This window comes from Ranitomeya imitator, chromosome 2 (genome assembly GCF_032444005.1).
Source record: "Ranitomeya imitator isolate aRanImi1 chromosome 2, aRanImi1.pri, whole genome shotgun sequence".
Classification (NCBI taxonomy): domain Eukaryota; kingdom Metazoa; phylum Chordata; class Amphibia; order Anura; family Dendrobatidae; genus Ranitomeya; species Ranitomeya imitator.
The window spans coordinates 24,567,316-24,639,404 of NC_091283.1; the positions used below are offsets into that span (position 1 = coordinate 24,567,316).

General features: G+C 47.6%; 1 protein-coding gene across 2 annotated transcripts; it reads left to right on the forward strand.

Annotated features, from left to right (window-relative positions):
• The first annotated feature begins 204 nt into the window (after positions 1-204).
• SYMPK (symplekin scaffold protein) lies at positions 205-28,726 on the forward strand. 2 transcript variants are annotated; one of them, XM_069746191.1, is made up of 27 exons: positions 205-344; positions 8,304-8,401; positions 8,758-8,823; positions 8,893-8,946; positions 9,027-9,100; positions 9,255-9,381; positions 10,101-10,350; positions 10,520-10,690; positions 11,818-12,060; positions 15,708-15,853; positions 15,992-16,142; positions 17,687-17,906; positions 17,982-18,132; positions 20,570-20,796; positions 20,879-20,960; positions 21,291-21,404; positions 25,216-25,363; positions 25,479-25,639; positions 25,726-25,834; positions 26,074-26,174; positions 26,273-26,363; positions 26,825-26,926; positions 27,006-27,193; positions 27,857-28,033; positions 28,119-28,208; positions 28,294-28,458; positions 28,544-28,726. In XM_069746191.1, the coding sequence occupies exons 2-27, from the start codon at positions 8,327-8,329 to the stop codon at positions 28,661-28,663; spliced, it is 3,603 nt and encodes a 1,200-aa protein (XP_069602292.1). In that variant the 5' UTR covers positions 205-344; positions 8,304-8,326; the 3' UTR covers positions 28,664-28,726. The 2 variants fall into 2 exon arrangements, with proteins under 2 accessions (XP_069602292.1, XP_069602293.1); XM_069746192.1 differs by having other exon boundaries at positions 236-331.
• The last annotated feature ends 43,363 nt before the right edge of the window (positions 28,727-72,089 follow it).

The window sequence follows — 72,089 nt, forward strand, 5'->3', positions numbered from 1 at the left end:
GACACTACTGATGACGTCACAAGAGATGTAGGTGACACAATCTCTCATGTTCTCTTAGTGACATTTCCTCTCCGCTTTCTGCTATTAACCCCTTCCCCCCGGCCGCTGCGATCTTCCCTCCCCGCAGACATCGGCGCCCGTTATCCGCTCAGGTCTAGGAACAGATCAACGACCGTGACCGCCGCTCCGAGTGCACACAGCAGAGGACAGGACGTGAGCACCGGAAGCGGAAATACGTCACTGGGCAGCGCAACATGGCCGCGCCGGCTGGGAATTGTCGGGAGGAGAAGTGAGAACAACCAGGACTGAAACCGACGAGGGGAGACGAAACGTGAGCACAACCGGTAATAAACCATTGTGGAATAGTAATGGAGGGGCCTGCCCGGTAATGAGAGCGGGAGAAAGGGGGCGACACTGCGTCATATCTGTGGTGTTACATAGGACTGCAGGTGATATCTACTACATTATCTGCACTCAGAGAGTTATCACTGTGTTATCCGTGGTGTTACATAGGACTGCAGGTGGCATCTACTACATTATCTGCACTCAGATAGTTATCACTGTGTTATCTGTGGTGTTACATAGGACTGCAGGTGACATCTACTACATTATCTGTACTCAGAGAGTTATCACTGTGTTATCTGTGGTGTTACATAGGACTGCAGGTGACATCTACTACATTATCTGTACTCAGAGAGTTATCACTGTGTTATCTGTGGTGTTACATAGGACTGCAGGTGGCATCTACTACATTATCTGCACTCAGATAGTTATCACTGTGTTATCCGTGGTGTTACATAGGACTGCAGGTGGCATCTACTACATTATCTGTACTCAGAGAGTTATCACTGTGTTATCTGTGGTGTTACATAGGACTGCAGGTGACATCTACTACATTATCTGTACTCAGAGAGTTATCACTGTGTTATCTGTGGTGTTACATAGGACTGCAGGTGGCATCTACTACATTATCTGCACTCAGATAGTTATCACTGTGTTATCTGTGGTGTTACATAGGACTGCAGGTGACATCTACATTATCTGTACTCAGAGAGTTATCACTGTGTTATCTGTGGTGTTACATAGGACTGCAGGTGACATCTACTACATTATCTGTACACAGAGAGTTATCACTGTGTTATCTGTGGTGTTACATAGGACTGCAGGTGACATCTACTACATTATCTGTACTCAGAGAGTTATCACTGTGTTATCTGTGGTGTTACATAGGACTGCAGGTGACATCTACTACATTATCTGTACACAGAGAGTTATCACTGTGTTATCTGTGGTGTTACATAGGACTGCAGGTGACATCTACTACATTATCTGTACTCAGAGAGTTATCACTGTTATCTGTGGTGTTACATAGGACTGCAGGTGACATCTACTACATTATCTGTACACAGAGAGTTATCACTGTGTTATCTGTGGTGTTACATAGGACTGCAGGTGACATCTACTACATTATCTGTACTCAGAGAGTTATCACTGTGTTATCTGTGGTGTTACATAGGACTGCAGGTGACATCTACTACATTATCTGTACTCAGAGAGTTATCACTGTGTTATCTGTGGTGTTACATAGGACTGCAGGTGACATCTACTACATTATCTGTACTCAGCGTTATCACTGTTATCTGTGGTGTTACATAGGACTGCAGGTGACATCTATTACATTATCTGTACTCAGAGAGTTATCACTGTTATCTGTGGTGTTACATAGGACTGCAGGTGACATCTATTACATTATCTGTACTCAGAGAGTTATCACTGTTATCTGTGGTGTTACATAGGACTGCAGGTGACATCTACTACATTATCTGTACTCAGAGAGTTATCACTGTGTTATCTGTGGTGTTACATAGGACTGCAGGTGACATCTACATTATATGTACTCAGGGAGTTATCACTGTGTTATCTGTGGTGTTACATAGGACTGCAGGTGACATCTACTACATTATCTGTACACAGAGAGTTATCACTGCTATCTGTGGTGTTACATAGGACTGCAGGTGACATCTACTACATTATCTGTACTCAGAGAGTTATCACTGTGTTATCTGTGGTGTTACATAGGACTGCAGGTGACATCTACATTATATGTACTCAGGGAGTTATCACTGTGTTATCTGTGGTGTTACATAGGACTGCAGGTGACATCTACTACATTATCTGTACTCAGAGAGTGATCACTGCTATCTGTGGTGTTACATAGGACTGCAGGTGACATCTACTACATTATCTGTACTCAGAGTTATCACTGTGTTATCTGTGGTGTTACATAGGACTGCAGGTGACATATACTACATTATCTGTACTCAGAGAGTTATCACTGTGTTATCTGTGGTGTTACATAGGACTGCAGGTGATATCTACTACATTATCTGTACTCAGAGAGTTATCACTGTGTTATCTGTGGTGTTACATAGGACTGCAGGTGACATCTACTACATTATCTGTACTCAGAGTTATCACTGTGTTATCTGTGGTGTTACATAGGACTGCAGGTGACATCTATTACATTATCTGTACTCAGAGAGTTATCACTGTGTTATCTGTGGTGTTACATAGGACTGCAGGTGACATCTACTACATTATCTGTACTCAGAGAGTTATCACTGTGTTATCTGTGGTGTTACATAGGACTGCAGGTGACATCTACATTATATGTACTCAGGGAGTTATCACTGTGTTATCTGTGGTGTTACATAGGACTGCAGGTGACATCTACATTATATGTACTCAGGGAGTTATCACTGTGTTATCTGTGGTGTTACATAGGACTGCAGGTGACATCTACTACATTATCTGTACTCAGAGTTATCACTGTGTTATCTGTGGTGTTACATAGGACTGCAGGTGACATCTACATTATATGTACTCAGGGAGTTATCACTGTGTTATCTGTGGTGTTACATAGGACTGCAGGTGACATCTACTACATTATCTGTACTCAGAGTTATCACTGTGTTATCTGTGGTGTTACATAGGACTGCAGGTGACATCTACTACATTATCTGTACTCAGAGAGTGATCACTGCTATCTGTGGTGTTACATAGGACTGCAGGTGACATCTACTACATTATCTGTACTCAGAGTTATCACTGTGTTATCTGTGGTGTTACATAGGACTGCAGGTGACATATACTACATTATCTGTACTCAGAGAGTTATCACTGTGTTATCTGTGGTGTTACATAGGACTGCAGGTGATATCTACTACATTATCTGTACTCAGAGAGTTATCACTGTGTTATCTGTGGTGTTACATAGGACTGCAGGTGACATCTACATTATATGTACTCAGGGAGTTATCACTGTGTTATCTGTGGTGTTACATAGGACTGCAGGTGACATCTACTACATTATCTGTACTCAGAGTTATCACTGTGTTATCTGTGGTGTTACATAGGACTGCAGGTGACATCTACTACATTATCTGTACTCAGAGAGTTATCACTGCTATCTGTGGTGTTACATAGGACTGCAGGTGACATCTACTACATTATCTGTACTCAGAGTTATCACTGTGTTATCTGTGGTGTTACATAGGACTGCAGGTGACATATACTACATTATCTGTACTCAGAGAGTTATCACTGTGTTATCTGTGGTGTTACATAGGACTGCAGGTGATATCTACTACATTATCTGTACTCAGAGAGTTATCACTGTGTTATCTGTGGTGTTACATAGGACTGCAGGTGACATCTACTACATTATCTGTACTCAGAGTTATCACTGTGTTATCTGTGGTGTTACATAGGACTGCAGGTGACATCTATTACATTATCTGTACTCAGAGAGTTATCACTGTGTTATCTGTGGTGTTACATAGGACTGCAGGTGACATCTACTACATTATCTGTACTCAGAGTTATCACTGTGTTATCTGTGGTGTTACATAGGACTGCAGGTGACATCTACTACATTATCTGTACACAGAGAGTTATCACTGTTATCTGTGGTGTTACATAGGACTGCAGGTGACATCTACTACATTATCTGTGCTCAGAGAGATATCACTGTGTTATCTGTGGTGTTACATAGGACTGCAGGTGACATCTACTACATTATCTGTACACAGAGAGATATCACTGTGTTATCTGTGGTGTTACATAGGACTGCAGGTGACATCTACTACATTATCTGTACACAGAGAGTTATCACTGTTATCTGTGGTGTTACATAGGACTGCAGGTGACATCTACTACATTATCTGTACTCAGAGAGTTATCACTGCGTCATATCTGTGGTGTTACATAGGACTGCAGGTGATATCTACTCCATTATCTGTACTCAGAGTTATCACTGTGTTATCTGTGGTGTTACATAGGACTGCAGGTGACATCTACTACATTATCTGTACACAGAGAGTTATCACTGTTATCTGTGGTGTTACATAGGACTGCAGGTGACATCTACTACATTATCTGTACTCAGAGAGTTATCACTGTGTTATCTGTGGTGTTACATAGGACTGCAGGTGACATCTACTACATTATCTGTACACAGAGAGATATCACTGTGTTATCTGTGGTGTTACATAGGACTGCAGGTGACATCTACTACATTATCTGTACACAGAGAGTTATCACTGTTATCTGTGGTGTTACATAGGACTGCAGGTGACATCTACTACATTATCTGTACTCAGAGAGTTATCACTGCGTCATATCTGTGGTGTTACATAGGACTGCAGGTGATATCTACTCCATTATCTGTACTCAGAGTTATCACTGTGTTATCTGTGGTGTTACATAGGACTGCAGGTGACATCTACTACATTATCTGTACACAGAGAGTTATCACTGTTATCTGTGGTGTTACATAGGACTGCAGGTGACATCTACTACATTATCTGTACTCAGAGAGTTATCACTGTTATCTGTGGTGTTACATAGGACTGCAGGTGACATCTACATTATCTGTACACAGAGAGTTATCACTGTGTTATCTGTGGTGTTACATAGGACTGCAGGTGACATCTACTACATTATCTGTACTCAGAGAGTTATCACTGTGTTATCTGTGGTGTTACATAGGACTGCAGGTGACATCTACTACATTATCTGTACTCAGAGAGTTATCACTGTGTTATCTGTGGTGTTACATAGGACTGCAGGTGACATCTACTACATTATCTGTACACAGAGAGTTATCACTGTTATCTGTGGTGTTACATAGGACTGCAGGTGACATCTACTACATTATCTGTACTCAGAGAGTTATCACTGTGTTATCTGTGGTGTTACATAGGACTGCAGGTGACATCTACTACATTATCTGTACTCAGAGAGTTATCACTGTGTTATCTGTGGTGTTACATAGGACTGCAGGTGACATCTACTACATTATCTGTACTCAGAGAGTTATCACTGTGTTATCTGTGGTGTTACATAGGACTGCAGGTGACATCTACTACATTATCTGTACACAGAGAGATATCACTGTGTTATCTGTGGTGTTACATAGGACTGCAGGTGACATCTACTACATTATCTGTGCTCAGAGAGATATCACTGTGTTATCTGTGGTGTTACATAGGACTGCAGGTGACATCTACTACATTATCTGTACACAGAGAGATATCACTGTGTTATCTGTGGTGTTACATAGGACTGCAGGTGACATCTACTACATTATCTGTACACAGAGAGTTATCACTGTTATCTGTGGTGTTACATAGGACTGCAGGTGACATCTACTACATTATCTGTACTCAGAGAGTTATCACTGCGTCATATCTGTGGTGTTACATAGGACTGCAGGTGATATCTACTCCATTATCTGTACTCAGAGTTATCACTGTGTTATCTGTGGTGTTACATAGGACTGCAGGTGACATCTACTACATTATCTGTACACAGAGAGTTATCACTGTTATCTGTGGTGTTACATAGGACTGCAGGTGACATCTACTACATTATCTGTACTCAGAGAGTTATCACTGCGTCATATCTGTGGTGTTACATAGGACTGCAGGTGATATCTACTCCATTATCTGTACTCAGAGTTATCACTGTGTTATCTGTGGTGTTACATAGGACTGCAGGTGACATCTACTACATTATCTGTACACAGAGAGTTATCACTGTGTTATCTGTGGTGTTACATAGGACTGCAGGTGACTACTACATTATCTGTACTCAGAGAGTTATCACTGTGTTATCTGTGGTGTTACATAGGACTGCAGGTGACATCTACTACATTATCTGTACTCAGAGAGTTATCACTGTGTTATCTGTGGTGTTACATAGGACTGCAGGTGACATCTACTACATTATCTGTACACAGAGAGTTATCACTGTTATCTGTGGTGTTACATAGGACTGCAGGTGACATCTACTACATTATCTGTACACAGAGAGATATCACTGTTATCTGTGGTGTTACATAGGACTGCAGGTGACATCTACTACATTATCTGTACACAGAGAGTTATCACTGTTATCTGTGGTGTTACATAGGACTGCAGGTGACATCTACTACATTATCTGTACTCAGAGAGTTATCACTGTTATCTGTGGTGTTACATAGGACTGCAGGTGACATCTACTACATTATCTGTACACAGAGAGTTATCACTGTGTTATCTGTGGTGTTACATAGGACTGCAGGTGACATCTACTACATTATCTGTACTCAGAGAGTTATCACTGTGTTATCTGTGGTGTTACATAGGACTGCAGGTGACATCTACTACATTATCTGTACTCAGAGAGTTATCACTGTGTTATCTGTGGTGTTACATAGGACTGCAGGTGACATCTACTACATTATCTGTACTCAGAGAGTTATCACTGTGTTATCTGTGTTGTTACATAGGACTGCAGGTGACATCTACTACATTATCTGTACCCAGAGAGTTATCACTGTGTTATCTGTGTTGTTACATAGGACTGCAGGTGACATCTACTACATTATCTGTACTCAGAGAGTTATCACTGTGTTATCTGTGGTGTTACATAGGACTGCAGGTGACATCTACTACATTATCTGTACACAGAGAGTTATCACTGTGTTATCTGTGGTGTTACATAGGACTGCAGGTGACATCTACTACATTATCTGTACTCAGAGAGTTATCACTGTGTTATCTGTGGTGTTACATAGGACTGCAGGTGACATCTACTACATTATCTGTACTCAGAGAGTTATCACTGTGTTATCTGTGGTGTTACATAGGACTGCAGGTGACATCTACTACATTATCTGTACTCAGAGAGTTATCACTGTGTTATCTGTGGTGTTACATAGGACTGCAGGTGACATCTACTACATTATCTGTACTCAGAGAGTTATCACTGTGTTATCTGTGTTGTTACATAGGACTGCAGGTGACATCTACTACATTATCTGTACCCAGAGAGTTATCACTGTGTTATCTGTGGTGTTACATAGGACTGCAGGTGACATCTACTACATTATCTGTACTCAGAGAGTTATCACTGTGTTATCTGTGGTGTTACATAGGACTGCAGGTGACATCTACTACATTATCTGTACACAGAGAGTTATCACTGTTATCTGTGGTGTTACATAGGACTGCAGGTGACATCTACTACATTATCTGTACTCAGAGAGTTATCACTGTGTTATCTGTGGTGTTACATAGGACTGCAGGTGACATCTACTACATTATCTGTACTCAGAGAGTTATCACTGTGTTATCTATGGTGTTACATAGGACTGCAGGTGACATCTACTACATTATCTGTACTCAGAGAGTTATCACTGTGTTATCTGTGGTGTTACATAGGACTGCAGGTGACATCTACTACATTATCTGTACTCAGAGAGTTATCACTGTGTTATCTGTGGTGTTACATAGGACTGCAGGTGACATCTACTACATTATCTGTACTCAGAGAGTTATCACTGTGTTATCTGTGGTGTTACATAGGACTGCAGGTGACATCTATTACATTATCTGTACTCAGAGAGTTATCACTGTGTTATCTGTGGTGTTACATAGGACTGCAGGTGACATCTACTACATTCTGTACTCAGAGAGTTATCACTGTGTTATCTGTGGTGTTACATAGGACTGCAGGTGACATCTACTACATTATCTGTACACAGAGAGTTATCACTGTGTTATCTGTGGTGTTACATAGGACTGCAGGTGACATCTACTACATTATCTGTACTCAGAGTTATCACTGTGTTATCTGTGGTGTTACATAGGACTGCAGGTGACATCTACTATATGATCTGTACTCGGGGGGGGTTATCACTCTATCTGTGGTGTTACATAGGACTGCAGGTGACCTCTGCTCCATTGTCTGTATTCTAGACTTGCGTGGCCTCCTCTCCATCATGGCGGTCAGCGTGGCCTACCAGTTTTTCACCCAGGATAATGAGGCCTCTGACAGCGTCTGCACCTCGGAGAAGGTAAGGGTGTGCGGAGAGGGGCATTATGGGATCACGTGGTTGGGTTTCCGGTGGCGCGGGGTGTTGGCTCAGTCTGTGGATGCAGCGCCGGTGACGACTGTAGATTTGCGCAGTTCTCGTCTCCTGTACTTTGTGACTTGTCGGAGCTGCTGCTTCTTCTGATGAGACCCCGGCTGAGCCCTTCCTGATACAGCCAGCAGGGGGAGCAGTCTTGCCTTCCTGAGCCCCTAGCTGGTGCATTGTTGTAGACCCCTCTCCCATTCTTCTGCTTTTTCTGGGGTATTATTTGGAGATGAGCATCGTGTTCCTGCTCAGTTTTTCATGTTTCATGTGTTTCGATGTGATCTTGTTTTCAGGTGGTAGAACTGCTGAACATGGCCGCCCTGGCCACCAACGACTCCAAGATCACAATGCTGAAGCAGGTGGGTCCTTCCTCCGCCCGGAGTGGCTGTGCCTGGTCTTCAGAGCTTATGTGTCTCATTTATTTCCAGGTCCAAGAGCTGATCATAAACAAGGAGCCGACGCTGCTGGATAACTTCCTGGATGTAAGTGCTGGTTGGGGGCGGTGTGCGCGGCGGAGGTGTGGGCGGCGCAGGTTCTGACCCGACGTCTGCCCATTTTGCAGGAGATCATCGCTTTCCAGGCAGACAGATCTGTAGACGTTCGCAAGTTTGTGGTGAATTTCATAGAAGAAGCCTGGTGAGTCTGACACACGTGGTGGGATTCTCTGCTCTTGGGGGGACAGGTGTGGCTTTTGATGGGAGTCGTGCGGCGTCTCCTGGGGGTTCGCTCTTCGGGGATTGTCTCTGCAGGAATTGTCAGTTTGGGTCACTCATGTCTTCTTGCCTGGCAGTAAACTGGATAACGAGCTTCTCGTGAAGCTGATCGCTAATCTGCACATGCTGCTGAAGGACGAGAACGTGAATGTGGTGAAGAAGTCCATCCTAACCATGACCCATCTCTACAAAGTGGCCCTACAGGTCAGTGCTCGCGTCCTCCAGGGGGATGGGGCAGGGTAGAGCCTCCTCAAAGTGATCTTATCCCGGTGCCGGCACCATCACAGGGTATCGCAGTGGACCCTGGCAGGGAAGGACACTACCTGGAGACCAGCACTTCTCCAGCTCTGCTGCATCTGTCCTCCAACCCCTGGGACCAGTCTTACTCCTCCCATAAGATAACATGCTGAGGTGGCGCCCATCTGTTTCCAGGCTTGCCTTGTTAATTTTGTGCATCAACTCCATTTTTTGGATCAGTTTGCAGTAAAATACTAGTTGGTTAAATCTGACATCCTACTTGGCTCCGTCCTCGTTTTTGTGACGCTCGTCCTCTTATATCTTGGTGACGGCACATAACCCAGCGAGTGTGTGTTAGATACATGAAGACTTAGTAGAAGCCCGGGCGGTGCCCACCACAAGTCTGAGGTTATAGGGGCAGGACGCACATGTATAAATGGTTCATTTGGGAGTGACAGACTCCCTGTGCTGCAGAGCGGGCACTTGTCACCCATGTTTGCGTCTGAGCGGTTTCTTACCAGTTGTTCCCTTGGGTGGTGTCTCAGACGTCATGCAGCCGTTCCCGAACCTCAGAGCTGGAGCGTTGCAGGGTTTTAGCTTCATACTGTTGTACATGGGACTGTGACTTCATCTGGTGATTGTCTGCAGCGCCTCTCATTTTCTCCATCTTCTCTTGTTCCGTACAGTGGGTCGCCCGATCTCGCCCTACATCGGATCGCCAAGAGTCCTGCTGGGATCTGGTAACTGAAATGGCCATCGACATCCTCCAACTCCTGGAGTCTGACAACGATGGGATCCGCACACATGCCGTGAAGTTTGTGGAGAGTTTGATTGTGACTTTGTCCCCTCGCACCCAAGACAGTGAAATCCCCAAGAGGCAGGAGGGCGACATCAGCCTGGAGCAGATTCCTACAGATCACTCCTACCTGAAGTACAGTAAGTGCTGACATTGCCCTTTACTGTCACAGTCATCGAATCGTCAGGTATCGGGGCTTAGCTACCTGTTCCCGGGCGGGATGGAAGAAGGCGACGTCTCTACTGGCCATGCTGGGTAATGTAGGGAAGATTGGCTCCTCGATATCTGCTCGTCCTTTGTTCTCTGTAGATATGTTACGAGATGTCGGGAAACAAGCTCTCAAAGAACTCCTGAAATTCATGGCTCACCCTGCCATCTCCAGCATCAACCTCACTGCGGCACTCGGTTCTTTGGCATCAATTGCTCGTCAGAGACCCATGTTCATGGCGGACGTCATCCAAGCCTATGAAACTCTACATGGTAAGATATCGAATGTGACGTATGTGTAGTACGGGGAGAGGCCGGTGCGGCGCATGTAATGCGGGGAGAGGCCGGTGTGGGGCATGTAATACGGGGAGAGGCCGGTGCGGTGCATGTAATACGGGGAGAGGCCGGTGCGGTGCATGTAATACGGGGAGAGGCCGGTGCGGGGCATGTAATGCGGGGAGAGGCCGGTGCGGTGCATGTAATACGGGGAGAGGCCGGTGTGGGGCATGTAATACGGGGAGAGGCCGGTGCGGGGCATGTAATACGGGGAGAGGCCGGTGCGGTGCATGTAATACGGGGAGAGGCCGGTGCGGTGCATGTAATACGGGGAGAGGCCGGTGCGGTGCATGTAATACGGGGAGAGGCCGGTGTGGTGCATGTAATACGGGGAGAGGCCGGTGCGGTGCATGTAATACGGGGAGAGGCCGGTGCGGTGCACGTAATACGGGAGAGGCCGGTGCGGTGCATCTAATACGGGGAGAGGCCGGTGTGGGGCATGTGATACGGGGAGAGGCCGGTGTGGGGCATGTAATACGGGGAGAGGCCGGTGTGGGGCATGTAATACGGGGAGAGGCCGGTGTGGGGCATGTAATACGGGGAGAGGCCGGTGTGGGGCATGTAATACGGGGAGAGGCCGGTGTGGGGCATGTAATACGGGGAGAGGCCGGTGCGGTGCATGTAATACGGGGAGAGGCCGGTGCGGTGCATGTAATACGGGGAGAGGCCGGTGCGGTGCATGTAATACGGGGAGAGGCCGGTGCGGTGCATGTAATACGGGGAGAGGCCGGTGCGGTGCATGTAATACGGGGAGAGGCCGGTGCGGTGCATGTAATGCGGGGAGAGGCCGGTGCGGTGCATGTAATACGGGGAGAGGCCTTTCGGCGCATGCAGCACGGGTGGGGGGTGAGGTAGAACAGTATATGAGGGCAGGTGGGGGCCGGTGCAGTACAGTGGTGGGGTGGTGGCACAGTATATGAGGGCAGGTGGGGGCCGGTGCAGTACAGTAGTGGGGTGGTGGCACAATTTAAGTGGGCATGTTGATGCAGGCAGGTGGAGGGGGCTCACTTTTTCTTGCCTTCTTTGTCGTTTCTTTTTCTTCTGACTTTTTTTTCCTCTTGCAGCAAACTTACCTCCAACTCTGGCCAAATCTCAAGTGAGCAGCGTTAGGAAAAACCTGAAGTTACAGCTGCTCAACGTGCTCCGGCACCCGTCGTCTCTTGAATATCAGGGGCCAATTAGCACCCTGCTAATGGATCTGGGGACCGGACAGGCAGAGATTACTCGCCACCTGCCACCACCCAGGGAACTTAACCGCAAGAGGACCAGAGAGGGTGGCGAAGGAGGCCAGAAGAAGAGCCGAACAGGTAAGGTGATGGCAGGTAATGGGTTACAGTGACGCTACATCATACTGGTGGAAACCATTGGTACCAGTCCTATGATTGAAGCCTTTCTTTAATCCTAGAGGAACAGAAGTACCGGGGAATTGTGGTTACCAGAGGGATCGGTAGCAGCAGTGAATGATGGGCAGCAGCTGAAAAGACAAACGTTAGGGGCAGAAAACTTGTGGCTCAGTTATATTGTTACTTTTCTGAAGACTAAGAAAAGGGATGAGATGGAGAATAAGGCCGGGATCACACATGCGAGAAACACGTCCGTGTCTCGCATGTGAAAACCAAGCTCTGGCGCCGGCACTCCAGAGCGGAGCGTGCGGCCCCATAGCAACACATGGAGCCGCACGCTCCGCTCCCAAGTGCCGGCGCCAGAGCTTGGTTTTCACATGCGAGACACGGACGTGTTTCTTGCATGTGTGATCCCGGCCTAACAATAAGAATATACAATGATCAGCCATAACATAAAAACCACCAATAAGTGAGGTGAATGACATTGATTATCTGGTGACAGCGGCGCATGTGAAGGACAAGATGCATACTATAATACTGCCCCTATGTACAAGAATTAAATCCACTAGTATTGTGATCCTACTATTATCATTGTGTTACGAAACCACCATAATCAAAAATTGGTCAATAGTCGCTGTTAAAGGGCGAACAATGACACATCACACAATGCACAAAAATAAATTCATATAATAATATTTTATTAATAATCACAAGATGGAACATATACAAATTATTTTAAAAAGAATTACCTCCAACGTGAGGAACACAGATTACCCAGAATATCAAAAATAACACCTGTATGAATCATAGGTCTCACTAGACACAGTACACGTTGAGCTTATAGCACAAGGCAAGGCAACACTCCTTTGCCAAACTATCTCATGATAGGTGCCAAATGCTACGTTACATAGATAAACTATCTGCTGTTATATAAACATGCTCAATTAATAAATAAATCTCACACCTACAAAAAGGCACCTCAAAGCTAAAGCTCTTGTCTATAAGTAGAAAAATAGATCACTTACATAGTGTATGTACAAGAATATAACTACTATAATACTGCCCCTATGTACAAGAATATAACTACTATAATACTGCCCCTATGTACAAGAATATAACTACTATAATACTGCCCCTATGTACAAGAATATAACTACTATAATACTGCTCCTATGTACAAGAATATAACTACTACAATACTGCTCCTATGTACAAGAATATAACTACTATAATACTGCCCCTATGTACAAGAATATAACTACTATAATACTGGCCCTATATAAGAATATAAATGCTATAATACTGCCCCTATGTACAGGAATATAACTACTATAATACTGCCCCTATATATAAGAATATAACTACTATAATACTGCCACTATATATAAGAATATAACTACTATAATACTGCTCCTATGTACAAGAATATAACTACTATAATACTGCCCCTATGTACAAGACTATAACTACTATAATACTGCCCCTATGTACAAGACTATAACTACTATAATACTGCTCCTATGTACAAGAATATAACTACTATAATACTGCCCCTATGTACAGGAATATAACTACTATAATACTGCCCCTATGTACAAGAATATAACTACTATAATACCGCCCCTATGTACAGGAATATAACTACTATAATACTGGCCCTATATAAGAATATAAATGCTATAATACTGCCCCTATGTACAGGAATATAACTACTATAATACTGCCCCTATGTACAAGAATATAACTACTATAATACTGCTCCTATGTACAAGAATATAACTACTATAATACTGCTCCTATGTACAAGAATATAACTACTATAATACTGCTCCTATGTACAGGAATATAACTACTATAATACTGCTCCTATGTACAAGAATATAACTACTATAATACTGCTCCTATGTACAAGAATATAACTACTATAATACTAAGCCTATGTACAAGAATATAATTACTATAATACTGCTCCTATGTACAAGAATATAATTACTATAATACTGCTCCTATGTACAAGAATATAATTACTATAATACTGCTCCTATGTACAGGAATATAACTACTATAATACTGCTCCTATGTACAAGAATATAACTACTATAATACTGCTCCTATGTACAAGAATATAACTACTATAATACTGCTCCTATGTACAAGAATATAACTACTATAATACTGCCCCTATGTACAAGAATATAACTACTATAATACTGCTCCTATGTACAAGAATATAACTATTATAATACTGCTCCTATGTACAAGAATATAACTACTACAATTCTGCTCCTATGTACAAGAAAATAACTACTATAATACTGCTCCTATGTACAAGAATATAACTACTGTAATACTGCCCCCTATGTACAAGAATATAACTACTATAATACTGCCCCCTCTGTGCAAGAATATAACTACTATAATACTGCCCCCTATGTACAAGAATATAACTACTGTAATACTGCCCCCTCTGTGCAAGAATATAACTACTATAATACTGCCCCCTATGTACAAGAATATAACTACTATAATACTGCTCCTATGTACAAGAATATAACTACTATAATACTGCCCCTATGTACAAGTATATAACTACTATAATACTGCTCCTATGTACAAGTATATAACTACTATAATACTACCCCTATGTACAAGAATATAACTACTATAATACTGCCCCTATATACAAGAATATAACTACTATAATACTACCCCTATGTACAAGAATATAAATACTATAATACTGCCCCTATATACAAGAATATAACTACTATAATACTACCCCTATGTACAAGAATATAAATACTATAATACTGCCCCTATATACAAGAATATAACTACTATAATACTGCCCCTATGTACAAGAATATAAGTACTATAATACTGCTCCTATGTACAAGAATATAACTACTATAATACTGCCCCTCTGTGCAAGAATATAACTACTATAATACTGCCCCTATGTACAAGAATATAACTACTATAATACTGCCCCTATGTACAAGAATATAACTACTATAATACTGCTCCTATGTACAAGAATATAACTACTATAATACTGCTCCTATGTACAAGTATATAACTACTATAATACTGCCCCTATGTACAAGTATATAACTACTATAATACTGCCCCTATGTACAAGTATATAACTACTATAATACTGCCCCTATGTACAAGTATATAACTACTATAATACTGCCCCTATGTACAAGAATATAACTACTATAATACTGCCCCTATGTACAAGAATATAACTACTATAATACTACCCCTATGTACAAGAATATAACTACTATAATACTGCCCCTATGTACAAGTATATAACTACTATAATACTGCCCCTATGTACAAGAATATAACTACTATAATACTGCCCCTATATACAAGAATATAACTACTATAATACTGCCCCTATATACAAGAATATAACTACTATAATACTACCCCTATGTACAAGTATATAACTACTATAATACTACCCCTATTTTAGAATAGCTATAACGTTACCGTATAGGACTTGCACTTTCCCTTTTCTCACTTCTCGTGCTTTGTGTAGTTTATTTTCCCACCAGATGAATGTGATGTGACCTAATGGCGCCGGTCTCTTACAGATGCTCCCTTGGCAGATGATGATGATGAAAAGGACCCCGTCCCGCACACCTCCTTACCCCCTGCTGCCCCCAGCACCATGTCTGCCACTGACATCACTGCTGATTTCCTGCGTCCTTTACTTACTCCAGAAAGTGTGGCCAATCTGGTAAGTGAGCAGTTTTGTGTTTTTGCTTTTTTATATCTTGCTGATAGTTTCTCGTGTGCAGTCATCCTTATTGTCCTCGTGTCCTGGCTTCCACCTGCCGTGTCTGAGCTAATCCTGAACTGTCCGCCTTGTCTTCAGGTCCTCATCAGTATGGTCTACCTGCCAGATACGATGCCCGCCTCCTTCCAGTCCACTTACACCCCAGTGGAGTCTGCCGGAACGGACGCTCAGATTCGGCACCTTGCCCGTCTCATGGCTACACAGATGACAGCCGCTGGAATTGGACCTGGTAAACTGGCGGGAACTGATGGCGGGGGGAACTGGCTGATGTAATGGGGGCTGGGAGGTTACAATGTGCCAACCTGCAGGGACGTCCCGACACTCCGCACTTCCGCTTTGTGTTACAGTACTGTGCAGAAGTGTTAGGCAGGTGTGTAATAAATGCTGCACAGTAACTCGCATCATACAGCCACAACAGATTATCATCCCGAAACAGGCCCGGTGCTGTCGCATCGGGAGTGCGATGACATTGACATCTGTGTAGGCTTAGTGGTGCTGACAGCAGCCGACATGTCTCACACCATTTGCTTTCCAATATACCGTATTTTTCGGATTATAAGACGCTCCCCAAATTTTGAGGAGAAAAATAAGAAAAAATATATTTTAATAACATGGTGGTGCTTCTTATAACCCTTGCATCTTATTGCTTACCGGGGGTGGTGGCTGCGGTGAAGCAGGGTCCCAGGGTCCCTACTGGAGGAGGCAGGAGTGGGGTGATGCTGCAGGCCGCAGGCATGGATGAGGAGGTGTTCGGATGTGCGGCGTGCTGCTGCGGGGGGTCTTGTGCTGCTGTGGGTGTGTCCGGCTGCCCGGCGGTGCTGCGTGGGTGTATGGGGCTGCCCGGGGCTCTGCCGACATTTTGCGACAGGCCAGAGCCCCGGCAGTTCCACGGTTCCATGTGCTGTCGTCTCCAGGAATATGGCTGCTTCCGGGGGCGGCGCATGCGCAGATGGTGATCTCAGGACCAAGATCTCTAGAGATTAGATCTCGGGTAGCGCCAGACACCCATACAGCACCACTGGGCAGCAGAGACACCCGCAGCACTGGCCAGCAACTGCCCGACACCCTTTATGCTGCCACGAACTGCGCCTGTGCAAGTGACACTGCCGCGGTGCCTTATGGGATTCGGGGACAGCGGCCGGAAGTCCCAACTGGTGATTATTATATAGGATTAACAAAATGCAAAGTGAATGAAGGAAAGAGAAAGGTAAATCCCATCAGTATCTGGTGACCGCCCGTCGCCTCCGTCATCAGTATCTGGTGACCGCCCGTCGCCTCCGTCATCAGTATCTGCTGTCCGCCTGCCCCTCCGTCATCAGTATCTGCTGTCCGCCCGCCCCTCTGTCACCAGTATGTGCTGTCCGCCCGTCCCTCCGTCACCAGTATCTGCTGCCCGTCGCCTCCATCATCAGTATCTGCTGTCCGCCCGCCCTTCCATCACCAGTATCTGCTGTCCGCCTGCCCCTCCATCACCAGTATCTGCTGTCCGCCCGTCCCTCCGTCACCAGTATCTGCTGCCTGTCGCCTCCATCATCAGTATCTGCTGTCCGCCCGCCCTTCCATCACCAGTATCTGCTGTCCGCCTGCCCCTCCATCACCAGTATCTGCTGTCCGCCCGCCCCTCCATCACCAGTATCTGCTGCCCATCGCCTCCGTCACTTCTTCTCATCACTTGTACACAGGTTACATTTTGTAGCCCTCCGCCCCGACCAGCAGCCGATTCCTAGACTGGACCCTTCTGCCCCCACTCACGCTTTCTTTGTCCTTCTGTAGGTGTGGAAAAGGAAAAGACTCAGGAATCTGCAGTGGAATTGGTGGAGGAGGAAAGTATGAAACCAGAAGGGTTAATTATCAAAAGAAGAGTCTCCTCCCTGCTTACCCAGGGCCAGGCCATCTCCGTGGTGGGCTACCAGGCAAACAGTGTCACGGGTGACTTAGGAGCCCCACTTGCCAAAAAAAGACCGGAGCCCCTCCTGCCGGGGGCGCAGCTCAAGTGAGAAGACGCTGGTCGCAGACTGTGCACCTTGCCGTACAGTGTTTGCCATATTAACTGCTTATCTCCTTGCAGGGCGGCTGGAGCCATAGGACGTAAGAAGATCTTCAAACTGAAGGAAGTCTTGGAGCCGTTGACGGAGTCTCAGGTCAAAGACCTAAAGCTGACTGCAGTACACAGGATATTACAGGCGGAGCGCAGTGTGGGGGGCAGCGGGGCCGCTCAGGTAAAAGGCTTTTCCTATTCTTTTTCCTCTGTCCTTTTGGATTTTTTGCTGAATCTTATTGGCTGTACACATATTCGCACTGTTGTGTTATTGTGCCTTTCCTTTGTAAATCCAAAGTTAAACAATTTCCATAATTTCTTCCATAATGTCTTCTGAAACTGATCTAGCAGCACACTGCCTGCCTTGTTCACATCCAGCCTGTATTTCTGAGAGGGAAAGGTCCGAAGGAGATCATATCTAGCATGTATTACTGGAAGGGACAGATCAATTGGAGATCACATGCAGCATGTGTTTCTGGGAGGGACAGATTAATGGGAGATCACATCCAGCAAGTATTACTGGGAGGGACAGATCAATGGGAGATCACATCTAGCATGGATTACCGAGAGGACGAGATCAATGGGAGATCACGTTCAACATGTATTTCTGGGAGGATGAGATCAATGGACATCACATCCAGCATGTATTACTGGGAAGGCGAGGTCAATGGTTAGATCACATCCAGCATGTATTACTGGGATGGCGAGGTCAATGGTAGATCACATCCAGCATGTATTACTGGGAGGGACAGATCAATGAGCGATCACATCCAACATGTATTACTGGGAGGGACAGATCAATGGCGGATCACATCCAGCATGTATTACTGGGAGGGACAGATCAATGGCGGATCACATCCAGCATGTATTACTGGGAAGGCGAGGTCAATGGTTAGATCACATCCAGCATGTAAGGGACAGATCAATGGGCGATCACATCCAGCATGTATTACTGGGAGGGACAGATCAATGGGAGATCACATTCAACATGTATTTCTGGGAGGATGAGATCAATGGGAGATCACATCCAGCATGTATTACTGAGAGGGCGAAATCAATGGGAGATCACATCCAGCATGTATTACTGGGAGGGACAGTTCAATGGGAGATCATATCAAGCATGTATTACTGGAAGGGACAGATCAATTGGAGATCACATGCAGCATGTGTTTCTGGGAGGGACAGATTAATGGGAGATCACATCCAGCAAGTATTACTGGGAGGGACAGATCAATGGGAGATCACATCCAGCATGTATTACTGGGAGGGCGAAATCAATGGGAGATCACATTCAACATGTATTTCTGGGAGGATGAGATCAATGGGAGATCACATCCAGCATGTATTACGGGGAGGGCGAAATCAATGGGAGATCACATCCAGCATGTATTACTGGGAAGGCGAGGTCAATGGTTAGATCACATCCAGCATGTATTACTGGGAGGGACAGATCAATGGGCGATCACATCCAGCATGTATTACTGGGAGGGACAGATCAATGGGAGATCACATCCAGCATGTATTACTGGGAGGGACAGATCAATGGGAGATCACATCCAGCATGTATTACTGGGAGGTTAAGTACAAAGAAAGAAAAAAGCCAGCTCACCGATATGTGCAAGGAGCACGGAACTTCGTCCTGACTCGACGTAGTGCAGATCCAAGTAAAAGAGAAAAATGTTCCAGCTTCTTGATAAAATGTAAAACTTTAATCCATCATATAAAATAGTAGAAGACACACTCCTGGGACAATGCCATATCACAAGTGAAGAAAGTGCTTTCTTCACTTGTGATATGGCATTGTCCCAGGAGTGTGTCTTCTACTATTTTATATGATGGATTAAAGTTTTACATTTTATCAAGAAGCTGGAACATTTTTCTCTTTTACTTATTACTGGGAGGGACAGATCAATGGCGGATCACATCCAGCATGTATTACTGGGAGGGACAGATCAATGGCGGATCACATCCAGCATGTATTACTGGGAAGGACAGATCAATGGGAGATCACATCCAGCATGTATTACTGGGAGGGACAGATCAATGGGAGATCACATCTAGCATGGATTACCGGGAGGACGAGATCAATGGGAGATCACATTCAACATGTATTTCTGGGAGGATGAGATCAATGGACATCACATCCAGCATGTATTACTGGGAAGGCGAGGTCAATGGTTAGATCACATCCAGCATGTATTACTGGGATGGCGAGGTCAATGGTAGATCACATCCAGCATGTATTACTGGGAGGGACAGATCAATGGGAGATCACATCCAGCATGTATTACTGGGAGGGACAGATCAATGGCGGATCACATCCAGCATGTATTACTGGGAAGGACAGTTCAATGGGAGATCACATCCAGCATGTATTACTGGGAGGGACAGATCCATCGGCGATCACATCCAGCATGGATTACTGACAGGGACGGGTACACTGGAGATCACACGGAGGGCTCCACAGAATATCAGTATAAAACTATGTTCCGGATGCCGCATATCAGGTTTGAGATTCATTGAGGAATGAAGATTGAACCTTAGTTTACCTCTGACATCAGGCAGCCATTGTTTCCATGCCAGAAGGGTCCATGGCCTTTAATCTCTCTTCTTTACAGATGCGGGTGAAGGTTCTGGCGCGATTGGTGACTCTGTTCGACACTTCACTGAAGGCTGAGGTCTTGAGCCACTTTCTCATGGACCCTCGTGGACGTCTGGACCTGGCTCTTGCTTGGCTCTTCCAGGAGTATTGTGAATATCAGTCCGGGGCAGGAGAAGAGGGATATCAGGAGTGTCTGATTGGGATTCTGACAGGATTGCAGGAGCGGCCGGACCAGAGGGACGGGTCAGTGCCGGGCGGTGCCGGCTCCAGGACACAATGTTCTCGTGTTGTCATTCTGACATTGTGATGTTTTCCATCCTGTTAGGGTCTTCACAAAAGTTGTCCTGGAGGCTCCGCTGCTCACAGACTCTGCGCTGGACGTCGTCCGTAAATACTGCGAGGACGAGGTACTGCCCTGCCGGGGCCACATTAACCCCCAACCATTGATTTTGTCTATGGATGGAATGTGATTAATGAGGTCCGGTGATAGGTAAAATATGATGGGATCACAAAGCGGATTTCTATGACAATGAGTAGGATTATTCTCAGGAAGTAGAATTTTATTTCTATGACGATGAGTGGGATTATTCTCAGTGAGTAGAATCCCCCTATATAACCCAGTCATATTATACAGCCTGAAATAAGTAATCCCTGTGCAGCCAGTATCTATCTTCAGTGGTATCGTCCTTTAGGAGGATTTCCTCAGTTGGTCTTGATCCTCTTTGCTTTCTTCCCAGGGTCGCAGTTACCTGGGGATGTCCACGCTGAGAGATCTCATCTTAACTCGCCCAGCTCGGCAGTTCCAGTATTTGCATTTACTTCTGGACTTGAGTTCTAACGAGAAGGACAAGGTACAGTTTCCTCTGCGCTGCTGCTGTGCTCCCCCTCTGCGCTGCTCCTCACGCTCCCCCTCTGTGCTGCTGCTTCTCGCGCTCCTCCTCTGCGCTGCTCCCCGCGCTCCCCCTCTGCGCTGTTCCTCACTCTCCCCCTCTGCGCTGTTCCTCGCTCTCCCCCTTTGCGCTGTTCCTCGCTCTCCCCCTCTGCCCTGTTCCTCGCTCTCCCCCTCTGCCCTGTTCCTCGCTCTCCCCCTCTGCGCTGCTCCCCGCGCTCCCCCCTCTGCGCTGCTCCCCGCGCTCCCCCTCTGCGCTGCTCCCCGCGCTCCCCCTCTGCGCTGCTCCCCGCGCTCCCCCTCTGCGCTGCTCCCCGCGCTCCCCTCTGCGCTGCTCCCCGCGCTCCCCCTCTGCGCTGCTCCCCGCGCTCCCCCTCTGCGCTGCTCCTCGCTCTCCCCCTCTGCGCTGCTCCTCGCTCTCCCCCTCTGCGCTGCTCCTCGCCCTCTCCCCCTGCGCTGCTCCTCGCCCTCTCCCCCTGCGCTGCTCCTCACCCTCCCCGTGCTCCCCCTCTGCGCTGTTCCTCGCTCTCCCCCTCTGCGCTGTTCCTCGCTCTCCCCCTCTGCGCTGTTCCTCGCACTCCCCCCGCGCTGCTCCCCGCGCTCCCCCTCTGCGCTGCTCCCCGCGCTCCCCCTCTGCGCTGCTCCCCGCGCTCCCCCCCGCGCTCCCCCTCTGCGCTGCTCCCCGCGCTCCCCCTCTGCGCTGCTCCCCGCGCTCCCCCTCTACGCTGCTCCCCGCGCTCCCCCTCTACGCTGCTCCTCGCGCTCCCCCTCTGCCCTGTTCCTCGCTCTCCCCCTCTGCGCTGCTCCCCCTCTGCGCTGCTCCTCGCGCTCCCCCTCTGCGCTGCTCCTCGCGCTCCCCCTCTGCGCTGCTCCTCGCGCTCCCCCTCTGCGCTGCTCCTCGCGCTCCCCTCTGCCCTGTTCCTCATAGTAACATAGTAACATAGTAACATAGTTAGTAAGGCCGAAAAAAGACATTTGTCCATCCAGTTCAGCCTATATTCCATCATAATAAATACCCAGATCTACGTCCTTCTACAGAACCTAATAATTGTATGATACAATATTGTTCTGCTCCAGGAAGACATCCAGGCCTCTCTTGAACCCCTCGACTGAGTTCGCCATCACCACCTCCTCAGGCAAGCAATTCCAGATTCTCACTGCCCTAACAGTAAAGAATCCTCTTCTATGTTGGTGGAAAAACCTTCTCTCCTCCAGACGCAAAGAATGCCCCCTTGTGCCCGTCACCTTCCTTGGTATAAACAGATCCTCAGCGAGATATTTGTATTGTCCCCTTATATACTTATACATGGTTATTAGATCGCCCCTCATTCGTCTTTTTTCTAGACTAAATAATCCTAATTTCGCTAATCTATCTGGGTATTGTAGTTCTCCCATCCCCTTTATTAATTTTGTTGCCCTCCTTTGTACTCTCTCTAGTTCCATTATATCCTTCCTGAGCACCGGTGCCCAAAACTGGACACAGTACTCCATGTGCGGTCTAACTAGGGATTTGTACAGAGGCAGTATAATGCTCTCATCATGTGTATCCAGACCTCTTTTAATGCACCCCATGATCCTGTTTGCCTTGGCAGCTGCTGCCTGGCACTGGCTGCTCCAGGTAAGTTTATCATTAACTAGGATCCCCAAGTCCTTCTCCCTGTCAGATTTACCCAGTGGTTTCCCGTTCAGTGTGTAATGGTGATATTGATTCCCTCTTCCCATGTGTATAACCTTACATTTATCATTGTTAAACCTCATCTGCCACCTTTCAGCCCAAGTTTCCAACTTATCCAGATCCATCTGTAGCAGAATACTATCTTCTCTTGTATTAACTGCTTTACATAGTTTTGTATCATCTGCAAATATCGATATTTTACTGTGTAAACCTTCTACCAGATCATTAATGAATATGTTGAAGAGAACAGGTCCCAATACTGACCCCTGCGGTACCCCACTGGTCACAGCGACCCAGTTAGAGACTATACCATTTATAACCACCCTCTGCTTTCTATCACTAAGCCAGTTACTAACCCATTTACACACATTTTCCCCCAGACCAAGCATTCTCATTTTGCGTACCAACCTCTTGTGCGGCACGGTATCAAACGCTTTGGAAAAATCGAGATATACCACGTCCAATGACTCACCGTGGTCCAGTCTATAGCTTACCTCTTCATAAAAACTGATTAGATTGGTTTGACAGGAGCGATTTCTCATAAACCCATGCTGATATGGAGTTAAACAGTTATTCTCATTGAGATAATCCAGAATAACATCCCTCAGAAACCCTTCAAATATTTTACCAACAATAGAGGTTAGACTTACTGGCCTATAATTTCCAGGTTCACTTTTAGAGCCCTTTTTGAATATTGGCACCACATTTGCTATGCGCCAGTCCTGCGGAACAGACCCTGTCGCTATAGAGTCCCTAAAAATAAGAAATAATGGTTTATCTATTACATTACTTAGTTCTCTTAGTACTCGTGGGTGTATGCCATCCGGACCCGGAGATTTATCTATTTTAATCTTATTTAGCCGGTTTCGCACCTCTTCTTGGGTTAGATTGGTGACCCTTAATATAGGGTTTTCATTGTTTCTTGGGATTTCACCTAGCATTTCATTTTCCACCGTGAATACCGTGGAGAAGAAGGTGTTTAATATGTTAGCTTTTTCCTCGTCATCTACAACCATTCTTTCCTCACTATTTTTTAAGGGGCCTACATTTTCAGTTTTTATTCTTTTACTATTGATATAGTTGAAGAACAGTTTGGGATTAGTTTTACTCTCCTTAGCAATGTGCTTCTCTGTTTCCTTTTTGGCAGCTTTAATTAGTTTTTTAGATAAAGTATTTTTCTCCCTATAGTTTTTTAGAGCTTCAATGGTGCCATCCTGCTTTAGTAGTGCAAATGCTTTCTTTTTACTGTTAATTGCCTGTCTTACTTCTTTGTTTAGCCACATTGGGTTTTTCCTATTTCTAGTCCTTTTATTCCCACAAGGTATAAACCGCTTACACTGCCTATTTAGGATGTTCTTAAACATTTCCCATTTATTATCTGTATTCTTATTTCTGAGGATATTGTCCCAGTCTACCAGATTAAGGGCATCTCTAAGCTGTTCAAACTTTGCCTTCCTAAAGTTCAATGTTTTTGTGACTCCCTGACAAGTCCCCCTAGTGAAAGACAGGTGAAACTGTACAATATTGTGGTCGCTATTTCCTAGATGCCCGACCACCTGCAGATTTGTTATTCTGTCAGGTCTATTAGATAGTATTAGGTCTTAAAGTGCTGCTCCTCTGGTTGGATTCTGCACCAATTGTGAAAGATAATTTTTCTTGGTTATTAGCAGAAACCTGTTGCCTTTATGGGTTTCACAGGTTTCTGTTTCCCAGTTAATATCCGGGTAGTTAAAGTCCCCCATAACCAGGACATCATTATGGGTTGCAGCTTCATCTATCTGCTTTAGAAGTAGACTTTCCATGCTTTCTGTTATATTTGGGGGTTTGTAACAGACCCCAATGAGAATTTTGTTACCATTTTTCCCTCCATGAATTTCAACCCCCTCTGCGCTGCTCCCCGCGCTCCCCCTCTGCGCTGCTCCTCGCGCTCCCCCTCTGCGCTGCTGCTCGCTCTCCTCCTCTGCGCTGCTGCTCGCACTCCTCCTCTGCGCTGCTGCTCGCGATCCCCCTCTGCGCTGCTGCTTGCGATCCTTTGTGGTCCTCTGCGTCGCTGCGCGCTCCTCTGCCCTGACGTTTTCCTCATTGCTGTGTTTCTCAGGTCCGCCAGCAGGCGCTGCTCCTCATCAAACACATGTATGAAAAGGAGAGTCTCCGCCAATACATAGAGAAGTTTGCGCTGAATTATCTGCAGCTGCTCGTCCACCCAAACCCCCCGTCCGTGCTCTTCGGGGCAGATAAGGACACAGGTATGGAAGGGTCAATGTGGTAGTCACATGCTGATGTGGGTGGGTCGGGGAGGATTCTACTGGCCATGAAATGTAAACCTGACACTTCGGTTCGGCTCGTTCTTGTTGTTTTTAGAGGTGGCTGCACCCTGGACGGAGGACACGGTGAAGCACTGTCTGTACCTGTACCTGGCCTTACTTCCGCAGAACCACAAGCTGATCCATGAGCTGGCATCAGTCTACACCGAGGCCACCGCAGACATAAAGCGGACTGTGCTGCGCGTCATCGAGACCCCGGTGAGACATTACAAACCCTAAAGGCATAAACCTGAGAGCGGCGGGGGTGACCGAGCATTGCTCCTGACTCTGCTACTTTCCTGCAGATCCGTGGCATGGGCATGAACTCCCCCGAGCTGCTCTTGCTGGTGGAGAATTGCCCCAAGGGGGCAGAAACCCTGGTGACTCGTTGCCTGCACATCCTGACTGATAAAGGTTTGTCCCAGATGTCCCAAGAGATGGTGGAGGGGACATGTCTGTGTGTAGCATATACCCTGCACCTACATAAACTGTCTAAAATTGTAGGAAATGCATCATCCAAAGAGACTTTTCTTAGATTGTCAACTCTTGGATTCATGGCGACGTCCCCCCTTATTTACAACATTCAGACAGGGGTCACCGCTGTCTGGACTTTGTAGTGATAATTTCAATAATCGCGCCCATCCTCCTTTTAGTTCCGCCTTCCCCCGAACTTGTGAAACGCGTCCGGGATCTGTATCAGAAGCGTCTCCCAGATGTCCGATTCCTGATCCCGGTGCTGAACGGCCTGGACAAGGTAAGATGGGGTCTGACCCACTGTGGACCACTGGTGTGGTGTATGGTCTGTATGGGGGAGGATGGAGACCTTCTTACTGTGCACCTTCTGTCTTGTAGAAAGAAGTCATTCAGGCTTTACCCAAACTCATCAAGCTCAACCCAATTGTCGTGAAAGAGGTGTTCAATCGACTACTGGGAACGCAACACGGTGAGCGAGGGATGGGGTCAGAAAGGGTGGATGTCCTTACAACGTGGGGCAGGGATGGGGTCAGAAAGGGTGGATGTCCTTACAACGTGGGGCAGGGATGGGGTCAGAAAGGGTGGATGTCCTTACAACGTGGGGCAGGGATGGGGTCAGAAAGGTCAGACGTCCTGTACGATGTTGGGCAGGGATGGGGTCAGATGTCCTGTGCAACGTGGGGCAGGGATGGGGTCAGAAAGGTCAGACATCCTGTGCGATGCTGGGCAGGGATGGGGTTACATGTCCTGTACAACGCAGGGGCAGGGATGGGGTCAGGCGTGGGGGCAGGGATGGGGTCAGACGCGGGGGCAGGGATGGGTTCAGACGCAGGGGCAGGGATGGTGCCTGTTTTGACTTTCCTGTATTTGAAGCCGAGTCTACTTGTGCATGAGAACGTGAAACAATCGGCTTCTTTGTGCCTTTCCTAGGAGATGGGAGCAGCACCATTTCTCCTCTGACTCCTGGAGACCTGCTGGTCGCTCTTCATAACATCGATTCCAGTAAATGCGACATGAAATCTGTCATTAAAGGTAATTCTTCATTTTCCATGAATTCTGGGATTTCTTCATTTTCCTTCTCTGTGTAAACCTCCATCTTGTTCCCCTGCAGCCATTAACCTGTGTTTCTCTGCGCGCTCGGTGTACACGTCTGAAGTGCTGGCTGTGGTGCTGCAGCAGCTGATGGACACCACCCCGCTGCCCATGCTTCTCATGAGGACGGTTATCCAGGCCCTGGGCATGTACCCTAGATTAGGGGGCTTCATTATGAACATCCTCACCCGACTCATCTACAAGCAGGTAAGAGCGGCCTGGACGACCGGTTGGATTGGACGTTTAGAGAAGCCAATAATCCAGAATGAGCAATTTTGCACAAGCTGATAAGTGACATACTTGTTCATTGTTTGACTGGATAGTTCTCGGCAGCACATTGTCCTGTGAATGTGCTGCTGATGATGGTATTCTGTGTTCATGTGAACTAACCGTTGTTCTGGTCACATAGCATTGATGGCCATGGTTGGCAAGTGCAATTGTCCATCAGCTCATTGTATGTTTTCACTGTCGGGCTTTGTAAGGGTAACATTTGGCTTTCACCCTTTAATCTCCCCTGCAGGGGCACTGGGATTGTGCCTGTGGAGTAGACACTCTACCAGCAAGTAATGGTTGCTGGTCCCAGCTGACTTGTGCCTGGTCAGTGACAGGAGCCAAATTATCTGGCCCTTCGAGCTCCCTACAATCCTGGCTGGATGGCACCAGCCCGAGGAGGTGGCATTTGATAACCAGTCCCTTCTTGTACCAGCACCAATTGAGAAGCCATTATTTTAGCATCAGGACACAGATTTTTTGGGAGTTTTTTTTTTTTCTCACTCTCCACTAAACTCATGCTGACAACCGCTGCACTGACCACTCCGACCCTCCGCTCATCTAGTGTCTAACCTTCATGCTCCATTCTCTTGGTTCCAGGTGTGGAAGTATCCTAAGGTTTGGGAGGGCTTCATAAAATGCTGCCAAAGAACCAAACCGCAGTCGTTCAGTGTCCTCCTCCAGCTCCCCCCTCCACAGCTGCAGTCCGTCCTCCAGACGTCCCCCGATCTCCGCGATCCTCTGCTGGCCCATGTTCGGACTTTTACTGCAAACCAGGTGAGTGATGAAACCCATTAGCCAGCGCACGGCCCAATGTTCCCTCGTGCAGACTGATCGAGGTATTGATTCTCCTGCCTTTTAGCTGGCCCATGTCCCTCATACAATCATAGCAATTCTGGAGGCTGAATCCAGAACGGACACTGAACCGGATGATATCGCCCATACAGATGAGGTCAGTAGTCGGAGCCTCTCTGTTGTTGGTGATGACTCGATGCCGGACCTGATGCAATTTTCTTTTTTTTTTTGGCTGAATTAAGGCAACAGAGATTCCATCTCGCAACCTCATCGCCCATCATTTAGCCCAAGAAAAATCCCTAAAGCGGCACGTTCTAGAGGAGCAGAAAGCACAAAGTGCGCCGCTGGAGGAGGAAGCAGAGATGGATTTCCCCATCCTTCTGCTCGATGATGAAGAGGAGGAGATGGTTTGTGTGGGGTGATAACATCATCTGTTCATTTAGTTACTGACTGACTGCGCTTCAATTAAATTGGATTTGTTTTTGTCCTCAGAAAAATCCAGGAAAAGAGTCTCCTCAAAAAGAAGAAAGTGAGTCAGCACTGGACACCGTAACGCAATCTCCCCACTCCGAGGAGCCGATGGAAGAAGGACTAGATCAAAGAGAAGATTAGATTGTCCCCCCCCATCGCAACATTGTAGTCACCGACAAATAAAAGTGTTGTTTGTTGTGTTAAGTTGGAGTTGTCAGTGGGCGAGAAGGATGTAACTTCCACAGGACCCTTGTTTTATAGAGGACAACAGTGGGTCCCCATTATTACCTTTCTCCTACGCCTCATTGGGGGACACAGGACCATGGGGTGTTATGCTGCTGCCACTAGGAGGACACTAAGTAATACAGAAGAATAGCTCCTCCCCTGCAGTATACACCCTCCTGCTGGCTCTCAGTGAACCAGTTCTTGCTTAGTGTCTGTAGGAGGCACTTGGGTCTGCTTTCAGACCCCACCGTTTTTATTTTTATTCTATTTTTTCCCTTAACGGAGCGAATGGGGGCGATGGACCCTTTCTAGGTTCCAATCTCCCCCCGAACCACCAACAGGCAAGTACGTGGAGCGTCCTTCCCGTATCCTTTCCTGCAACGGATGCCAGCCCTGATCTCCCCTTACGGGTGACGGTTCCTTTGCGTTCCGATCTCCCCCCTCCATAGCAGGCAACCACATGGAGTAGTAGAATAGCTGGGTAGTAATCCAAGAGAAAATATATGATAGCAATAGTGATTGGATACTTAATAAAACTTAGCTTTTATTCAATACTAAGGTAAAAAAATACGTAAAACACAAAGAAAAAGAAATAGGGACCTGTGATGGATGTGCCCTAAACCTAACACAGAAAGGGGAAGACAAATAGACGTAGACACACAACAAAAAATTGACTGTACTGTTGGTCCCAATGCTAACAATTGAAGGGAGACGCTGTCTTATGTCACGGCCTCACCCTTACCTCACTACATCAAGTGTTCTCAGCATGGCAGAGAAAATTGTCGGGCTCTGGTGAGATCCACCCACAACAGTGGGTTATATATGTAGTGTGTGGATACCCGCAGAATTGAGCGGGATCTGTTGGTGCTACTTCAATTGTTAGCATTGACTTAGGGGGCATCCAGAGTGGATGTCGCCGCACTAAGGTATATGGATTACACTGGCCACTGTTTGAACGGTTATTAGCATTTCAATGGGGGTACATAATTTTGCTCCATATGTGGCCTAGTGTATATGTTTTCCTTGAGGCCTTTGTGACATTCTGCTTTATTCATTGACTGTTACTATATACCCGGGGCAACTTTTACATATAACCAGTAATGGGTGGTGGCGCCACATGCGCCCTGTAGCAAAATTTGCACTAAGTGAAGGGGGTTTTTAATGTCAGACTCTCGGTATATATTTTTCTTTTTTTGATCTGTACCATCCATAATATGGATATTGTCCCTAATGACGTTACATGGGACACCATATCATTACAGTTATATTGTGAGGTATGCATTGTTCAAGACACCCCTATCTGGTGTATTATGTGCTACTTTGGTTGGTCTCTATTTGACTATATTAGGACCAACAGTACAGTCAATTTTTTGTTGTGTGTCTACGTCTATTTGTCTTCCCCTTTCTGTGTTAGGTTTAGGGCACATCCATCACAGGTCCCTATTTCTTTTTCTTTGTGTTTTACGTATTTTTTTTACCTTAGTATTGAATAAAAGCTAAGTTTTATTAAGTATCCAATCGCTATTGCAACCACATGGAGTAGCCCTCTATCTACCTCTCCTGGAGCCAGGTGCATAGCCGGACATATTAGGTATGGTGTCCATGCAGCCCCCCCACTGCATCACCACTGATATAGCTGATATAGGCAGCAGAAGCTCTCCACCCCCTCCCTGACTATGGCGATGGTGGATTGAGCACCGGCCCACCGCATCTACCGTGAGTACACTACAGGGGCCGAGGCGCTCGGGGGGGGGTCCTGGTCCCCAGGGTATAGAAGGTCCGCACCTCTAGGGCATAAAGCCCGGGTCCGTGGGTGGTCCGCAGGGTGGCGTTTTCTTTAACGGAGCGCCGCTAAGGATGGCACTAATAGCGGTCGCGACGCCGCAACCGCAAGCTTGAAAAATTTAGTCCCTGGCTTTTCCCTGCATACAGGCCGGAGTTCTTGGCCACGCCCACCGGCAATTACCACGACCACCTTTTTTCTAGTAGCCTTCCACGACAGCCCAGGAGGTTGTCTCCATACCCTAATGGGGGACAGGAAGCACAAGAGGTTAAAACCCCTCCCACCGCCCATTAACCAGTGTCTTTCCTGTCCCTCATGGGGCATGGAGAGGTTCCTGGGGCGCTGCGTGGCCGGCTCTGGCAGTGTACCTCATTATCTTTAGCTGGGCATTGGTGGTCAGGCCCCCAGGGCTTCTTCCTCCGTTATGCTCCCGTTTCTTCGGATTCGGGACCGCATTCCCGGTCCTCCTGCGTCCTCTTGCGGGGATAAAGCGGGCCGGTGATCCCATCCCGGAGGCCTCCCTGAGCTCTCCGGCGTCTCCCCCTCCTGTGCGCGCTGTTCGGCGATCCGGAAGTCACGTGGTGCCTTCACTTCCGGGTCAACGCTCCTGCGTAGGAGCGATATCCTGTCCAGCGTTATGGACTACCGAACGGCGTGTGAGGCACGCTGCATCCTCGCACGCCTGCCTGGGACTGCGGAGGGGGAGGGGCGGCTAATTGGCACGCGCTGGTGCAGTCTTATTTTCTATATAAGCTTGCGAAGACGTCTCGGCTAAGCCTGCTTAAGCATGGATTCGTCTTGCCCTGCAGCTGCAGAGCCCAGCGCTCCTCAAGGCCCAGTAAGTGTGGCAGAGATGGGTCCCATTTAAAGGTAGATTTAAGTATACCTTCTTATACCGCTTCCTCTCTCATTTCAGGGAGACAAGCCTGGCCATAGAACCGTTACTAAACGCAAATGTGCTACCTGTAATGTGAAAATGCCCTTAAATTGGGAGAAAAAGTTGTGCCAACCCTGTACGGACAAAGTAATCCGGGCGGAACACCCTTCACTTATTGAAGAAATACGTTCCCTGGTTAGACAAGAGGTCCAGACCTCTTTGGCCACGTGCACACATCCCCCCCCCCCCCCCCCACCGCCAGCACCATCCTCACCTGGTCCATCGCTTCCCAAAAAGAGAAAGATCCTGGAATTTTCTGTATCAGTCTGAAGGTTCTTATACGTCATCTTCAGTCAAATGGGAAGATGTGTTACTCCATAAATCTGCAGAAATCAGGAAATATCTTTTTTCCTCTGAATACATTGAGGAATTGGTATCTGCAGTGAGGAACACCATGGGGCTAAAGGAGGAACCTGTTCCTCAGTCTATACAGGACAAGTTATTCGGCATACAGGTCCTTCTCAAAAAATTAGCATATAGTGTTAAATTTCATTATTTACCATAATGTAATGATTACAATTAAACTTTCATATATTATAGATTCATTATCCACCAACTGAAATTTGTCAGGTCTTTTATTGTTTAAATACTGATGATTTTGGCATACAACTCCTGATAACCCAAAAAACCTGTCTCAATAAATTAGCATATTTCACCCATCCAATCAAATAAAAGTGTTTTTTAATAACAAACAAAAAAACCATCAAATAATAATGTTCAGTTATGCCCTCAATACTTGGTCGGGAATCCTTTGGCAGAAATGACTGCTTCAATGCGGCGTGGCATGGAGGCAATCAGCCTGTGACACTGCTGAGATGTTATGGAGGCCCAGGATGCTTCAATAGCGGCCTTAAGCTCATCCAGAGTGTTGGGTCTTGCGTCTCTCAACTTTCTCTTCACAATATCCCACAGATTCTCTATGGGGTTCAGGTCAGGAGAGTTGGCAGGCCAATTGAGCACAGTAATACCATGGTCAGTAAACCATTTACCAGTGGTTTTGGCACTGTGAGCAGGTGCCAGGTCGTGCTGAAAAATGAAATCTTCATCTCCATAAAGCATTTCAGCCGATGGAAGCATGAAGTGCTCCAAAATCTCCTGATAGCTAGCTGCATTGACCCTGCCCTTGATGAAACACAGTGGACCAACACCAGCAGCTGACATGGCACCCCACACCATCACTGACTGTGGGTACTTGACACTGGACTTCAGGCATTTTGGCATTTCCTTCTCCCCAGTCTTCCTCCAGACTCTGGCACCTTGATTTCCGAATGACATGCAAAATTTGCTTTCATCAGAAAAAAGTACTTGGGACCACTTAGCAACAGTCCAGTGCTGCTTCTCTGTAGCCCAGGTCAGGCGCCTCTGCCGCTGTTTATGGTTCAAAAGTGGCTTTACCTGGGGAATTCGGCACCTGTAGCCCATTTCCTGCACACGCCTGTGCACGGTGGCTCTGGATGTTTCCACACCAGACTCAGTCCACTGCTTCCTCAGGTTCCCCAAGGTCTGGAATCGGTCCTTCTCCACAATCTTCCTCAGGGTCCGGTCTCCTCGTTGTACAGCGTTTTCTGCCACATTGTTTCCTTCCAACAGACTTACCATTGAGGTGCCTTGATACAGCACTCTGGGAACAGCCTATTTGTTGAGAAATTTCTTTCTGGGTCTTACCCTCTTGCTTGAGGGTGTCAATGATGGCCTTCTTGACATCTGTCAGGTCGCTAGTCTTACCCATTATGGGGGTTTTGAGTAATGAACCAGGCAGGGAGTTTATAAAAGCCTCAGGTATCTTTTGCATGTGTTTAGAGTTAATTAGTTGATTCAGAAGATTAGGGTAATAGGTCGTTTAGAGAACCTTTTCTTGATATGCTAATTTATTGAGACAGGTTTTTTGGGTTATCAGGAGTTGTATGCCAAAATCATCAGTATTAAAACAATAAAAGACCTGACAAATTTCAGTTGGTGGATAATGAATCTATAATATATGAAAGTTTAATTGTAATCATTACATTATGGTAAATAATGAAATTTAACACTATATGCTAATTTTTTGAGAAGGACCTGTACATTCTGAAAAGCAACCTGGTTTTTCCATACATAAAAGTATTATAGATATGATCAATGAGTGGGAACTGCCTGAGAAACGGCTAACTACCCCCTCAGACTTTAAACATCGGTTTCCTCTGGATGAGGATTCAATTAAATGGAACATCCCAAAAATAGATGTTCAGGTGGCTAGAGTGGCAAAAAAGACGGCATCTCTCAGGGTACTCCGAGAGAGGAAGTGGTTGGACTCCTTGCCTATCTTACATAGAGCAACTGGGTTTCTGGCGGACGCCTCACTGGAATCCATCCGTGTAGCCGCCAGATCTTTAGTCCAGACAAATTCAGCCAGAAGAGCTCTCTGGCTAAAAATGTGGAGTGGAGATGTCACTTCAAAAATAAAACTCTGTTCCATTCCCTTTAAGGGTGACTGTGTTTGGGCCCTCATTAGATGACATCCTGAAAAAAGCCACGGACAGAAAGAAAATCTTCCTGAACAAAGACCTCCCAGGAAGCATTTTTTTCGAGCCTCCCAGGGTAAGGGAAAAGGAAAAACCGGAGGTGGAGTTATGCCAAGGGGAAACCTAAAAACATCCTTATTGCCCAACACAACAAGAAAAACAATGACTCCGATCCGGTGGGGGGAGGCTTTCGAACTTCATTCACTGTTGGCAGAATATCTCCAACAGCCCTTGGGTAGTGAGTGTTATCCAACAGGGTCTTCTGATAGAGTTCGATGCGTCTCCTCCCAGGATCTTAAGAGTCACCTCCCCGTCATCTCGGGAGACTCAAAAACTGATGATGTCAGGGTTACAAGATTTATTAAACTCGAGCTATTTCGATGGTCCCGGTAAATGAGCAAGGAAAGGGGCATTATTCTCGTATCTTTATGGTAAAAAAGCCTTCCGGGCAAGCTCGGATCATAATAAATCTAAAAACCCTCAACCAATACATTACTTACTGCAAGTTCAAAATGGAGTCTGTAAAAACAGTCATTCCTCTGATAGTTCCTCATTCATATATGGCAACAATAGACCTCAAGGATGCCTATTTCCATATTCCGATACATCCTCGTCACAGGAGATATCTAAGATTTGCGGTCCAGTTTAATCACAGAGTCTTACATTTCCAATACAATGTTCTCCCCTTTGGAATCTCCTCGGCCCCAAGAGTTTTCTCCAGAGTCATGGCGGAAGCTGTATCTCATATCAGGAACCAAGACGTCTCTATAGTGCTGTACTTGGACAACCTCTTAATTGGTCCTTCCGCCGAAATTCTCAGAGAATCTCCAAAACTCTGAGCATCCTACAGCTTTTGGATTGGATACCCAATCTGAAGAAGTCTCAACTATTACCATCAAAGGTGATAAAATTCCTCGGAGTCCTTTTGGACTCGGGAAATCAAAAATCTTTCCTACCAGAGGAACCTGATATTCAAGGTCCTAGACTTCAAAAAGCAACGGTCTCCTACTCTGCGGACTGCAATGTCTCTTCTGGGGTCAATGACGGCTTGCATACAATCAGTCCAGTGGGCTCAAGGCCACTCCAGAGTTCTGCAGGCATATATCCTAGAAAACTGGAACGGAAATCCCAATTTCCTGAACAGAAGGGTGTATACTCCAGGGAAGGTAAAAGCCTCGTTAACCTGGTGGGCGATCCAAACAAACTTGTAAAAAGGAGTGGACTGGATACAAGATCCGCTGGTGACAGTGACAACGGATGCCAGTCAAATAGGCTGGGGAGCAGTTGTCTCGCAAATCCCATTCCAAGGTCACTGGAATCGGGAAGAAAGCTCCAATTCTTCCAACTTCAGAGAATTGATGGCAGTGGAGAAGGCCCTTCTAGCTGCCAGCAGTCTGATTGTAGGTCAACATGTCAGAGTCTACTCGGACAATATGACGACTGTGGCGCATCTAAAACACCAGGGAAGTCCAAATTCAACCAATTGAGAGCAATATCAAACAGAATTTTCTGCTGGGCAGAGAAACATCTCCATCACTATCAGCAATACACCTCAAAGGGTCAGTAAACGTTCATGCGGATCTCCTAAGTCGTCACGATTTACAACCAGGAGAATGGAGCCTGAAGACAGATGTTTTCAGAATGTTGACGGACAGATGGGGACTTCCTGACATAGATCTAGCATCAAGCCAGAATGCACAGGTCAAGAACTACTTCTCTCTAGACCCCAGAGACAGGTCTTAAGGAGTAGACGCCTTTTCTCATACATGGAGGTTCCAACTAGTATACGTGTTTCCTCCAATACCGTTGCTTGCATGGACCCTCCGGAAGATCCGAGACGATCAGGTCCCGACTATCCTAGTAGCTCCGGCATGGCCAAAGAGGAGCTGGTATCACCTCATCAGAGAATTGAAAGTGGATGGTCCAGTCTTTCTTCAAACATCAGAAGATCTACTCTTCCAGGGCCCCTTTTATCATCCGAACCCGCAAAAATTCAAGCTGGCAGCCTGGCTATTGAAGCCCAGGTAATCCCAAAACCAGGGATTCAAGCTTCAGGAGGCTAATTTGCATATTCCAGGTGCCTTCTGGGAGAAGCGAAGTCTCCCTAAGCTAGAAGATCGTTGGGTACAGCCGGGACCAGCTGCTTCGAAAGCATCACCAAACCAGGGATTCAAGCTTCAGGAGGCTAATTTGCATATTCCAGGTGCCTTCTGGGAGAAGCGAAGTCTCCCTAAGCTAGAAGATCGTTGGGTACAGCCGGGACCAGCTGCTTCGAAAGCATCACCAAACCAGGGATTCAAGCTTCAGGAGGCTAATTTGCATATTCCAGGTGCCTTCTGGGAGAAGCGAAGTCTCCCTAAGCTAGAAGATCGTTGGGTACAGCCGGGACCAGCTGCTTCGAAAGCATCACCAAACCAGGGATTCAAGCTTCAGGAGGCTAATTTGCATATTCCAGGTGCCTTCTGGGAGAAGCGAAGTCTCCCTAAGCTAGAAGATCGTTGGGTACAGCCGGGACCAGCTGCTTCGAAAGCATCACCAAACCAGGGATTCAAGCTTCAGGAGGCTAATTTGCATATTCCAGGTGCCTTCTGGGAGAAGCGAAGTCTCCCTAAGCTAGAAGATCGTTGGGTACAGCCGGGACCAGCTGCTTCGAAAGCATCACCAAATTTTTGCCTGTAGGACATTATTGCAAGAGAGCTTGGCTGAGTAGATTACACAAGAAGGAAAACACACAGCAAGTCAGCAGGATCTAGGAGCAACATGGCAGATGTGACAACCTACATGGTGAGCTGCAGCATGTGCTACATGTTCACAGATCGACCAGAAGAAGAATCCAATTTCACCTGTCAGAAGTGTAGACTAGTGGCCCTTTTAGAAGAAAAGGTGCGGGGTCTGGAAGAAAGAATAGCAACTTTGAAACTCATCAAAGAGAATGAAGACTTTCTAGACAGAACAGAAGCATCTCTACTGGTCACAGAAGGTGCAAAAAGTGTCAGAGAACCTCCAAAAGCAGATGAGTGGAAGCATGTGACCAAAAGAAGCAAGAAGACCATGGAGAAATCACCAACCACACAACTGAAGAACCGATATCAAATCTTTGTAGAGGATGAAGATGGCACACCTAAGAATGAAGCAATACCAGCAAGCAAAAAAGAAAAGGGCACACAGCAACAAGTGACAGCAAAAAGTACAGCCAAGAAGCAACGAAGAGTGGTGGTGGTGGGAGACTCACTACTGAGAGGCACAGAAGCAGCCATCTGCAGACCGGACATAACTGCAAGAGAAGTATGCTGCCTTCCAGGTGCGATGATCAAGGATGTGACCGATAGGATACCAAAGCTCTTCAGCTCCAAGGACGTCCACCCATTTCTTCTGATACATGTTGGCACCAATGACACGGCAAGGAAGGACCTACCGACAATCTGCAAGGACTTTGAAGAGTTGGGGAAGAAAGTAAAGGAACTGGATGCACAGGTAGTTTTTTCTTCTATCCTTCCAGTAGATGGGCATGGCACCAGGAGATGGAACAGGATCCTTGATGCAAACAACTGGCTAAGACGATGGTGCAGACAACAAGGATTTGGATTCCTGGACCACGGTGTGAATTACTGGTATGATGGACTCCTCGCCAGAGACGGACTACACCTCAACAAACCTGGGAAACACACATTCGCCAGAAGACTTGCTACACTCATCAGGAGGGCGTTAAACTAGAAGAAGAGGGGACGGGAAGAAAAACATTAGACTCGAACAAAGACGACCCAGGAAAACATACTCAGAAGGGAGGTAAGAACATTTCTAAAACAATCCACAGTGAGGAGATTGGAACAAAACAAAATCCTCTAAACTGCATGCTCGCAAACGCCAGAAGCCTGACAAACAAGATGGAAGAACTAGAAGCAGAAATATCTACAGGTAACTTTGACATAGTGGGAATAACCGAGACATGGTTAGATGAAAGCTATGACTGGGCAGTTAACTTACAGGGTTACAGTCTGTTTAGAAAGGATCGTAAAAATCGGAGAGGAGGAGGGGTTTGTCTCTATGTAAAGTCTTGTCTAAAGTCCACTTTAAGGGAGGATATTAGCGAAGGGAATGAGGATGTCGAGTCCATATGGGTTGAAATTCATGGAGGGAAAAATGGTAACAAAATTCTCATTGGGGTCTGTTACAAACCCCCAAATATAACAGAAAGCATGGAAAGTCTACTTCTAAAGCAGATAGATGAAGCTGCAACCCATAATGAGGTCCTGGTTATGGGGGACTTTAACTACCCGGATATTAACTGGGAAACAGAAACCTGTGAAACCCATAAAGGCAACAGGTTTCTGCTAATAACCAAGAAAAATTATCTTTCACAATTGGTGCAGAATCCAACCAGAGGAGCAGCACTTTTAGACCTAATACTATCTAATAGACCTGACAGAATAACAAATCTGCAGGTGGTTGGGCATTTAGGAAATAGCGACCACAATATTGTGCAGTTTCACCTGTCTTTCACTAGGGGGACTTGTCAGGGAGTCACAAAAACATTGAACTTTAGGAAGGCAAAGTTTGAACAGCTTAGAGATGCCCTTAATCTGGTAGACTGGGACAATATCCTCAGAAATGAGAATACAGATAATAAATGGGAAATGTTTAAGAACATCCTAAATAGGCAGTGTAAGCGGTTTATACCTTGTGGGAATAAAAGGACTAGAAATAGGAAAAACCCAATGTGGCTAAACAAAGAAGTAAGACAGGCAATTAACAGTAAAAAGAAAGCATTTGCACTACTAAAGCAGGATGGCACCATTGAAGCTCTAAAAAACTATAGGGAGAAAAATACTTTATCTAAAAAACTAATTAAAGCTGCCAAAAAGGAAACAGAGAAGCACATTGCTAAGGAGAGTAAAACTAATCCCAAACTGTTCTTCAACTATATCAATAGTAAAAGAATAAAAACTGAAAATGTAGGCCCCTTAAAAAATAGTGAGGAAAGAATGGTTGTAGATGACGAGGAAAAAGCTAACATATTAAACACCTTCTTCTCCACGGTATTCACGGTGGAAAATGAAATGCTAGGTGAAATCCCAAGAAACAATGAAAACCCTATATTAAGAGTCACCAATCTAACCCAAGAAGAGGTGCGAAACCGGCTAAATAAGATTAAAATAGATAAATCTCCGGGTCCGGATGGCATACACCCACGAGTACTAAGAGAACTAAGTAATGTAATAGATAAACCATTATTTCTTATTTTTAGTGACTCTATAGCGACAGGGTCTGTTCCGCAGGACTGGCGCATAGCAAATGTGGTGCCAATATTCAAAAAGGGCTCTAAAAGTGAACCTGGAAATTATAGGCCAGTAAGTCTAACCTCTATTGTTGGTAAAATATTTGAAGGGTTTCTGAGGGATGTTATTCTGGATTATCACAATGAGAATAACTGTTTAACTCCATATCAGCATGGGTTTATGAGAAATCGCTCCTGTCAAACCAATCTAATCAGTTTTTATGAAGAGGTAAGCTATAGACTGGACCACGGTGAGTCATTGGACGTGGTATATCTCGATTTTTCCAAAGCGTTTGATACCGTGCCGCACAAGAGGTTGGTACACAAAATGAGAATGCTTGGTCTGGGGGAAAATGTGTGTAAATGGGTTAGTAACTGGCTTAGTGATAGAAAGCAGAGGGTGGTTATAAATGGTATAGTCTCTAACTGGGTCGCTGTGACCAGTGGGGTACCGCAGGGGTCAGTATTGGGACCTGTTCTCTTCAACATATTCATTAATGATCTGGTAGAAGGTTTACACAGTAAAATATCGATATTTGCAGATGATACAAAACTATGTAAAGCAGTTAATACAAGAGAAGATAGTATTCTGCTACAGATGGATCTGGATAAGTTGGAAACTTGGGCTGAAAGGTGGCAGATGAGGTTTAACAATGATAAATGTAAGGTTATACACATGGGAAGAGGGAATCAATATCACCATTACACACTGAACGGGAAACCACTGGGTAAATCTGACAGGGAGAAGGACTTGGGGATCCTAGTTAATGATAAACTTACCTGGAGCAGCCAGTGCCAGGCAGCAGCTGCCAAGGCAAACAGGATCATGGGGTGCATTAAAAGAGGTCTGGATACACATGATGAGAGCATTATACTGCCTCTGTACAAATCCCTAGTTAGACCGCACATGGAGTACTGTGTCCAGTTTTGGGCACCGGTGATCAGGAAGGATATAATGGAACTAGAGAGAGTACAAAGGAGGGCAACAAAATTAATAAAGGGGATGGGAGAACTACAATACCCAGATAGATTAGCGAAATTAGGATTATTTAGTCTAGAAAAAAGACGACTGAGGGGCGATCTAATAACCATGTATAAGTATATAAGGGGACAATACAAATATCTCGCTGAGGATCTGTTTATACCAAGGAAGGTGACGGGCACAAGGGGGCATTCTTTGCGTCTGGAGGAGAGAAGGTTTTTCCACCAACATAGAAGAGGATTCTTTACTGTTAGGGCAGTGAGAATCTGGAATTGCTTGCCTGAGGAGGTGGTGATGGCGAACTCAGTCGAGGGGTTCAAGAGAGGCCTGGATGTCTTCCTGGAGCAGAACAATATTGTATCATACAATTATTAGGTTCTGTAGAAGGACGTAGATCTGGGGATTTATTATGATGGAATATAGGCTGAACTGGATGGACAAATGTCTTTTTTCGGCCTTACTAACTATGTTACTATGTTACTATGTTACTATGTAGGTATTAAGAGCTAAAGGTCTTTCAGAGTCAGTAATCTCTACTTTACAGAAATCTAGAAAACCTGTCACCAATGCTATACATAGCAAAATTTGGAAGAGGTTCTCCTCATGGTGTCACTCTCATAAGCCTGACCCTTTCCATCTTAATATCTCACAAATACTAGATTTTCTACTAAAAGGATTGGAGTTGGGGCTGAAGCCAAGTACCTTAAAGGTTCAAGTGTCAGCTTTGAGTTCTGTCTTCGACCAAGACCTTGCAGGTCATCGTTGGATAAAAAGGTTTATGGTCTCAGCATCAAGACATTGTCCAAGACAACAAATCTTTGTACCATCATGGGACTTAAACATAGTCCTAAAGGGCCTTACGGCTCCTCCATTTGAGCCATTATCATCTTGTTCCTCACAGCTTCTGTCCTGCAAAACCGACTTTTTCGTTGCAATTTCTACTGCAAGACAAGTGGGGGAAATACAAAATGTCACGATATGGTATGAAATATCATAAGTAGTTCTCTTGCTAGCCTGCGTGGGCTAAGCCCCCCTTCTTGGAGTAACAGTTTGTAGCTGTCAATTCCTGGCTTTCCTTCTCAGAGAGTGTGGGGAGTTTTATGGCCGAACGGAATTTACGACCAGGTTAGAATCTTCCACTAGCTGGACAATGGAAAAGTGGCTCCAAAAATTCATGAAAGATTCTTTGTTTAGTTTTTGTTAGATATTAGGCAAACGATTTAAGCTAGAAATACGAAAATATATATTCTTATTCTCACTCGGTGTATCTACACATCCCTTGAAACTCGGGCTTCTAACTCCATCTAGTAAAGAAGTAGGGTTTTCTCTGTAAATATGTATCCCAGATAGGACATATTTGATCTCATTAGAATGCTCACATTAATCCGAGATGAATGATAGGTTGAGTCTGACTCTGTCATGTTTTGTAGCGAAGTTATAGCAAGTAGATAAATTTAAGATTGAAGTACTCAGAATGTAGAGAGAGGAGGGTCTGGATAAGCCAGCCCTTCTGTGATGTCAAAGCCTTAAGGTATTAAGTTGTGGCACACATCCCCAGCTCAGCCTTCTGCTTGATTTCTTCTTCTGGACTTCTTGTCCTATTGTCCTGGAAGAGCTGAGTACATCCCATGGACTGGGATGTATGGAAACTGCACTAGCCTGGGGTGTCCGCCATGCTTTTAACATGTGAGTGTTATCTTTTCTCATTTATTCCCTTTATGTTATAATTACCCATGTACATATTTGCAATTGTCTCATTTGTAACATCTTTATAAACTATTTTTGATAAAGCACTGCCTAAGTATTTTTATGGGATATAATATTTCATATTAGTTCGTTCATCCATGCTCTAAACGTACCCTGTCTCTTGAAGAGAATTACGCTACTGTGTTGGGTTAGCTTCGGACCCGTTTAATCGAAGCTGGTGGCAGCGAGAAGTGTGCAGACTTTTGGGTTATGTTGTAGTGGCTGCGGCGTTAATAATTATTGTTCCTGCCTGAGTGGGAGTAGTTATCGCGTCGCTGCAGCGTGCCCAATAGCCAGTACATAGCAGGCAGCCTTTCTGGCGACTAATTACCCAGGGTGCAGTACCTAATCTGACCTGAGAGTAAGGGGGGCGCCAGAGAGCTGCAAGTGTTAAGTGGAACTGTAAGCGGGATATACATAAATCCCTGCAGTTCGTGGTATATAGAAAAGCAGTGGGATACCTAGAATAAGCCCCTGCTGTAAACTGAGGTCAATAGCCTTGTGTGTGGTTTTTCATCACATCGTGGAGTGGAGGGATAACTAAGATAAGCCCCCCTGCACATGTGATAGCCGTCTGTTGGCCTCAAGTCACCTCAATCTGTGACGTAGAGGTCACGGTGGGAATCCTGACCAATTGGTGACAGCGGTCAGGGGAATCGTGACAATTGGTGGCTAGGCGGTGGGATATCTTAGAGCATTAGTGATTTGGTTTGAGTAATCATTCCTCTCACTAAAAACTTGCAGAAAGTTCTTGCGAGGACTCTGCGCAAATAAGTTTGGAGAACGAACTCAGTGCTTTTTAGTTGTGAGACAATTGCGTACTGGTAATTATCCCTTCCCTTTCTCTTCGTTTTTCTATCCTATCTTTTATTTGGCAACCATGGCTGCAAAAGGGGAAGCCTGGTACAACCAGCAGAAGAAGGACATTCTTGCTGGGATATGCATGTACCATGGCCTGAACCCCCAGGACAAGTCCAAGGCTCAAATGGTCGCTGACCTGGTGCAATTTGAAGCAGACCAAGCCAGGTCACAGAGGCCGCAGAAGCCAGCACCAGCGAACATGGTGCTGCAGCAGAGGTCCAACCACTGAATGCCGGCCCTGTTAGCAATCCGGGCGAATTGGACCCCCACCTGCAGGCGGCCTTGAAAGAATTCCCCATTGACGACCATGAGGGACGTCGGCAGCTGATTCAGCAATACCGGCAGGAGGCCCAGGCCCAGCAAGCCGAGAGAGAAGCCCGAGCTGAGAGAGAGGCCCGAGCTAAGCGTGAGGCCCAGGCCCAACGAGCCGAGCGGCAAGCGGAGCGGGAGTACCAGCTGCAGTTAGCCCAACTGCAAATGCAGGGGTTGTCCCAGTCCAGCCGTGAGCCCAGCAGCGCTCAGATGCCAAAGCCCCGGCCCGATCACTTCCCTGTTATGGAGAAGGACGGAGACTTGGACACTTCTGCGGGCCTTTGAGAAAGCCTGCAGACAGTACCGGCTGCCTACAGATGAATGGGCCTGATACCTGACACCAGGGCTGAGAGGTAAAGCTCTGGAGGCGTTTGCTGCCCTCCCTCAAGAACAAGATGGTGACTATGAGGCCATCAAACAGGCTCTGATAGCCAAGTACCAGCTTACACCCGAGGTGTACCGTAGAAAGTTCCGGACCCTCCAACGTGGCCCACACGACAGTTACAGTGATGTGGTGCATGGACTGGGGACCCACTTTGACCAGTGGACCCAAGGACTGTCAGTGACCACCTTTGCACAGCTGCGAGACCTGATGATCAAAGACCAGTTCTTTCATCTTTGCCCAGCTGAGGTGCAACAGTTCGTGATGGACAGAGAACCCAAAGACGTGACGAAAGCAGCGCAGATTGCCGATGCCTATGAGGCCAACCGTAGATCGGAAGTGCGGAAGCCAGTCACCACCAGCTGGAGAAGGGGTAAGCCTGCAACCAACGCCAGTACCCCTGCCAGCCAACACACCAGAGGTCCTGTCCCTGTGGCCAACAACACCAGACCTACCACTGAACCTCGCACGTGTTTCACCTGCCATCAGACTGGTCATATCAGTCCCTCCTGCCCAACCAAGCAGAAGAACACCCCAGCCAAGGCCCCAGGGCCTAATGCAGCAGTTCTTTTGGTGGGTGGTGTGGTTGGGAGGGTGTGTGACAACGTACAGCCCGTCACTATGGGAGGACATGTTGCTACAGGCCTCAAGGACACCGGGGCTGAACGAACCCTCATCCGACCCGAACTGGCGGCCCCTGAAGAAATCATTCCGGGGAAAACCCTGTCACTGGAATTGGGGGCATCAGCTGTCCCTTACCGATGGCCCGGGTTTTTATTGATTGGGGTGCCGGGAGCGGGGTGAAGGAAGTGGGGCTGTCTGATAATTTGCCCACTGATGTTTTGTTGGGGATTGATTTGGGGAGGTTGGTTGCCCACTACGTCACTGATACCCCTCCCCAATCTACTAATAAGGGTAAAGTTAACCCTGATGATGATGATGATGGGAAATCGCATGTGTTACCTGACCATGCTTTATCTTGTAATGATGCATCTATTAACCATGTTTTTCCTAGGATTGATGGTGAAAATGTTGTACCTGTGCCAGCTGAACCTGATAATGATTTTTCTGTGAAGGTTAATGTGTCCTTAGGTACAGGCGTGCCCAGCCACGTCGCTCTGCGGAGTGAGACGGCTGAGGAACCCCTAACAGGGGCAAGTGTCGGTGCTACAGGAAATGGGGAGATGCATGGGAACCGTGAGGAAGGTGATGCCATGAAAGTGACCAGTGCCACAGAGGAAGGTAACTGGCCCATAAGTAGCACTGACCCTGGAGTGTTGGGGGTGGATGGGGAGGTAGAGCCCATAGCAGCGCCGGCTGATGGGCCTGTAGAACCCCCCGGGGAGACAGCCTACGTAGCTGCTGTCACCCGCAGTCAGAGTGCCCGGAACGCAGATAACCGTCAGCCTTCCGGACCCCTCCGTGACAAGATGCAGACCTTGACGCAGTTGGTGCATGACAACATGACGCAGGCTCAGGCTGATCAGAAGCACTGGTACGACCAGAACGCCCGGGAGCGGACCTACCATGTGGGTCAAAAGGTGTGGGTGCTGGTCCCCATACCAACGGATAAGCTTCAGGCAGCCTGGGAGGGCCCGTACGTCGTCCACCAACAGCTCAACCCGGTCACTTACGTGGTCACGCTTGACCACGCTCGGGGTAGGCAAAAGGCCTTTCACGTCAACATGATGAAGGCTCATCACGAACGTGAACCTTTCGTCCTACCGGTCTGCAGCTTGCCCGAAGACGGTGAGGAAGACACCCTCGTGGACTTGCTGGCCCAAGCCAAGGCCAATGGGTCCATCGAGGATATGGAGGTAAGCGCCTCGTTAACTGAACCCCAGCGGGTGCAGTTGCAAACCACACTGGAACCCTTCCGGGTCGTGTTCTCCAACCGACCTGGGAGGACTGAGTTAGCAGTCCACGAGGTGGACACCGGGAATCACGCCCCACTACGGCGAACACCCTATCAAATCTCTGACCAGGTGCAGCAGATTATGCGCCAAGAGATCGATGAGATGTTACAGCTGGGGGTGATTCGACGGTCAAAGAGTGCGTGGGCCTCACCTGTAGTTCTCGTGCCAAAGGACCGGACCACCCGGTTCTGCGTGGACTACAGGGGGCTCAATGCCATCACAGCCTCGGATGCGCACCCAATGCCGCGCATCGAGGAGCTGCTTGAGAAGTTAGCTGGCGCAAATTACCTAACAATAATGGATCTGAGTCGAGGATACTGGCAGATTCCCCTGAGCCCCGAGGCACAGGAGAAGTCCGCCTTTATCACACCCTTTGGACTGTACGAGTCCACGGTCATGCCCTTCGGCATGAAGAATGCCCCTGCCACTTTCCAGCGGATGGTCAACCTCCTGCTTCAGGGACTGGAGAAGTACGCCGTGGCGTACTTGGATGACATTGCCATCTTCAGTCCCTCCTGGAAGGAACACCTGCAGCATCTCGAGGAGGTGCTCAGGCGAATTCACCAAGCAGGACTGACTATCAAGCTGGGAAAGTGTCAGATGGGCATGAGGGAGGTTCACTACCTGGGGCACCGGGTAGGCAGGAACACCCTGAAGCCAGAGCATGGCAATGGTGATGGGTTGGCCCACCAGGGTGAACCTGCTGAGGTGCGCATGGAGGAGAACCATCAGGTCCTGCCTCCCTAGCGCACACCAAAAGGGGGAGGTGTCACGATATGGTATGAAATATCATAAGTAGTTCTCTTGCTAGCCTGCGTGGGCTAAGCCCCCCTTCTTGGAGTAACAGTTTGTAGCTGTCAATTCCTGGCTTTCCTTCTCAGAGAGTGTGGGGAGTTTTATGGCCGAACGGAATTTACGACCAGGTTAGAATCTTCCACTAGCTGGACAATGGAAAAGTGGCTCCAAAAATTCATGAAAGATTCTTTGTTTAGTTTTTGTTAGATATTAGGCAAACGATTTAAGCTAGAAATACGAAAATATATATTCTTATTCTCACTCGGTGTATCTACACATCCCTTGAAACTCGGGCTTCTAACTCCATCTGGTAAAGAAGTAGGGTTTTCTCTGTAAATATGTATCCCAGATAGGACATATTTGATCTCATTAGAATGCTCACGTTAATCCGAGATGAATGATAGGTTGAGTCTGACTCTGTCATGTTTTGTAGCGAAGTTATAGCAAGTAGATAAATTTAACCCCTTCATGACCCAGCCTATTTTGACCTTAAAGACCTTGCTGTTTTTTGCAATTCTGACCAGTGTCCCTTTATGAGGTAATAACTCAGGAACGCTTCAACGGATCCTAGCGGTTCTGAGATTGTTTTTTCGTGACATATTGGGCTTCATGTTAGTGGTAAATTTAGGTCAATAAATTCTGCGTTTATTTGTGATAAAAACGGAAATTTGGCGAAAATTTTGAAAATTTCGCAATTTTCACATTTTGAATTTTTATTCTGTTAAACTAGAGAGTTATGTGACACAAAATAGTTAATAAATAACATTTCCCACATGTATACTTTATATCAGCACAATTTTGGAAACAAAATTTTTTTTTGCTAGGAAGTTATAAGGGTTAAAATTTGACCAGCGATTTCTCATTTTTACAACGAAATTTACAAAACCATTTTTTTAGGGACCACCTCACATTTGAAGTCAGTTTGAGGGGTCTATATGGCTGAAAATACCCAAAAGTGACACCATTCTAAAAACTGCACCCCTCAAGGTACTCAAAACCACATTCAAGAAGTTTATTAACCCTTCAGGTGCTTCACAGCAGCAGAAGCAACATGGAAGGAAAAAATGAACATTTAACTTTTTAGTCACAAAAATTATCTTTTAGCAACAATTTTTTTATTTTCCCAATGGTAAAAGGAGAAACTGAACCACAAAAGTTGTTGTCCAATTTGTCCTGAGTACGCTGATACCTCATATGTGGGGGTAAACCACTGTTTAGGCGCACGGCAGGGCTTGGAAGGGAAGGAGCGCCATTTGACTTTTTGAATAAAAAATTGGCTCCACTCTTTAGCGGACACCATGTCACGTTTGGAGAGCCCCCGTGTGCCTAAAAATTGGAGCTCCCCCACAAGTGACCCCATTTTGGAAACTAGACGCCCCAAGGAACTTATCTAGATGCATAGTGAGCACTTTGAACCCCCAGGTGCTTCACAAATTGATCCGTAAAAATGAAAAAGTACTTTTTTTTCACAAAAAAATTCTTTTAGCCTCAATTTTTTCATTTTCACATGGGTAACAGGATAAAATGGATCCTAAAATTTGTTGGGCAATTTCTCCTGAGTACACCAATACCTCACATGTGGGGGTAAACCACTGTTTGGGCACATGGTAAGGCTCGGAAGGGAAGGAGCGCCATTTGACTTTTTGAATGAAAAATTATCTCCATCGTTAGCGGACACCATGTCGCGTTTGGAGAGACCCTGTGTGCCTAAACATTGGAGCTCCCCCACAAGTGACCCCATTTTGGAAACTAGACCCCCCAAGGAACTTATCTAGATGCCTAGTGAGCACTTTAAACCCTCAGGTGCTTCACAAATTGATCTGTAAAAATGAAAAAGTACTTTTTTTTCACACAAAAAATTCTTTTAGCCTCAATTTTTTCATTTTCACATGGGTAACAGGATAAAATGGATCCTAAAATTTGTTGGGCAATTTCTCCTGAGTACACCAATACCTCACATGTGGGGGTAAACCACTGTTTGGGCACATGGTAAGGCTCGGAAGGGAAGGAGCGCCATTTGACTTTTTGAATGAAAAATTATCTCCATCGTTAGCGGACACCATGTCGCGTTTGGAGAGACCCTGTGTGCCTAAACATTGGAGCTCCCCCACAAGTGACCCCATTTTGGAAACTAGACCCCCCAAGGAACTTATCTAGATGCCTAGTGAGCACTTTAAACCCTCAGGTGCTTCACAAATTGATCTGTAAAAATGAAAAAGTACTTTTTTTTCACACAAAAAATTATTTTCGCCTCAATTTTTTCATTTTCACATGGGCAATAGGATAAAATGGATGATAAAATTTGTTGGGCAATTTCTCCCGAGTACGCCGATACCTCATATGTGGGGGTAAACCACTGTTTGGGCACACGGCAGGGCTCGGAAGGGAAGGCGTGCCATTTGACTTTTTGAATGGAAAATTAGCTCCAATTGTTAGCGGACACCATGTCGCGTTTGGAGAGCCCCTGTGTGCCTAAACATTGGAGATCCCCAACAAGTGACCCCATTTTGGAAACTAGACCCCCCAAGGAACTAATCTAGATGTGTGGTGAGGACTTTGAACCCCCAAGTGCTTCACAGAAGTTTATAACGCAGAGCCATGAAAATAAAAAAAAAAATTATTTTCTCAAAAATGATCTTTTAGCCTGCAATTTTTTATTTTCCCAAGGGTAACAGGAGAAATTTGACCCCAAAAGTTGTTGTCCAGTTTCTCCTGAGTACGCTGATACCCCATATGTGGGGGTAAACCACTTTTTGGGCACATGCCGGGGCTCGGAAGTGAAGTAGTGACGTTTTGAAATGCAGACTTTGATGGAATGCTCTGTGGGCGTCACGTTGCGTTTACAGAGCCCCTGATGTGGCTTAACAGTAGAAACCCCCCACAAGTGACCCCATTTTGGAAACTAGACCCCGAAAGGAACTTATCTAGATGTGTGGTGAGCACTTTGAACCCCCAAGTGCTTCATAGAAGTTTATAATGCGGAACCGTGAAAATAATAAATACGTTTTCTTTCCTCAAAAATAATTATTTAGCCCAGAATTTTTTATTTTCCCAAGGGTTACAGGAGAAATTGGACCCCAAAAGTTGTTGTCCAGTTTCTCCTGAGTACGCTGATACCCCATGTGTGGAGGTAAACCACTGTTTGGGCACACGTCGGGGCTCAGAAGGGAAGTAGTGACTTTTGAAATGCAGAATTTGATGGAATGGTCTGCGGGCGTCACGTTGCGTTTGCAGAGCCCCTGGTGTTCCTAAACAGTAGAAACCCCCCACAAGTGACCCCATTTTAGAAACTAGACCCCCCAAGAAACTTATCTAGATATGTGGTGAGCACTTTGAACCCCCAAGTGCTTCACAGACGTTTACAACGCAGAGCCGTGAAAATAAAAAATCATTTTTCTTTCCTCAAAAATGATGTTTTAGCAAGCATTTTTTTATTTTCACAAGGGTAACAGGATAAATTGGACCCCAGTAATTGTTGCGCAGTTTATCCTGAGTATGCTGGTACCTCATATATGGGGGTAAACCACTGTTTGGGCACACGTCGGGGATCGGAATTGAGGGAGCACCATTTGACTTTTTGAATACGAGATTGGCTGGAATCAATGGTGGCGCCATGTTGCGTTTGGAGACCCCTGATGTGCCTAAACAGTGGAAACCCCTCAATCCTACCTCCAGCACTAACCCCCCCACACCCCTAACCCTAATTCCAACTGTAGCCATAACTCTAATCACAACCCTAACCACAACCCTAATTCCAACCCTAACCCTAAGGCTATGTGCCCACGTTGCGGATTCGTGTGAGATTTTTCAGCATCATTTTTGAAAAATCCGCGGGTAAAAGGCACTGCGTTTTACCTGCGGATTTTCCGCGGATTTACAGTGTTTTTTGTGCGGATTTCACCTGCGGATTCCTATTGAGGAACAGGTGTAAAACGCTGCGGAATCCGCACAAAGAATTGACATGCTGCGGAAAATACAACGCAGCGTTTCAGCGCGGTATTTTCCGCACCATGGGCACAGCGGATTTGGTTTTCCATAGGTTTACATGGTACTGTAAACCTGATGGAACACTGCTGCGGATCCGCAGCCAAATCCGCAGTGTGGGCACATAGCCTAATTCTAAAGGTATGTGCACACGCTGCGGAAAACGCTGCGGATCCGCAGCAGTTTCCCATGAGTTTACAGTTCAATGCAAACCCATGGGAATCAAAAATCGCTGTACACATGCTGCGGAAAAACTGCACGGAAACGCAGCGGTTTACATTCCGCAGCATGTCACTTCTTTGTGCGGATTCCGCAGCGGTTTTACAACTGCTCCAATAGAAAATCGCAATTGTAAAACTGCAGTGAAATGCACGGAAAAAACGCGGCAAATCCGCCATAAATTCGCAGCGGTTTAGCACTGCGGATTTATCAAATCCGCAGCGGAAAAATTCGCAGAGGACCAGAATACGTGTGCACATACCGAAACCCTAACCCTAGCCCTAACCCTACCCCTAACTGTTGTGAATTCTGTGGCTGAATTCACTCCTGTGGTCACAAGTGGTACTGCAGCTTCTGAGCTTCCTCCCTCAGGTGTTCTGGTGAGCTCGTTAACTGCTTCATTACTTAACTCCGCCTGATGCTGCTATCCTTGCTCCTTGTCAATGTTTCAGTGTTGGATCTGAGCTTCTCCTGATTGTTCCTGTGACCTGCTGCTCTGTATAGCTAAGTGCTTTTTGCTTTTTTGTTGCTTTTTTTCTGTCCAGCTTGTCTTTTGTTTTGCTGGAAGCTCTGAGACGCAAAGGGTGTACCGCCGTGCCGTTAGTTCGGCACGGTGGGTTTTTTTTGCCCCCTTTGCGTGGTTTTGCTTTAGGGTTTTTTGTAGACTGCAAAGTTCGCTTTACTGTCCTCGCTCTGTCCTAGAATATCGGGCCCCACTTTGCTGAATCTATTTCATCCCTACGTTTTGTCTTTTCATCTTACTCACAGTCATTATATGTGGGGGGCTGCCTTTTCCCTTGGGGAATTTCTCTGGGGCAAGTCAGGCCTATTTTTCTATCTTCAGGCTAGCTAGTTTCTTAGGCTGTGCCGAGTTGCCTAGGTAGTTGTTAGGCGCAATCCACAGCCGCTTTTAGTTGTGTTTAGGATAGGATCAGGTGTGCAGTCTACAGAGTTTCCACGTCTCAGAGCTCGTTCTTGTATTTTTGGGTATTTGTCAGATCACTGTGTGCGCTCTGATCGCCAAGCACACTGTGTTTCTGGATTGCCTTCATAACACCTGTCATTAGCAAATTTAACAGTACAAGGAGCCCCAACTAATGATTCTCAATAGAGGGAAAGGAGAAGTTCTGACCTCATTTTTTTTTTTTCTGCTCTGTGTTCACTTTTTTTTTTTTCCCCTAGACATTTGGGTGATTCTGGACACAGGTGTGGACATGGATATTCAGGGTCTGTGCTCTTCAATGGATAATCTCGTTATAAATGTACAAAAAATTCAAGATACTATTGATCAGAAATCTATGTTAGAACCAAGAATTCCTATTCCTGATTTGTTTTTTGGAGATAGAACTAAGTTTCTAAGTTTCAAAAATAATTGTAAGCTATTTCTGGCCTTGAAACCTCATTCTTCTGGTAATCCTATTCAACAGGTTTTGATTATTATTTCTTTTTTGCGCGGCGACCCTCAAGACTGGGCATTTTCTCTTGCGCCAGGAGACCCTGCATTGAGTAGTGTCGATGCGTTTTTCCTGGCGCTCGGATTGCTGTACGATGAGCCTAATTCAGTGGATCAGGCTGAGAAAAATTTGCTGGCTTTGTGCCAGGGTCAGGATGATATAGAAGTATATTGTCAGAAATTTAGGAAATGGTCAGTACTCACTCAGTGGAATGCATCTGCGCTGGCAGCTTTGTTCAGAAAGGGTCTCTCTGAGGCTCTTAAGGATGTCATGGTGGGATTTCCTATGCCTGCTGGTTTGAATGAGTCTTTGTCTTTGGCCATTCAGATCGGTCGACGCTTGCGCGAGCGTAAATCTGTGCACCATTTGGCGGTACTGCCTGAGGTTAAACCTGAGCCTATGCAGTGCGATAGGACTATGACTAGAGTTGAACGGCAGGAATACAGACGTCTGAATGGTCTGTGTTTCTACTGTGGTGATTCCACTCATGCTATTTCTGATTGTCCTAAGCGCACTAAGCGGTCCGCTAGGTCTGCCGTCATTGGTACTGTACAGTCCAAATTCCTTCTGTCCATTACCTTGATATGCTCTTTGTCGTCGTTTTCTGTCATGGCGTTTGTGGATTCGGGCGCTGCCCTGAATCTGATGGATTTGGATTATGCTAAACGTTGTGGGTTTTTCTTGGAGCCTTTGCGGTGTCCTATTCCATTGAGAAGAATTGATGCTACACCTTTGGCCAAGAATAAACCTCAATACTGGGCCCAGCTGACCATGTGCATGGCTCCTGCACATCAGGAAGTTATTCGCTTTCTGGTGTTGCATAATCTGCATGATGTGGTCGTGTTGGGGTTGCCATGGCTACAAACCCATAATCCAGTATTGGATTGGAATTCCATGTCGGTATCCAGCTGGGGTTGTCAGGGGGTACATGGTGATGTTCCATTTTTGTCGATTTCGTCATCCACCCCTTCTGAGGTCCCAGAGTTCTTGTCTGATTATCAGGATGTATTTGAAGAGCCCAAGTCCGATGCTCTACCTCCGCATAGGGATTGTGATTGTGCTATCAATTTGATTCCTGGTAGTAAATTCCCTAAAGGTCGATTATTTAATTTATCCGTGCCCGAACACGCCGCTATGCGCAGTTATGTGAAGGAATCCCTGGAGAAGGGACATATTCGCCCATCGTCATCACCACTGGGAGCAGGGTTCTTCTTTGTAGCCAAGAAGGATGGTTCGCTGAGACCGTGTATTGATTACCGCCTTCTTAATAAGATCACTGTTAAATTTCAGTATCCCTTGCCATTGTTATCTGACTTGTTTGCTCGGATTAAGGGGGCTAGTTGGTTCACTAAGATAGATCTTCGTGGTGCGTATAATCTGGTGAGAATCAGGCAAGGAGATGAATGGAAAACTGCATTCAATACGCCCGAGGGTCATTTTGAGTATCTAGTGATGCCGTTCGGACTTGCCAATGCTCCATCTGTGTTTCAGTCTTTTATGCATGACATCTTCCGTGAGTATCTGGATAAATTCCTGATTGTTTACTTGGATGACATTTTGATCTTCTCAGATGATTGGGAGTCTCATGTGAAGCAGGTCAGAATGGTTTTTCAGGTCCTGCGTGCTAACTCTTTGTTTGTGAAGGGATCAAAGTGTCTCTTCGGTGTGCAGAAAGTTTAATTTTTGGGGTTCATCTTTACCCCTTCTACTATCGAGATGGATCCAGTTAAGGTCCAAGCCATCCAGGATTGGATTCAGCCGACATCTCTGAAAAGTCTGCAAAAGTTCCTGGGCTTTGCTAATTTTTATCGTCGCTTCATCTGTAATTTTTCTAGCATTGCCAAACCATTGACCGATTTGACCAAGAAGGGTGCTGATTTGGTTAATTGGTCTTCTGCTGCTGTGGAAGCTTTTCAGGAGTTGAAGCGTCGTTTTTGTTCTGCCCCTGTGTTGTGTCAGCCAGATGTTTCTCTTCCGTTCCAGGTCGAGGTTGATGCTTCTGAGATTGGAGCAGGGGCGGTTTTGTCACAGAGAGGTTCTGATTGCTCAGTGATGAAACCATGTGCTTTCTTTTCCAGGAAGTTTTGGCCCGCTGAGCGTAATTATGATGTGGGCAATCGAGAGTTGCTGGCCATGAAGTGGGCATTCGAGGAGTGGCGTCATTGGCTTGAAGGAGCTAAGCATCGCGTGGTGGTATTGACTGATCATAAGAACTTGACTTATCTCGAGTCTGCCAAGCGCTTGAATCCTAGACAGGCCCGTTGGTCGTTATTTTTTGCCCGCTTCGACTTTGTGATTTCGTACCTTCCGGGCTCTAAAAATGTGAAGGCGGATGCTCTGTCTAGGAGTTTTGTGCCCGACTCTCCGGGTTTATCTGAGCCAGCGGGTATCCTCAAGGAAGGAGTCATTGTGTCTGCCATCTCCCCTGATTTGCGGCGGGTGCTGCAAAAATTTCAGGCGAATAAACCTGATCGTTGTCCAGCAGAGAAACTGTTCGTCCCTGATAGGTGGACTAATAAACTTATCTCTGAACTTCATTGTTCAGTGTTGGCTGGTCATCCTGGAATCTTTGGTACCAGAGAGTTAGTGGTTAGATCCTTCTGGTGGCCATCTCGGTCACGGGATGTACGTACTTTTGTGCAGTCCTGTGGGATTTGTGCTAGGGCTAAGCCCTGCTGTTCTCGTGCCAGTGGGTTGCTTTTGCCCTTGCCGGTCCCAAAGAGGCCTTGGACACATATTTCGATGGATTTCATTTCTGACCTTCCCGTTTCTCAAAAGATGTCAGTCATTTGGGTGGTCTGTGATCGCTTTTCTAAAATGGTCCATCTGGTGCCCTTGGCTAAATTGCCTTCCTCCTCTGATTTGGTACCTTTGTTCTTTCAGCATGTGGTTCGGTTGCATGGCATTCCAGAGAATATTGTTTCTGACAGAGGTTCCCAGTTTGTTTCAAGGTTTTGGCGAGCCTTTTGTGGTAGGATGGGCATTGACCTATCCTTTTCCTCGGCTTTCCATCCTCAGACTAATGGCCAGACCGAACGAACCAATCAGACCTTGGAAACATATCTGAGATGTTTTGTTTCTGCAGACCAGGATGATTGGGTGTCCTTTTTGCCGTTGGCTGAGTTCGCCCTTAATAATCGGGCCAGCTCGGCTACCTTGGTTTCTCCATTTTTTTGCAATTCTGGGTTCCATCCTCGTTTCTCTTCAGGACAGGTTAAGTCTTCGGACTGTCCTGGTGTGGATTCTGTGGTGGATAGGTTGCAGCAGATCTGGACTCAGGTAGTGGACAATTTGATCTTGTCCCAGGAGAAAGCTTAACTTTTCGCTAATCGCAGATGCCGTGTGGGTCCCCGACTTCGTGTTGGGGATCTGGTTTGGTTATCTTCTCGTCATATTCCTATGAAGGTTTCCTCTCCTAAATTTAAACCTCGTTTTATTGGTTCGTATAGGATTTCTGAGGTTCTCAATCCTGTGTCTTTTCGTTTGACCCTCCCAGACTCCTTTTCCATACATAATGTATTCCATAGGTCGTTGTTGCGGAGATACGTGGCACCTATGGTTCCATCTGTTGAGCCTCCTGCCCCGGTTTTGGTGGAGGGGGAATTGGAGTATATTGTGGAGAAGATTTTGGATTCTCGTGTTCCTAGACGGAAACTCCAGTATCTGGTTAAATGGAAGGGTTATGCTCAGGAAGATAATTCCTGGGTTTTTGCCTCTGATGTTCATGCTTCCGATCTTGTTCGTGCCTTTCATGCGGCTCATCCTGGTCGGCCTGGGGGCTCTGGTGAGGGTTCGGTGACCCCTCCTCAAGGGGGGGGTACTGTTGTGAATTCTGTGGCTGAATTCACTCCTGTGGTCACAAGTGGTACTGCAGCTTCTGAGCTTCCTCCCTCAGGTGTTCTGGTGAGCTCGTTAACTGCTTCATTACTTAACTCCGCCTGATGCTGCTATCCTTGCTCCTTGTCAATGTTTCAGTGTTGGATCTGAGCTTCTCCTGATTGTTCCTGTGACCTGCTGCTCTGTATAGCTAAGTGCTTTTTGCTTTTTTGTTGCTTTTTTTCTGTCCAGCTTGTCTTTTGTTTTGCTGGAAGCTCTGAGACACAAAGGGTGTACCGCCGTGCCGTTAGTTCGGCACGGTGGTTTTTTTTTGCCCCCTTTGCGTGGTTTTGCTTTAGGGTTTTTTGTAGACTGCAAAGTTCGCTTTACTGTCCTCGCTCTGTCCTAGAATATCGGGCCCCACTTTGCTGAATCTATTTCATCCCTACGTTTTGTCTTTTCATCTTACTCACAGTCATTATATGTGGGGGGCTGCCTTTTCCTTTGGGGAATTTCTCTGGGGCAAGTCAGGCCTATTTTTCCATCTTCAGGCTAGCTAGTTTCTTAGGCTGTGCCGAGTTGCCTAGGTAGTTGTTAGGCGCAATCCACAGCCGCTTTTAGTTGTGTTTAGGATAGGATCAGGTGTGCAGTCTACAGAGTTTCCACGTCTCAGAGCTCGTTCTTGTATTTTTGGGAATTTGTCAGATCACTGTGTGCGCTCTGATCGCTAAGCACACTGTGTTTCTGGATTGCCTTCATAACACCTGTCATTAGCAAACATAACACCTAACCCTACCCCTAACCCTACCCCTAGCCCTAACCCAAGCCCTAACCCTACCCCTAGCCCTAACCCTAACCCTAGCCCTACCCCTAGCCCTAACCCTATTCTAACATTAGTGGGAAAAAAAAAAATCTTTATTTTTTTATTGTCCCTACCTATGGGGGTGACAAAGGGGGGGGGGTCATTTATTATTTTTTTATTTTGATCACTGAGATAGATTATATCTCAGTGATCAAAATGCACTTTGGAACGAATCTGCCGGCCGGCAGATTCGGCGGGCGCACTGCGCATGCGCCCACCATTTTGGAAGATGGCGGCGCCCGGGGAGAAGATGGACCCCGGCAGGATCGGTAAGTATGATGAGGTGGGGGGGGAGCACGGGGGGGGGGGGATCGGAGCGTCACGATATGGTATGAAATATCATATAAGTTTAGTTGCTCTTCAGCTCATGAGGTGGGCTAAACCCCCCCCTTCACTAGCTGACTCTACTTGTTTCTCTCTGGGCTACAGACTGTATGCTAGAAGGGGGTTTTATTGCCCTGGGGTCGTAAATTCCAGGCTCAGAGGAAAGTCCCTCACCCCTCCCACCTTCACCAGTTAGAAATGGAAAAGTGGCTCCAAAAATTCATGAAAAACTCTTTGTTTAGTTTTTGTTAGATATTAGGCAAACGATTTAAGCTAGAAATACGAAAATATATATTCTTATCCTCACTCGGTGTATCTACCCATCCCTTGAAACTCGGGCTTCTAACTCCGTCTGGTAAAGAAGTAGGGTTTTCTCTGTAAATATGTATCCCAGATAGGACATATTTGATCTCATTAGAATGCTCACGTTAATCCGAGATGAATGATAGGTTTGGTCTGACTCTGTCAGGTGTTGTAACGAAGTTATAGCAAGTAGATAAATTTAAGATTGAAGTACTCAGAATGTAGAGAGAGGAGGGTCTGGATAAGCCAGCCCTTCTGTGATGTCAAAGCCTTAAGGTATTAAGTGTCTGGCAGGCTCCCCAGCTCAGTCTCTCTGCTTGATTTCTTCTTCTGGACTTCTTGTCCTATTGTCCTGGAAGAGCTGAGTACATCCCATGGACTGGGATGTATGGAAACTGCACTAGCCTGGGGTGTCCGCCATGCTTTTAACATGTGAGTGTTATCTTTTCTCATTTATTCCCTTTATGTTATAATTACCCATGTACATATTTGCAGTTGTCTCATTTGTAACATCTTTATAAAATATTTTTGAAAAAGCACTGCCTAATTTGTTAATGGGATATACTATTATATGTTAGTTCAATTCTCCATGCTCTAAAAGCCGTACCCTGTCTCTTGAAGAGAATTACGCTACTGTGTTGGGTTAGCTTCGGACCCGTTTAATCGAAGCTGGTGGCAGCGAGAAGTGTGCAGACTTTTGGGTTATGTTGTAGCGGCTGCGGCGTTAATAATTATTGTCCCTGCCTGAGTGGGAGTAGTTATCGCGTCGCTGCAGCGTGCCCAATAGCCAGTACATAGCAGGCAGCCTTTCTGGCGACTAATTACCCAGGGTGCAGTACCTAATCTGACCTGAGAGTAAGGGGGCGCCAGAGAGCTGCAAGTGTTAAGTGGAACTGTAAGCGGGATATACATAAATCCCTGCAGTTCGTGGTATATAGAAAAGCAGTGGGATACCTAGAATAAGCCCCTGCTGTAAACTAAGAGGTCAATAGCCCTGTGTGTGTTTTTTCATCACATCGTGAAGTGGAGGGATAACTAAGATAAGCCCCCCTGCACATGTGATAGCCGTCTGTTGGCCTAAAGTCACCTCAATCCGTGATGTAGGGGTGACGGTCACGGTGGGAATCCTGACCAATTGGTGACAGCGGTCAGGGGAATCGTGACAATTGGTGGCAAGGCGGTGGGATATCTTAGAGCATTAGTGATCTGGTTTGAGTAATCATTCCTCTCACTAAAAACTTGCAGAAAGTTCTTGCGAGGACTCTGCGCAAATAAGTTTGGAGAACGAACTCAGTGCTTTTTAGTTGTGAGACAATTGCGTACTGGTAATTATCCCTTCCCTTTCTCTTCGTTTTTCTATCCTATCTTTTATTTGGCAACCATGGCTGCGAAAGGGGAAGCCTGGTACAACCAGCAGAAGAAGGACTTTCTTGCTGGGATATGCACGTGCCATGGCCTGAACCCCCAGGGTAAGACCAAGACTCAAATGGTCGCTGAACTGGTGCAATTTGAAGCAGACCAAGCCAGGCCACAGAGCCCAGAGGCCACAGAAGCCAGCACAAGCGAACATGGTGCTGCAGCAGAGGTCCAACCACTGAATACGGGCCCTACTGGCAACCAGGGGGGCGCAGACCTCCTCCTGCAGCTGGCTCTGCAACAATGCGCCGCAGATGACCTAGAGGGACGTCGGCAGCTGATTCAGCAATACCATGAGCGAGCCGAGCGAGAGGCCCAGCGAGCCGAGCGGCAAGTGGAGCGGGAGTACCAGCTGCAGTTAGCCCAACTGCAAATGCAGGGGTCGTCCCAGTCCAGCCGTGAGCCCAGCAGCGCTCAGATACCTAAGCCCCGGCCCGATCACTTTCCTGTTATGGAGAAGGACGGGGACTTGGACACTTTTCTGCGGGCCTTTGAGAAAGCCTGCAGACAGTACCGGCTGCCTACAGATGAATGGGCACGATACCTGACACCAGGGCTGAGAGGTAAAGCTCTGGAGGCGTTTGCTGCCCTCCCTCAAGAACAAGATGGTGACTATGAGGCCATCAAGCAGGCTCTGATAGCCAAGTACCAGCTTACACCCGAGGTGTACCGTAGAAAGTTCCGGACCCTCCAACGTGGCCCACACGACAGTTACAGTGATGTGGTGCATGGACTGGGGACCCACTTTGACCAGTGGACCCAAGGACTGTCAGTGACCACCTTTGCACAGCTGCGAGACCTGATGATCAAAGACCAGTTCTTTCATCTTTGCCCAGCTGAGGTGCGACAGTTCGTGATGGACAGAGAACCCAAAGACGTGACGAAAGCAGCGCAGATTGCCGATGCCTATGAGGCCAACCGTAGATCGGAAGCGCGGAAGCCAGCCACCACCAGCTGGAGAGGGGGTAAGCCTGCAACCAACGCCAGTACCCCTGCCAGCCAGCACACCAGAGGTCCTGTCCCCTTAGCCAACAGCACCAGACCTACCAACGAACCTCGCAAGTGTTACCACTGCAATCAGACTGGTCATATCAGTACCTACTGCCCAGCCAAGCAGAAGAACACCCCAGCCAAGGCCCCAGGGCCTAATGCCGCAGTTCTTTTGGTGGGTGGTGTGGTTGGGAGGGTGTGTGACAACGTACAGCCCGTCACTGTGGGGGGCCATGTTGCTACAGGCCTCAAGGACACCGGGGCTGAGCGAACCCTCATCCGACCCGAACTGGCGGCCCCTGAAGAAATCATTCCGGGGAAAACCCTAACTGTCACTGGGATTGGGGGCATCAGCTGTCCCTTACCGATGGCCCGGGTTTTTATTGATTGGGGTGCCGGGAGCGGGGTGAAGGAAGTGGGGCTGTCGGATAATTTGCCCACTGATGTTTTGTTGGGGACTGATTTGGGGAGGATGTTTGCATACTACGTCCCTGACACCCCTCCCCAATCTACTAATGAGGGTAAAGTTAACCCTGATGATGATGATGATGGGAGATCGCATGTGTTACCTGACCATGCTTTATCTTGTAATGATGCATCTATTAACCATTTTTTTCCTAGGATTGATGGTGAAAATGTTGTACTTGTGCCAGCTGAACCTGATAATGATTTTTCTGTGAAGGATAATGTGTCCATAGGTACAGGCGTGCCCAGCCACGTCGCTCTGCGGAGTGAGACGGCTGAGGAACCCCTAACAGGGGCAAGTGTCGGTGCTACAGGAAATGGGGAGATGCATGGGAACCGTGAGGAAGGTGATGCCATGAAAGTGACCAGTGCCACCGAGGAAGGTAACTGGCCCATAAGTAGCACTGCCCCTGAAGTGTTGGGGGTGGATGGGGAGGTAGAGCCCATAGCAGCGTCGGCTGATGGGACTGTAGAAACCCCCGGGGAGACAGCCTACGTAGCTGCTGTCACCCGCAGTCAGAGTGCCCGGAACGCAGATAACTGTCTGCCTTCCGGACCCTCCTCAGTCATTACTGTGACTGAACCAGAGGTGGACCCAGAGCAGGTCCAAGAGGGTTCCCGTGGGGAAGGGACCCTGACGTCGCTTCTGGCTTCCCCTAGCCAGGAGTTTCAGGCCGCTCTGCACACAGATGCGAGCCTAGAGAGTTTGAGACAACTCGCCGGGACGCGCTTCTCCGAGACTGATAAGGAGAAGGTGTTCTGGGAACAAGGAAGGTTGTACCGGGAGACAGTACCCGGAGAATCACAAAAGGAGTGGTTGAGGGAAAGACAGCTGGTCGTCCCACAGCAATTCCGGGGTGAGTTGTTGCGGATTGCCCATGAGATCCCGCTAGCTGGACACTTGGGGATCAGCAAAACTAAGGCCCGGCTGTCTCAACACTTCTATTGGCCTAAGATGGGGACAGATGTGTCAAACTACTGCCGCTCCTGTATCACTTGTCAAAGAGTGGGGAAGGCGGGGCCTGCTCTTAAGGCTCCCCTGATCCCTTTGCCAGTGATAGAGGAGCCTTTCCAGAGGATCGCGGTGGACATTGTGGGCCCGCTGGCCGTCCCCAGCAGCTCTGGAAAGCAATACATCCTTACTGTGGTAGACTATGCTACCCGGTACCCAGAGGCAGTAGCTCTGTCGTCAACTAGGGCAGATAAGGTGGCGGATGCCCTGTTGGCTATCTTTTCACGTGTAGGATTTCCCAGGGAAATGCTTACTGATCAAGGGACCCAATTTATGTCTCGCCTAATGGAGGCTCTCTGTAAGAGAATGCAGGTGAAGCACCTGGTATCGAGTGCGTATCACCCACAGACCAATGGCTTGTGTGAACGCTTCAATGGTACCCTCAAACATGCTACGCATGCTGGTTGAGACCCAAGGGCGCGACTGGGAGTGGTACCTCCCACACCTGCTGTTCGCTTACCGAGAGGTTCCGCAGGCCTCGACGGGGTTCTCCCCCTTCGAGCTCCTGTACGGCAGGCGAGTCCGGGGACCCCTTGGGTTGGTAAGAGAATCCTGGGAAGAGGAGCCGAACCCTTCTGAAGTGTCCATAGTGGAGTATGTCATGCGCTTCCGTGACAAGATGCAGACCTTGACGCAGTTGGTGCATGACAGGCTCAGGCTGATCAGAAGCACTGGTACGACCAGAACTCCCGGGAGCGGACCTACCACGTGGGTCAAAAGGTGTAGGTGCTGGTCCCCGTACCAACGGATAAGCTTCAGGCAGCCTGGGAGGGCCCGTACGTCGTCCACCAACAGCTCAACCCGGTCACTTACGTGGTCACGCTTGACCACGCTCGGGGTAGGCGAAAGGCCTTTCACGTCAACATGATGAAGGCTCATCACGAACGTGAACCTTTCATCCTACCGGTCTGCAGCTTGCCCGAAGACGGTGAGGAAGACACCCTCCTAGACTTGCTGGCCCAAGCCAAGGCCAATGGGTCCATCGAGGATGTGGAGGTAAGCGCCTCGTTAACTGAACCCCAGCGGGTGCAGTTGCAAACCACACTGGAACCTTTCCGGGTCGTGTTCTCCAACCGACCTGGGAGGACTGAGTTAGCAGTCCACGAGGTGGACACCGGGAATCACGCCCCACTACGGCGAACACCCTATCGAATCTCTGACCAGGTGCAGCAGATTATGCGCCAAGAGATTGATGAGATGTTACAGCTGGGGGTGATTCAACGGTCAAAGAGTGCGTGGGCCTCACCTGTAGTTCTCGTGCCAAAGAAGGACCGGACCACCCGGTTCTGCGTGGACTACAGGGGACTCAACGCCATCACAGCCTCTGACGCGCACCCCATGCCGCGCATCGAGGAACTGCTTGAGAAGTTAGCTGGCGCAAAATACCTGACAATAATGGATTTGAGTAGAGGATACTGGCAGATTCCCCTGAGCCCTGAGGCGCAGGAGAAGTCCACCTTTATCACGCCCTTCGGACTGTACGAGTCCATGGTCATGCCCTTCGGCATGAAGAATGCCCCTGCCACTTTCCAGCGGATGGTCAACCTCCTGCTTCAGGGACTGGAGACGTACGCCGTGGCGTACTTGGATGACATTGCCATCTTCAGTCCCTCCTGGAAGGAACACCTGCAGCATCTCGAGGAGGTGCTCAGGCGAATTCACCAAGCAGGACTGACTATCAAGCCGGGAAAGTGCCAGATGGGCATGAGGGAGGTTCACTACCTGGGGCACCGGGTAGGCGGGAACACCCTGAAGCCAGAGCCTGACAAAGTGGGAGTGATCGTGAACTGGCCCACTCCCGTGACCAAGAAACAGGTGATGTCCTTCTTGGGCACTGCAGGGTACTATAGGCGCTTCGTACAGCACTATAGTAGCCTGGCAAAACCTTTGACGGACCTCACCAGGAAGAAGCTACCCCACATCGTCAACTGGACAGATGGCTGTGAGGGGGCCTTCCAGGCATTGAAAACCGCACTGTGCAACGCCCCTGTGTTGAAAGCAGTCGACCGTTCTTGGTGCAGACCGACGCCAGCGAGTTTGGCCTTGGTGCTGTGCTCAGCCAGGTTGACTCGGAGGACCAAGAGCACCCCGTGTTATACCTGAGCCGGAAACTTTTGCCAAGGGAAGTGGCCTACTCCACAATCGAGAAGGAGTGCCTGGCCATAGTCTGGGCCCTGCAGCGCTTGCAGCCCTACTTGTATGGTCACACTTTCACTGTGGTGACCGACCACAACCCTCTGCGCTGGCTAAACGCCAGGTGTGGAACCAACGGCAGGTTGCTACGCTGGAGCCTTGCCCTTCAGCAGTTTGACTTCACCATTGAACATAAAACGGGCAAAGAGCATGGGAATGCAGATGGACTCTCCCGCCAGGGTGAACCTACTGAGGTGCCCATGGAGGCATACCGTGGGGTACTGCCTCCCTAGCGCACACCAAAAGGGGGAGGTGTCACGATATGGTATGAAATATCATATAAGTTTAGTTGCTCTTCAGCTCATGAGGTGGGCTAAACCCCCCCCTTCACTAGCTGACTCTACTTGTTTCTCTCTGGGCTACAGACTGTATGCTAGAAGGGGGTTTTATTGCCCTGGGGTCGTAAATTCCAGGCTCAGAGGAAAGTCCCTTACCCCTCCCACCTTCACCAGTTAGAAATGGAAAAGTGGCTCCAAAAATTCATGAAAGACTCTTTGTTTAGTTTTTGTTAGATATTAGGCAAACGATTTAAGCTAGAAATACGAAAATATATATTCTTATCCTCACTCGGTGTACCCATCCCTTGAAACTCGGGCTTCTAACTCCGTCTGGTAAAGAAGTAGGGTTTTCTCTGTAAATATGTATCCCAGATAGGACATATTTGATCTCATTAGAATGCTCACGTTAATCCGAGATGAATGATAGGTTTGGTCTGACTCTGTCAGGTGTTGTAGCGAAGTTATAGCAAGTAGATAAATTTAAGATTGAAGTACTCAGAATGTAGAGAGAGGAGGGTCTGGATAAGCCAGCCCTTCTGTGATGTCAAAGCCTTAAGGTATTAAGTGTCTGGCAGGCTCCCCAGCTCAGTCTCTCTGCTTGATTTCTTCTTCTGAACTTCTTGTCCTATTGTCCTGGAAGAGCTGAGTACATCCCATGGACTGGGATGTATGGAAACTGCACTAGCCTGGCGTGTCCGCCATGCTTTTAACATGTGAGTGTTATCTTTTCTCATTTATTCCCTTTATGTTATAATTACCCATGTACATATTTGCAATTGTCTCATTTGTAACATCTTTATAAAATATTTTTGAAAAAGCACTGCCTAATTTGTTAATGGGATATACTATTATATGTTAGTTCAGTTCTCCATGCTCTAAAAGCCGTACCCTGTCTCTTGAAGAGAATTACGCTACTGTGTTGGGTTAGCTTCGGACCCGTTTAATCGAAGCTGGTGGCAGCGAGAAGTGTGCAGACTTTTGGGTTATGTTGTAGCGACTGCGGCGTTAATAATTATTGTCCCTGCCTGAGTGGGAGTAGTTATCGCGTCGCTGCAGCGTGCCCAATAGCCAGTACATAGCAGGCAGCCTTTCTGGCGACTAATTACCCAGGGTGCAGTACCTAATCTGACCTGAGAGTAAGGGGGCGCCAGAGAGCTGCAAGTGTTAAGTGGAACTGTAAGCGGGATATACATAAATCCCTGCAGTTCGTGGTATATAGAAAAGCAGTGGGATACCTAGAATAAGCCCCTGCTGTAAACTAAGAGGTCAATAGCCCTGTGTGTGTTTTTTCATCACATCGTGGAGTGGAGGGATAACTAAGATAAGCCCCCCTGCACATGTGATAGCCGTCTGTTGGCCTAAAGTCACCTCAATCCGTGACGTAGGGGTGACGGTCACGGTGGGAATCCTGACCAATTGGTGACAGCGGTCAGGGGAATCGTGACGGGGGGGTCATTTATTATTCTTTTATTTTGATCACTGAGATAGATTATATCTCAGTGATCAAAATGCACTTTGGAATGAATCTGCCGGCCGGCAGATTCGGCGGGCGCACTGCGCATGCGCCCGCCATTTTGGAAGATGGCGGCGCCCGGGGAGAAGACGGACCCCGGCAGGATCGGTAAGTATGATGGGATGGGGGGGGGAGCACGGGGGGGGGGGGGATCGGAGCATGGGGGGGTGAATCGGAGCGCGGGAGGGGTGGAACGGAGCACAGGGAGGGTGGAACGGAGCACGGGGGGTGGATCGGAGTGCAGGGGGGGGTGATTGGAGCACGGGGGGTGATTGGAGCACGGGGGAGCGGACAAGAGCACGGGGGGGAGCGGAGCACAGGACAAAGGGGAGCCGGAGCAGTGTACCGGACAGATCGGGGGGCTGGGGGGGCGATCGGTGGGGTGGAGTGGGGGCACATTAGTATTTCCAGCCATGGCCGATGATATTTCAGCATCGGCCATGGCTGGATTGTAATATTTCACCCGTTATAATAGGTGAAATATTACAAATCGCTCTGATTGGCAGTTTCACTTTCAACAGCCAATCAGAGCGATCGTAGCCACGGGGGGGTGAAGCCACCCCCCCTGGGCTAAACTACCACTCCCCCTGTCCCTGCAGATCGGGTGAAATGGGAGTTAACCCTTTCACCCGATCTGCAGGGACGCGATCTTTCCATGATGCCACATAGGCGTCATGGGTCGGATTGGCACCGACTTTCATGACGCCTACGTGGCGTCATGGGTCGGGAAGGGGTTAAGATTGAAATACTCAGAATGTAGAGAGAGGAGGGTCTGGATAAGCCAGCCCTTCTGTGATGTCAAAGCCTTAAGGTATTAAGTTGTGGCACACATCCCCAGCTCAGCCTTCTGCTTGATTTCTTCTTCTGGACTTCTTGTCCTATTGTCCTGGAAGAGCTGAGTACATCCCATGGACTGGGATGTATGGAAACTGCACTAGCCTGGGGTGTCCGCCATGCTTTTAACATGTGAGTGTTATCTTTTCTCATTTATTCCCTTTATGTTATAATTACCCATGTACATATTTGCAATTGTCTCATTTGTAACATCTTTATAAACTATTTTTGATAAAGCACTGCCTAAGTATTTTTATGGGATATAATATTTCATATTAGTTCGTTCATCCATGCTCTAAACGTACCCTGTCTCTTGAAGAGAATTACGCTACTGTGTTGGGTTAGCTTCGGACCCGTTTAATCGAAGCTGGTGGCAGCGAGAAGTGTGCAGACTTTTGGGTTATGTTGTAGCGGCTGCGGCGTTAATAATTATTGTTCCTGCCTGAGTGGGAGTAGTTATCGCGTCGCTGCAGCGTGCCCAATAGCCAGTACATAGCAGGCAGCCTTTCTGGCGACTAATTACCCAGGGTGCAGTACCTAATCTGACCTGCACATGTGATAGCCGTCTGTTGGCCTAAAGTCACCTCAATCCGTGACGTAGGGGTGACGGTCACGGTGGGAATCCTGACCAATTGGTGACAGCGGTCAGGGGAATCGTGACGGGGGGGTCATTTATTATTTTTTTATTTTGATCACTGAGATAGATTATATCTCAGTGATCAAAATGCACTTTGGAATGAATCTGCCGGCCGGCAGATTCGGCGGGCGCACTGCGCATGCGCCCGCCATTTTGGAAGATGGCGGCGCCCGGGGAGAAGACGGACCCCGGCAGGATCGGTAAGTATGATGGGGTGGGGGGGGGAGCACGGGGGGGGGATCGGAGCATGGGGGGGTGAATCGGAGCGCGGGAGGGGTGGAACGGAGCACAGGGAGGGTGGAACGGAGCACGGGGGGGTGGATCGGAGTGCAGGGGGGGTGATTGGAGCACGGGGGGTGATTGGAGCACGGGGGGAGCGGACAAGAGCACGGGGGGGAGCGGAGCACAGGACGGAGGGGAGCCGGAGCAGTGTACCGGACAGATCGGGGGGCTGGGGGGGCGATCGGTGGGGTGGAGTGGGGGCACATTAGTATTTCCAGCCATGGCCGATGATATTTCAGCATCGGCCATGGCTGGATTGTAATATTTCACCCGTTATAATAGGTGAAATATTACAAATCGCTCTGATTGGCAGTTTCACTTTCAACAGCCAATCAAAGCGATCGTAGCCACGGGGGGGTGAAGCCACCCCCCCTGGGCTAAACTACCACTCCCCCTGTCCCTGCAGATCGGGTGAAATGGGAGTTAACCCTTTCACCCGATCTGCAGGGACGCGATCTTTCCATGACGCCACATAGGCGTCATGGGTCGGATTGGCACCGACTTTCATGACGCCTACGTGGCGTCATGGGTCGGGAAGGGGTTAAGATTGAAATACTCAGAATGTAGAGAGAGGAGGGTCTGGATAAGCCAGCCCTTCTGTGATGTCAAAGCCTTAAGGTATTAAGTTGTGGCACACATCCCCAGCTCAGCCTTCTGCTTGATTTCTTCTTCTGGACTTCTTGTCCTATTGTCCTGGAAGAGCTGAGTACATCCCATGGACTGGGATGTATGGAAACTGCACTAGCCTGGGGTGTCCGCCATGCTTTTAACATGTGAGTGTTATCTTTTCTCATTTATTCCCTTTATGTTATAATTACCCATGTACATATTTGCAATTGTCTCATTTGTAACATCTTTATAAACTATTTTTGATAAAGCACTGCCTAAGTATTTTTATGGGATATAATATTTCATATTAGTTCGTTCATCCATGCTCTAAACGTACCCTGTCTCTTGAAGAGAATTACGCTACTGTGTTGGGTTAGCTTCGGACCCATTTAATCGAAGCTGGTGGCAGCGAGAAGTGTGCAGACTTTTGGGTTATGTTGTAGCGGCTGCGGCGTTAATAATTATTGTCCCTGCCTGAGTGGGAGTAGTTATCGCGTCGCTGCAGCGTGCCCAATAGCCAGTACATAGCAGGCAGCCTTTCTGGCGACTAATTACCCAGGGTGCAGTACCTAATCTGACCTGAGAGTAAGGGGGCGCCAGAGAGCTGCAAGTGTTAAGTGGAACTGTAAGCGGGATATACATAAATCCCTGCAGTTCGTGGTATATAGAAAAGCAGTGGGATACCTAGAATAAGCCCCTGCTGTAAACTAAGAGGTCAATAGCCCTGTGTGTGTTTTTTCATCACATCGTGAAGTGGAGGGATAACTAAGATAAGCCCCCCTGCACATGTGATAGCCGTCTGTTGGCCTAAAGTCACCTCAATCCGTGATGTAGGGGTGACGGTCACGGTGGGAATCCTGACCAATTGGTGACAGCGGTCAGGGGAATCGTGACAATTGGTGGCAAGGCGGTGGGATATCTTAGAGCATTAGTGATCTGGTTTGAGTAATCATTCCTCTCACTAAAAACTTGCAGAAAGTTCTTGCGAGGACCCTGCGCAAATAAGTTTGGAGAACGAACTCAGTGCTTTTTAGTTGTGAGACAATTGCGTACTGGTAATTATCCCTTCCCTTTCTCTTCGTTTTTCTATCCTATCTTTTATTTGGCAACCATGGCTGCGAAAGGGGAAGCCTGGTACAACCAGCAGAAGAAGGACTTTCTTGCTGGGATATGCACGTGCCATGGCCTGAACCCCCAGGGTAAGACCAAGACTCAAATGGTCGCTGAACTGGTGCAATTTGAAGCAGACCAAGCCAGGCCACAGAGCCCAGAGGCCACAGAAGCCAGCACAAGCGAACATGGTGCTGCAGCAGAGGTCCAACCACTGAATACGGGCCCTACTGGCAACCAGGGGGGCGCAGACCTCCTCCTGCAGCTGGCTCTGCAACAATGCGCCGCAGATGACCTAGAGGGACGTCGGCAGCTGATTCAGCAATACCATGAGCGAGCCGAGCGAGAGGCCCAGCGAGCCGAGCGGCAAGTGGAGCGGGAGTACCAGCTGCAGTTAGCCCAACTGCAAATGCAGGGGTCGTCCCAGTCCAGCCGTGAGCCCAGCAGCGCTCAGATACCTAAGCCCCGGCCCGATCACTTTCCTGTTATGGAGAAGGACGGGGACTTGGACACTTTTCTGCGGGCCTTTGAGAAAGCCTGCAGACAGTACCGGCTGCCTACAGATGAATGGGCACGATACCTGACACCAGGGCTGAGAGGTAAAGCTCTGGAGGCGTTTGCTGCCCTCCCTCAAGAACAAGATGGTGACTATGAGGCCATCAAGCAGGCTCTGATAGCCAAGTACCAGCTTACACCCGAGGTGTACCGTAGAAAGTTCCGGACCCTCCAACGTGGCCCACACGACAGTTACAGTGATGTGGTGCATGGACTGGGGACCCACTTTGACCAGTGGACCCAAGGACTGTCAGTGACCACCTTTGCACAGCTGCGAGACCTGATGATCAAAGACCAGTTCTTTCATCTTTGCCCAGCTGAGGTGCGACAGTTCGTGATGGACAGAGAACCCAAAGACGTGACGAAAGCAGCGCAGATTGCCGATGCCTATGAGGCCAACCGTAGATCGGAAGCGCGGAAGCCAGCCACCACCAGCTGGAGAGGGGGTAAGCCTGCAACCAACGCCAGTACCCCTGCCAGCCAGCACACCAGAGGTCCTGTCCCCTTAGCCAACAGCACCAGACCTACCAACGAACCTCGCAAGTGTTACCACTGCAATCAGACTGGTCATATCAGTACCTACTGCCCAGCCAAGCAGAAGAACACCCCAGCCAAGGCCCCAGGGCCTAATGCCGCAGTTCTTTTGGTGGGTGGTGTGGTTGGGAGGGTGTGTGACAACGTACAGCCCGTCACTGTGGGGGGCCATGTTGCTACAGGCCTCAAGGACACCGGGGCTGAGCGAACCCTCATCCGACCCGAACTGGCGGCCCCTGAAGAAATCATTCCGGGGAAAACCCTAACTGTCACTGGGATTGGGGGCATCAGCTGTCCCTTACCGATGGCCCGGGTTTTTATTGATTGGGGTGCCGGGAGCGGGGTGAAGGAAGTGGGGCTGTCGGATAATTTGCCCACTGATGTTTTGTTGGGGACTGATTTGGGGAGGATGTTTGCATACTACGTCCCTGACACCCCTCCCCAATCTACTAATGAGGGTAAAGTTAACCCTGATGATGATGATGATGGGAGATCGCATGTGTTACCTGACCATGCTTTATCTTGTAATGATGCATCTATTAACCATTTTTTTCCTAGGATTGATGGTGAAAATGTTGTACTTGTGCCAGCTGAACCTGATAATGATTTTTCTGTGAAGGATAATGTGTCCATAGGTACAGGCGTGCCCAGCCACGTCGCTCTGCGGAGTGAGACGGCTGAGGAACCCCTAACAGGGGCAAGTGTCGGTGCTACAGGAAATGGGGAGATGCATGGGAACCGTGAGGAAGGTGATGCCATGAAAGTGACCAGTGCCACCGAGGAAGGTAACTGGCCCATAAGTAGCACTGCCCCTGAAGTGTTGGGGGTGGATGGGGAGGTAGAGCCCATAGCAGCGCCGGCTGATGGGACTGTAGAAACCCCCGGGGAGACAGCCTACGTAGCTGCTGTCACCCGCAGTCAGAGTGCCCGGAACGCAGATAACTGTCTGCCTTCCGGACCCTCCTCAGTCATTACTGTGACTGAACCAGAGGTGGACCCAGAGCAGGTCCAAGAGGGTTCCCGTGGGGAAGGGACCCTGACGTCGCTTCTGGCTTCCCCTAGCCAGGAGTTTCAGGCCGCTCTGCACACAGATGCGAGCCTAGAGAGTTTGAGACAACTCGCCGGGACGCGCTTCTCCGAGACTGATAAGGAGAAGGTGTTCTGGGAACAAGGAAGGTTGTACCGGGAGACAGTACCCGGAGAATCACAAAAGGAGTGGTTGAGGGAAAGACAGCTGGTCGTCCCACAGCAATTCCGGGGTGAGTTGTTGCGGATTGCCCATGAGATCCCGCTAGCTGGACACTTGGGGATCAGCAAAACTAAGGCCCGGCTGTCTCAACACTTCTATTGGCCTAAGATGGGGACAGATGTGTCAAACTACTGCCGCTCCTGTATCACTTGTCAAAGAGTGGGGAAGGCGGGGCCTGCTCTTAAGGCTCCCCTGATCCCTTTGCCAGTGATAGAGGAGCCTTTCCAGAGGATCGCGGTGGACATTGTGGGCCCGCTGGCCGTCCCCAGCAGCTCTGGAAAGCAATACATCCTTACTGTGGTAGACTATGCTACCCGGTACCCAGAGGCAGTAGCTCTGTCGTCAACTAGGGCAGATAAGGTGGCGGATGCCCTGTTGGCTATCTTTTCACGTGTAGGATTTCCCAGGGAAATGCTTACTGATCAAGGGACCCAATTTATGTCTCGCCTAATGGAGGCTCTCTGTAAGAGAATGCAGGTGAAGCACCTGGTATCGAGTGCGTATCACCCACAGACCAATGGCTTGTGTGAACGCTTCAATGGTACCCTCAAACATGCTACGCATGCTGGTTGAGACCCAAGGGCGCGACTGGGAGTGGTACCTCCCACACCTGCTGTTCGCTTACCGAGAGGTTCCGCAGGCCTCGACGGGGTTCTCCCCCTTCGAGCTCCTGTACGGCAGGCGAGTCCGGGGACCCCTTGGGTTGGTAAGAGAATCCTGGGAAGAGGAGCCGAACCCTTCTGAAGTGTCCATAGTGGAGTATGTCATGCGCTTCCGTGACAAGATGCAGACCTTGACGCAGTTGGTGCATGACAGGCTCAGGCTGATCAGAAGCACTGGTACGACCAGAACTCCCGGGAGCGGACCTACCACGTGGGTCAAAAGGTGTAGGTGCTGGTCCCCGTACCAACGGATAAGCTTCAGGCAGCCTGGGAGGGCCCGTACGTCGTCCACCAACAGCTCAACCCGGTCACTTACGTGGTCACGCTTGACCACGCTCGGGGTAGGCGAAAGGCCTTTCACGTCAACATGATGAAGGCTCATCACGAACGTGAACCTTTCGTCCTACCGGTCTGCAGCTTGCCCGAAGACGGTGAGGAAGACACCCTCCTAGACTTGCTGGCCCAAGCCAAGGCCAATGGGTCCATCGAGGATGTGGAGGTAAGCGCCTCGTTAACTGAACCCCAGCGGGTGCAGTTGCAAACCACACTGGAAC

Coding starts and splice junctions, on each gene's coding strand:
- SYMPK (XM_069746191.1), top strand. CDS start 8,327: ATGGCGGTCAGCGTGGCCTACCAGTTTTTCACCCAGGATAATGAGGCC. Junction 25,835..26,073: donor GCACATCCTGACTGATAAAG/GTTTGTCCCAGA, acceptor TCCTCCTTTTAG/TTCCGCCTTCCCCCGAACTT. Junction 26,364..26,824: donor ACTACTGGGAACGCAACACG/GTGAGCGAGGGA, acceptor TGCCTTTCCTAG/GAGATGGGAGCAGCACCATT.